Source organism: Lolium rigidum, chromosome 6, assembly GCF_022539505.1.
Source record: "Lolium rigidum isolate FL_2022 chromosome 6, APGP_CSIRO_Lrig_0.1, whole genome shotgun sequence".
In the NCBI taxonomy this organism is placed as follows: domain Eukaryota; kingdom Viridiplantae; phylum Streptophyta; class Magnoliopsida; order Poales; family Poaceae; genus Lolium; species Lolium rigidum.
Window position 1 is genome coordinate 267,484,743 of NC_061513.1, and position 72,089 is coordinate 267,556,831.

The 72,089-nt window shown below is 45.6% G+C and overlaps 4 protein-coding genes and 1 pseudogene across 5 annotated transcripts; 4 read left to right on the top strand and 1 right to left on the bottom strand.

Moving 5' to 3' along the window:
- Positions 1-5,963: 5,963 nt before the first annotated feature.
- Positions 5,964-14,579, top strand: LOC124665518 (pathogenesis-related protein PR-4-like). 2 transcript variants are annotated; one of them, XM_047202920.1, is made up of 3 exons: positions 5,964-6,224; positions 6,312-6,531; positions 14,359-14,579. In XM_047202920.1, exons 1-2 carry the CDS (start codon positions 5,964-5,966, stop codon positions 6,513-6,515), a joined length of 465 nt encoding a protein of 154 aa, XP_047058876.1. In that variant the 3' UTR covers positions 6,516-6,531; positions 14,359-14,579. The 2 variants fall into 2 exon arrangements, with proteins under 2 accessions (XP_047058876.1, XP_047058877.1); XM_047202921.1 differs by having other exon boundaries at positions 6,312-6,521; positions 14,352-14,579.
- Positions 14,580-15,884: 1,305 nt separating this feature from the next.
- On the top strand, positions 15,885-19,282 carry LOC124668000 (receptor kinase-like protein Xa21). Its single transcript, XM_047205211.1, has 2 exons — positions 15,885-18,670; positions 18,752-19,282. Exons 1-2 carry the CDS (start codon positions 15,916-15,918, stop codon positions 19,183-19,185), a joined length of 3,189 nt encoding a protein of 1,062 aa, XP_047061167.1. The 5' UTR covers positions 15,885-15,915; the 3' UTR covers positions 19,186-19,282.
- Positions 19,283-22,133: 2,851 nt separating this feature from the next.
- Positions 22,134-22,630, bottom strand: LOC124665454 (histone H2B.1-like). Its single transcript, XM_047202871.1, has one exon. It carries the CDS (start codon positions 22,618-22,620, stop codon positions 22,162-22,164), a length of 459 nt encoding a protein of 152 aa, XP_047058827.1. The 5' UTR covers positions 22,621-22,630; the 3' UTR covers positions 22,134-22,161.
- A 5,173-nt stretch (positions 22,631-27,803) lies between these two features.
- LOC124660525 lies at positions 27,804-28,844 on the top strand. Its single transcript, XM_047198345.1, has one exon. The coding sequence runs from the start codon at positions 27,804-27,806 to the stop codon at positions 28,692-28,694; it is 891 nt and encodes a 296-aa protein (XP_047054301.1). The 3' UTR covers positions 28,695-28,844.
- A 7,630-nt stretch (positions 28,845-36,474) lies between these two features.
- Positions 36,475-46,271, top strand: LOC124668023 (annotated as a pseudogene).
- Positions 46,272-72,089: the final 25,818 nt, after the last annotated feature.

The window sequence follows — 72,089 nt, forward strand, 5'->3', positions numbered from 1 at the left end:
TCAAGCGCAAGAAAAGAAGAAGAAACAAGAACAAAGAGAGAAGAAGAAAGCTACACAAGAGGAGAAGAAGAAAGCTGCACAAGAGAAGAAGCAAGCTTCCCAAAAGTTATCTCTTCCTAAATTATGTTATGTTCAGAAGAACTAATTTCAGTGTCACTAATTGTTATATTTTAGGCTCGCTCCGCAAATTTGGGAAAACAAGGGTCTAGTACTAAAAGGAAATCACCAGAGGATGACACTCGACAACAAGATGGCTTAAGCAAATTTTGTTTCTCAACTATTCAACAATCATGTAGTTTCTTTGTATCTTAGCTAATGGTTACTCTGCCTTTTCAAACAGATTGAATATGCAGTTCATTTGGATAACCAAATAGGCAGTAGCGCCACTCAGGTATTATTGTTTCTCATCTTATAATGAATTTTGCAAAAGAAATGATACAACAGGCACTGCACCTAAAGAATACTTGCTTTCATGGATCACCAGCAAAACGACCAGGAGAACAATTTATATCTGTTTTGATTGCTTCATTACTTAGTTTGAACAAAATTCAGTGATGGAACTTGAGTGCAATTGCTTTTTCTGTAACTGGAATGGTATTTAAGTTATGAGTACATCCCAGACTTGAGTGATCTTTACTGTTGACGTGTATAAGTAGATTGTCTACCCCTTTTCATAAGTTCGGACTTTTGGTTCAAGTGGCTAGTGCATAAAGCTTAACATGGTACAGAGCCCAGGTCTCGAGTTCAAATCATGGCTTTCATAATTTATTCTAAATTCCCCCGCAGCCTCTTGCCCGTGTGGCGTGTGGTCCCGGCGCTGCCTCTTTGCCTCTCTACACGTGTTGACTTGTCTTCTTGTCTTCCCGTCACACGTGAGAGGGGGTGATGACGTGTATAAGTAGATTGCCTACCCCTTCCATCAGTTCGGACTTTTGGTTCAAGTGGCTAGTGCATGAACCTTAACATTTACAAGCTACGATCAGAACAAATCACAATGGACAAGCTTTACAATCTTATATAATTGAGGAAACAGATGATTCTTATATATGTACTTTATATATGTACTGATAGTCTGATACGGAGCAAGTAAAGTACATGACTGCACATCTCACACACATCACCCCTTCTGCAAAATGCAATGCTTGTGCGGTTGTGCCTAAATTGAAACTTGTCTGAAGTCTAAGTGTGTTGCTCGTGAAGCATCTCAATTACTGCGTGTTTGTCGCCATAGCTGAACTTCGTTTATCTTTGCCTTGAATTTCAGAGCTGAATTTATCCAAAAGACACTTTGCCGGTGGTGAAGCAGAATTACTTCGAGGCCAGGTCTCCCGATGAGTGCGGCCGCCGCCTTGCCGGTGGCCTCCGACCTGGGAGAGTCCAAGACACTTTCACGTCTTCCGGCCGCTCCCATCAGTGTTGGCTGCCTGACTGCGCCATTTTCGGCGATGGGGTGCTCAACGCACCGCTCCTGACGAAGGAGCCCGCCGCCGCGCTGCAGGGGTGCTCAATGGCGCAACGCTGCCAACGAAAGAACCGCCGCCGGGCCTCTGAATAAACAACCGGGGAGCTCGCCTCGATGCGCCTAGACGGGGCACTTGGCCACTTTCCAGCCTCGGAGGACTAGGCCTTGCCGCTCGCGCCGCCGATCTAAGATTGCCGTCGGCCCGTAGCAGTGTGAGGGGATGGGGATTTGGAGATTTCTAATGCGAGCGTAGCCATTTTCTTTCTGCCTGTGGCATGTTTCCCTGCCGGAAATGCTGAACGTACGCGAGCATATCGTGGCCTCCACGTCACCCTGTAAGGCTTTCCCGTAAAAAAACTTACTTAGGTGTAGCATTACGGCATGAACACCGGTGCCCTTAATGTTTAAAAATCACATTTTTCGGATTCCTAAAAAGTTGAATTAAATACACATTTTTTGGATTCCTAACGTACATACATTTTGAAGGTACGGTAGAAATTTTGGAGAAAAATATGTTGAGTCATATAAAAAAGACAAATTTCTGACAAATATTTAAACCTATACGTAGCCAAAATTTGTTTTTTTCCTATATCTCAAAATACAATGCAATTTCTACCGAAACTTTACATGAGTATTCAGAATTTGTGTATTATTCATGGAATAAATGTGACAATTTTTGAAACACATAAATATAATTTTTAAATATTTTGAAAAGTGAAAGCACTGGTGTTCATGTGCACCAAATCTACTTCCCTTTGCCTGGAGGTTATTAATAACCTGCATCAGCCTTCATGCACGATCTCCGTCTATTCCATGTATGTGTAGGTGTAGCCTCTGATTGACTGGAGGTTATTAATAACCTGCATCAGCCATACATGGAAGCTTATGACATGATTGTCGATGAGATTAAGGAGACAAACACCCTTTCCTTTGCTATGATTCCGTCATGGAGGTAGAAGCTCTAATGGTGAGGCTCATCGCCTTGCTCGTAGTGTTGTTTAGTGAAGCTAGCAGTCATCGCTCTTTGAGCCGTTAGAGGGTTTATGTATCCCTATAAGCTTTTCTAGTAACGATGAATAAAGGGTGACCGAATTATAAAAAAATACAAAAAAAGAAGGATCCCCTCCAAGTGGCTCTTTAAATTTCTGGCTGAATACCAATTTAGAAGAAAATACATTGTTGTTACTCCCTCCAATCCATATTAGTTGCAACTAATATAGATGTATCTAGACGTATTTTAGTTCTAGATACATCCATACCAGTGTCAAATAATATTAGCCGGATAGAATAGTAAAAGGTAAGCTGATCGCAGTAAAAGGTAAACCTACTCGTCCTCAGTTCTTGAAGGCTGTAATGAAGTTTAAAACCGTACACATTTTTGGTATACAAACAACCTAACAAACGTGAAGAAGAGAAGTAAATTGGTAGAGTAGTGAACAAAAGTTGGGTATAAAAAAGAGAAAAAAATTCTTTGCTAAAATAAGGAGTATTATAAATTGAAAAGAAACGTGTAACCATACCGAGGGAAAATCTCCTAGGGATACAGAGACTTGACACCAAATCAAGGCCCCAGATCAGTAACGGTTCCATCGGACCACACTGCGCGATGGCTACCCACTATAAATCCCCCGCACCCAATCCACATTTCGAGCTCAGTGATCCCCAATAGGCACTGCACATCCACTCTAATCCAATCTTTTTTCTAGAATTTCACTCTAATCCAAAAAAAAAAATTAGAAACACAGTACAAATGCACACGTTCACATACACGTGCATACACTCACCCTACAAACGCACACACGCACACCCTACCCATACGAGCACCTCCGAAATACTGAGCCGGCGGATTGAATCTTGAAATTGATGAAGTCACGACAGGCACCTCGCTGTCGACAGGAACGTCGCCTCCTACTGAATGAATATTTCGCCTTTATGGGACACACAGATGTTAAACTTAGGATTTAAACTCTGGACTGAGGGTATAACCACCCTCGTAACCACCCAAATTCAGGTTAGTTCTCCACTCTGATCTTCCATCAATTGTTGTTCTATCGGACCACACTCCACGACGGCTACCATTTTTTTTGAAAGAAACATGTACTGGCCATATGGAGGAACAATCTCATAATGATGTTGACTTGCACCAAATCAATTGCAGTGCCACCCGCCGTCAATACCCGATGCCCAACGCACGGCTACATTTGAATTAGCAATTAATATAATGTATCATCGGAATAAAATAGTACCCCTCTATTGGAAAAACTAATACTCCGTTCACAAGAAGATATCTTAACTTTGTCTAAATTTGTATGTCTGCGTACTAAAACATGTTTAGATCCATGCAAATTTTGACAAAGTTAAGATATTCTTTTGTGAATAGAGTAAGTATAATTATTTAATATTTAGATGCATCTAAATTTAGACAAAGTTAAGACATCTCAATGTGATATATGTAATCAATTTCATGTATCTCATATTTATCTTGTTGAACAATGGTTGCTTCAATGGATCTGGTTGTGTATTCTCAATGGGAAGATAAAGAAAATTCCTTTTACTTTAATTAGCTGATGGTGGCGTGGCCCCGGAGATGAACGACAAAGGGGCGGCGAATCGAAAATCACCTCGGCGGCGGGGCGGGTGAGACGGGGCAGGGCCGGGAGACGACGGTGGGGTGGCAATGGAGCGATTGAAGGTGATTTGGTCGCTGGCGGTGGTCGGGGGTGGAAAGTTTCATTGCGGCAGCTGGCGTTCGCATGTGACCGTCGTGACATAAAAATCAGTTTTTTGACACCAAATTTCAGAGTTGCTCTAAGTTGACAAAACGAAATTAGTTAGCCTTCGACCGCCACCAGCCAACAAGCATCGCCTTGCGAACAAGGTGATTGAAAATATTTGTCAAGGGTAAATTTCTATCTTTTTCTAGTTTCTTTTTTCCTGAAATTTGTTATTGCGATGTAGTAGTGTTTGAAACAAATAATATTGTCTTGTAGATGACTTTATTTGGTGATTTCTTGTCCGACGAGGAATTTGAGATGGACGAAGATTAGCACATTGATATAGTTTTAGCACTGCACAAGAACAAGCGACTGAACCACGGTGGTTCCATTATCTGGCATATCTCGAGCGACTGAACCACGGTGGAGGGTAAGAATTGCTTGGCACAACAGGTTGATGATCAACTACTTTATTCCTAATCTGGCATATCTCGAGCGATACTTTGGATGCCAGTTTAGAATGGGAACCGAGTTATTTCAGCATATTGCCGAGTGTGAAGTTGCATGATCGTTTTTTCGAAAAGAGGAGGAATTTTGCCAGAGATCTTGGGCGTAGCACCATCCAAAAGGTGAACGCAGCATTGTGCATGATGGCATATGGTATTCCTACGGATCTTGTTAATGTTCACTTGGCAATGGGTGAGTGTCAGGCAATCAAGTGTGGCAAGTGCAAAGGAGGCAAGACCGAATCCTCTGTTTTCTTAACTCGTACCATGACATTCGAGATTCTGATGTGCACAACTATCTTCAAAAGGATCTCGTTGATGAGTGGTGGTCATGGTTTGGCCAACAAAACCACTAGTTCCATGACGAACTCCATGTTGTATGTGATAAACTTTGAGTGTATATGTGTTGATTTGTGTGCCACTTGATGAACTATTTGTGCAATAATTGGTGAACCATTTCTGCGTGATGTAACAATTTAGTATTATTTTATATTATTTGTGTGCTATTTGAGATGAGTTTGACATTATTTGATTCGTATATGTTTGAAATTGTGAAGAAGAGAGACAAGTCTGAGTGTCCTAATTTACATCATCTGAAATTATGCTACTGGCCTATACTGGTACCCTAAAACATTTTTCAAGTGTCCCATTTTACATCATCTAATATGTTGTTGGAGATGCTCTTACTTAATTAATTTGAGTTAGCCAAAAACTTAAACCTGAAGAAGAATCAGCATGCAGGTCGATATCCCGTGCTTAAATTGTGTTGTGACAAGAAGAGAGGGACATTTCTCCAGGAATTAATTAGCACATATCCAGGAACCAGAAATCTACCACCTCAAAATAATTAAGGTACTACTCAACGTAGAAAAGAGGAAGTACTTTTGTTTCCAGAAAACTTGGTTAAAATGAGCCAGCCAAACAGTGTGGAAGATGATTAGCTGATATATATACGTCCTTGTTTGCACATGGAATTGTTGATTAGATGTGGAAAACCTGCACGGAGAAAGAAAAGTCCACCGTATGTGTTGGTGCCACGTCCAACTAGCTCGTGTGTCCATCTAGTATATGCATACGTCCCTGTTGCCACATGTAATTGTTGTGGAAAAACCTGCATGGAGAAAAGAAAAGTCCACCATACTAGTATGTGTTGTATCACGTCCAACTAGCTCACAACTCTCTATATAATACTCCCTGCCGGAATAGACTATTTCCATCAACACCGGTTCACAGCCTCTCGGTCCCCGTTGCACATACAGATCGATCCTCTCTCCTACGGCGATGGCCGGACGTGTGGCACTGGCGATGGTCCTGCTGTGCGCGGCGGCTGCCATGGCCGCGGCGCAGTCGGCGTCCAACGTGCGCGCCACATACAACTACTACAACCCGAGGAGCATCAACTGGGATCTCTACACCGCCAGCGCCTACTGCTCCACCTGGGACGGCGGTAGGTCGCTCGCCTGGCGCTCCAAGTACGGCTGGACCGCCTTCTGCGGGCCGGCGGGGCCGCGCGGCCAGGCATCGTGCGGCCAGTGCCTCCTGGTAAGGGCGATTGCAGTCTTGCTCTGTTTTTCTAGCTAGTATGTGTTGGCTACTTGGCTAACGGATTTGCCGTCTGAATCTGCATAGGTGACCAACACGGCGACCGGCGCACAGATTACTGCGAGGATCGTCGACCAGTGCAGCAATGGCGGGCTGGACCTGGATTACGACACGGTGTTCAGCAGGATTGACACCAACGGGCTGGGAGTGCAGCAGGGCCACCTTATCGTCAGCTACCAGTTCGTCAACTGCGGCGACAACGAGCTGCTGCTCCAGCGCGAAGAGAAATAAGAAGCTACCACTGCATGTAACTTCTTTGTTTTATCTCTCTGCTTCCCCGTGGAGACATGGTCGACCCAGGGGCGACGGAAGCCTCGTCGGCGGCGGGATCCAGGTTCGCCTGTCTTTCGGAGGACGAAAATGCTGTTGAGGATGCGAGGGCGACGGCGGAGGAAGCGGTTTGGTCGGCCCTAGGGGTTGAGGCCGAGGTCCAGCAGATCGGGAGATCACCGGCGATGTCCCTAGAGGAAGTGGAGGCGGATTTCTGGACAAAAATTGGCTTCCCAGCTAGAGCGTCCAAGGTTTGGCCGACACCGACGTCGCCGGAGGTAAGGTCTTCTTCTTTTTGCAGGTCATCGGAGCGAGTTCGATCCGTGTCGCCTCCGTCGCGTCTCCCTTTCAACGGAGCACCGACAAGGGCGGCGTCGTCTTCGCCGGTGGGTTTGAGGATTGCCCGCATGCCAAGGATCAAGCCATGGCGAGGACCTCTTCCTCGACGTCGAGTTACACCGGCGGCCGTCTTCGGCGACTTCATCCCTGCAGCCTCGTCGAGGCGGTCGGCGGGGAAGGAGCCTACATCCACGAGCGCTCTTCCTCCTGGTCGGGGGAGGGGGTCGCTGGAGCGGTGCGGGCCGGCGTTGACGGGATCGGAGGAGAAGACGAGGCCGCCGAAGGTGGCGACGTCAATCGCGCCGCGATTTCCGTCGCGGTTCGAATCGGGTTCGCCCGCTGTCGCTCCTGACCTTGGTGGGCCGCGTGCGGGTTGGGCTGGCTTTGGGCGGGCTGTGCAGGAGGTGCAGCGTAGGAGTCGTGTCCACATACGATCACGCTCCGTGATCGACGGGACTTACTCCTATCGCACAGCCGCCTCTCTCCTGCCGTACGTCGTCGCCTCGCCATCATCTTCTGCGCCCGTCTCGCCGTCTCCGTCGACTGCAGCGACGGTCTCGGCGTCGTCGCTGCCGATCCGTTCTTCTCCGTGCTGCGCTGCCGCAACCTCGTCATCATCGCCTTCACGTTCATCGACTCCACGCTCCGCGCCCGTCGCCTGGAATTCGCCGTCCGGCTCCGAGCGGCGGCGTTCTTTCGCTCAGGTCGTCGCCGGGACTCCCTCGAGCGCAGGGATGACCGGGCCAGCTAGGCCTCCGGCGCCTCCTGGGGCGGCCGCGGCTTCGTCGGCTGCGACGGCACCCGCGCCCATGGCCGTGGCACCAGGGGCGTTTTCGGCGGGGACGGGAGCTGCTGCACCTTCGGGCCCCTACTTGGGACCCCCTGGCTTCCAGGGGTGGCCGGCGGGGGCGTCTATGCCGCAGCCCGTGCCGGTTCCGAGACAACAGGCCCCGTATTCAGGTTCTTCCGCGGGGTACCGCCCGCCTTTTCGGCCGCCGATGCCTCAGTCGCCAATGCAGTTCGCGCCGCCTCAGCAGGTATCCACGGTTTCAAAATCAGTTTCAGCTTCCTGTTCCTAATCAGCAGGGTATGGTGCAGCCTCCTTTGCAACAACAGGTACACCAGCAGCCACCGCCGCAGCCTGGACAGGTGAAGAAGAGGCGCAAGAAGAAGACCGCTGCACCTGGAGGGCAGCCGGTGCCTCCCGGAGGGCAGCAGCCGCCTCTTATGGGACGGACCGTGCCGCCTCTTGGACAGCCGGTGCCAGGACCGATGGGGCAGCCAGCTTTGATGATGGGTTCCGTTGCGCCCCGGTCCCGATGCAGCCTTTGGTTCCGGTTCCTGTTGCGGTTGCTCCTGTGGTGAAGCGAGAAGAAGGCCGGAAAATGCTGGAAATGCGATGTTAAGACTCATGCTACAAAGGACTGTAAGGCTATTCATTATTGTCTGATTTGTGATTCTGGGGCACATCCTACTATTAGATGCCCAATTCTGAAGTTACCTCGACCTTCGAGCTTCTTTTTTGGTTGCGGTAATGATGCCACCCTTGATCTTCAGATTCCAGACTCAGTGTATAAGCCACAGATGATTTCTTCTGGAGCACCCACAGCTTTAGTGCAGGTGTCAGGGGAGGGAACTGTCTCTGCAGCTGATGTTAAGAGTCTGATGGCCCGCATGTGTCCAGGGAACCCAGCATGGACATGGGAGGCGGTGCCCCATGGGGCTAATGCTTTTCTTATTGGTATCCCTACAGCTGATGATCTGTCCAGGATTGATGGTATGCGGATGAGTGTGCCCAAGGTTAATGCTCAGGTTCTAGTTTCTTCTTGGGTACATCGGGATGTGCAGCCTCTCTTCGTTATGGAGCCGGTTTGGGTACACGTCGGTGGAGTCCCGGACTCGTTCGCCATTTCCTCGGTCTCGGGCGTGGGTTCTCTTATTGGCACCACTCTTGATGTTGATTTGTTCTCGCTTCGGAGTCAGGGGATTATTCGTGTGCTAGTGGCTATGCGTGACCCTTCAGTTCTGGAGAAGAATAATGGTTGTCTGGAGGTGGTTGCTATTTTAAAGCTTAATGGTTATCTTTTTCGTTTCAGTCGTGAGGCGGTGGGGTTCCAGCCAGACCCTCGGTTTTGTCCTTTTTTCTGGAAAGAAGGAGGGGATGATGATGGTTCTCATGGTTCTGACGAGGACAGGCATGATGAAGCTCCTACTGATGCGGCGCCGGAGGCTGCTGGTATGGATGTTGATGGTCACCCTCCCTCGCATACAGGCACACCGGCGGTGCAGACTGCGCAAGTGGCGTTGACTCCGTTCAACCACTCGCCGATGACAGATAGAGGGCGGCAGATTGTGGCTCGAGCTAGAGTCGAGTCGCCGCACTTGGTAGCCTCTTCTCCTGTGGCTCCACGGGAGCCCTCACCTTCCAGAGTTCGGAGTTTTATGCAGGGTCGCACTCGTCCGGTCTCGGTTCTACCGCGGGTGCAGCGGCCACCGACTCCGGCTTCTACTTCGCCTCGGTCGGGTTCAGTGGTGCAGCCGCTGTCGGTGGAGACACTGTCCTCTGCGTCGGCGCAGCATGCACAGCCGACCTCGCCGCCCCACCAGGCCGTGACACCCACGTCGGGGCAGCAGGCCGCAGCGGCTTTGGCCTCGACCCCCGCGTCGGGATCCTCGCCACAGCCGGCCTCGGCGTCCCCGCTTCAGACCGTTGGGGCGGCCGCGCCGTCGGTGCAGCAGGGAGTCGTGGTATCTTCTTCGCCGAGGCAGCCAGTCTCGGAGGGCGACACGCAGGAGGGCCGGATGGTCACGCAGGCTGTGCCTTCTCCGTCTCTACCGGTTCCGAGAGGCGCAGCGGTGGAGGAGCTGCGAGACTCGGGGACCGAGCCGCCTATGGCGGCTAAGTCTTCCGAGACAGCGGCTCCGACGGCTTCCGCGCCTGCGACGGTCATGGCGGGGAAGATACAGGGGGCTTCTTCACCCACTACCCCTGTGTCATCGCCATCTTCTTCACCGGCTGCTTCGCCGCCTCGCTCGCCCACTTCTTCGCCAGCCTCCTTGCGGCAGCCTTCACCCACGGTTCCTCCTCCGGTCGTTCAGCCGACGGTGAGGAGGAGTGGGAGGTTTGCTCTTTCGGAGGATGGGGCGGGGGCGACGGATGAGGACGTCATGCAGCGAGCCATGCGACGCAAGGCGGAGATGAACCTCGACACAGCAGGTACTAAACAACCGTCTAAGTCTTTTGTTTCTTTTCGGATACTCGTATTTCTTCTAATTTGAGTAGCCTAGGGATTTCTTTGGGTAGTCGTAATGACGAGATTTCTGTTTCGGCTAATGTGTTGAGACAAACGGAGCTTGACCGTTTAACGGTTGCCCGAATGACTCCATCGGGCCTGAAACTGCGATTATAGACGATGATGAAGATGATGACATCCTAGATGGTCAAATTCTCTCGGCTATAATTGGCAACATTTCAGAAGTTGATCTAGAACATGCGGAGCTTAGTTCTGATTTGCAAGCATCCGAACGTGGTTCTCGATCATCGGCTGGAAAGAAATCTCGTAGGTATGGCAAGAACTTTAAATCTAAAATAGTTTCTCGATGAATGGCATGTTCCGGAATAGCAGAGGTCTTCGCGACTTGGCTAAGCATTCCCACATTGCTGATGGTTGTAGAGATTATGATTTAGATTTTCTTGCTATATCGGAGACGGGTAGGCGAAATTTCTCTCAAAGTTTTCTCGATCGTTTGTCGGGCGGGATTAACTTTCAGTGGTTCTCTCGCCCGCCACGAGGTAGGTCCGGAGGCATTTTACTTGGCGTCCGCATAGACACCATGACCGTCTTGGCTAGTTCTGATGGAGAGTATCATATTAAACTCGACATTCAGAATAAAGCCGACGGTTTCGTGTGGAGTCTGGTTGCTGTGTATGGTGCCGCTCAAGAAGAGTTTAAGGCTGACTTTTTACGTGAGTTGGTAAACCTTACAAAGGATAATCCCTACCCGATTTTAATCGGAGGTGATTTTAATTTGTTGAGGTTTCCTCATGAGAAAAGTAAAGGCCGTTTTGATGGTCATTGGCCTTTCTTGTTCAACGCTGTCATTGATAGCCTTGACTTAAGAGAGGTGTTTATGATTGGTCGACGGCTTACTTGGGCGAACAGCTTGCCGGAGCCCACATACGAGAAACTAGATCGCGTGTTGATGGATACCGAATGGGAAAATAAATACCCTCTGGTGTCAGTCCGCGCACTAGAACGTATTGAAAAACTGTCTGACCACGCTCCCATCCTTTTAACCACCGGGAATCCCACACCCGTTCGTAAACGGCCGTTCAAATTTGAACTTGGCTGGTTATATCGAGAGGGATTTCATGATATGGTTAAAAGGGTTTGGGATAGACCGGTCGGGGGGAGTACGCCCATTTTGAGATGGAATAATAAAATGCGTTCTATGCGCAAACATCTATCTGGTTGGGCTGCCCATACGGCTGGTATTCTTAAAAGAGAAGTCTCGCTTATCAACTGTGATTGATGAGCTTGAGGCTGTTGCGGAGACTAGACCCCTGTCTACACATGAGATTGAGCTTAAAAATCAATCCAATGAACAGATGGCGGGTCTTCTTCGCGAAGAGGAGCTCAAATGGTATCAACGATCCAAAGCTCAATTTATCTTGGAAGGAGACTCGAACACGCGGTATTTCCATGGCTTAGCTAATGGGAGACACCGGAAAAAACGTATTCACTCTCTTATTCAAGATGAAGGGTTGATTGAAGGCCATGAGCAACTCAAGTCTTACATTACAAATTATTATAAGGGTTCTGTTTGGTCCTCCGGAGGAAAGTACTTTCTCTCTTAACGAGGACTTAACGGATGATATACCCCAAGTTTCTTTGGAAGAAAATGTCTTGCTAACCGCACCTTATACTGAGGAAGAGGTTAAGAAGGCAGTTTTCCAAATGGAAGGTAACAAAGCACCGGGTCCAGATGGGTTTCCAGCAGAGTTTTATCAAACTTTCTGGGATACTATTAAATCGGACCTTCTAGATTTGTTCAGTGATTTACACATTGGACAACTAGAATTATTTCGTCTAAATTTTGGTGAAGTTATCTTGTTACCGAAAATTAATGAGGCGAAAGGATCCAACAATATAGACCCATTTGCCTATTAAATGTAAGTTTCAAGATTTTCACGAAAGTGACCACCATTAGACTTAATACGGTTGCGAGATCATGTTGTTTTACCATCGCAGACAGCCTTTATGCAAGGACGTAATATCCTTGATGGAGTGGCGGTTTTGCATGAGACGGTACATGAGATGCATTCTAAGAAATTAAATGGGGTTATTTTAAAGCTTGATTTTGAGAAGGCGTATGATAAAGTTAAATGGTCTTTCCTTCAACAGACACTCAGGATGAAAGGTTTTTCGCCTGAGTGGCGAGCTCTAATTCATGACTTCGTGTATGGAGGTAGTGTTGCAATCCGGGTTAATGATGACACCGGACACTACTTCCAAACACGAAAAGGGTTACGCCGTGGAGATCCGCTATCTCCGATGTTATTTAACATCGTAGCGGATATGTTGGCGGTACTCATAGAGAGAGCCAAGTCTCGATGGTCAGATTGAAGGTGTGATTCCACATCCGGTTGATGGTGGCTTATCTATCCTTCAATACGCTGATGATACAATTCTGTTTATGGATCATGATCTTGAAAAAGCTCGAAATCTGAAATTAATTTTAGCAGCTTTTGAGCAATTATCAGGACTGAAAATTAACTTCCATAAAAGTGAATTGTTCTGCTTCGGTGATGCCCAAGACGATGTAGCTCTGTATACAGAGTTATTTGGTTGTGGGCAAGGCCAATTTCCGATTCGCTATTTGGGTATTCCGATTCACTATCGGAGACTGACAATTGCGGAATGGAAATTAGTGGAAGAAAGATTACAAAAACGCCTCAGTAGTTGGAAAGGTAAATTGTTGTCCCCGGGTGGAAGATTGGTACTCATTAATTCAGTACTAACTAATATGGTACTGTATATGTTATCATTCTTCATCCTACCAAAAGGAATTCTGCATAAACTCGATTATTATCGATCCAGATTCTTTTGGCAAGGGGACAACGAGAAAAAGAAATATCGGCTGGTTAAATGGAGTATAGTTTGTAGTCCCAAAGATCAAGGAGGGCTTGGAGTTCATGACCTGAAGGTCAAGAATTCAGCTCTTCTGGGTAAATGGCTTTTTAAGCTACTTACTGAGGATGGGATTTGGCAAACTATACTTCGGAGAAAATACATCGGCTCGAAGACATTATCTCAGGTGGTTTGGAAACCTGGGGATTCACACTTCCGGGCTGGTCTTATGGCGACAAAAAATGTTTTTTTCGACATGGGACTTTCTCCATTAAGAATGGAGCGCAGATACGTTTCTGGGAAGATGCTTGGCTAGACAATGCACCCCTATGTGAACAGTATCCCGCTTTGTATAGAATTGCGCGTCGCCAAGGTGATACCATTGCAACCGTAATGGCTACCTCACCCCCAAATGTGACGTTCAGACGGGTTTTACTAGGACAAAGGCTCGTGGCATGGAACAACCTAATTCGGAGGCTTGGAGATATTCAGTTATCGCTGGAACCGGATGAATTTCGATGGAACCTCCACGTAGATGGTTCTTTTTCCGTAAAATCTTTATACAATGCGATGCTACATTCTGATTTACCGAGTTGATAATAATAAGAAAATTTGGAAGATGAAGATACCATTAAAAATTAAAATTTTTGGATGGTATCTTCGTCGAGGGGTTATTCTCACCAAAGACAATCTTGTTAAGCGGAATTGGCACGGAAGTACACGATGTGTTTTTTGTCATCATGATGAAACTATCAATCATTTATTCTTCCAGTGCCAATTTGCGAGATCTATATGGTCAGTCATCCAAGTAGCGTCTACCTTGTATCCTCCGACTAGTGTCGCTAATGTCTATGGCAATTGGCTTCATGGTATCAACTCAAGGTTTAAAATGCTTCTTAGGATGGGGGCGCTAGCAGTTATCTGGGCGCTCTGGCTATGTAGAAATGACAAGATCTTTAACGATATAAATTGCTCTTTGTTGCAGGTTATCTACAGATGCACAGGTATTCTCCGTTCGTGGTTACCTCTTCAGCGTGTGGAGAACCGAGACCTGTTTACGGAGGTCTGTACACGGTTGGAGGATACGGCGAGGGATACTTTTTCCCTACATGGGTGGCAGCATAGTCTACGGATAGTTGCTCCACCTAGCTCTTAGGCGTTATATGATTCATCGTTCCGATATGTATTTCGCCTATTTTTGTTTTTCTACAACTTTGGTCACTTGAGACAACAAACGGCTGTGTGCATCCTGGTTATGCAGAGGCTGGATGTAATTGCTTTTTGAAGTAATAAAGCATCCTTTATCGAAAAAAAAAAAAAAAAAACCACTGCATGTAATGTTGTATTTGCAGCTACCAGCTGCATCGTACTAATAAAGTGGAATAAAATGGATTGTGGTGTGATGGATCCAAGGTTTTCCTTATTTTCAAGGAGTTATGGGAAGACAGTTTATTTGCAAAAATAAGAAGCTACATGTAATGTTGTATTTGCAGCTTACCGCATCGTAATAAAGTGGAATAAATTGGATTGTGAGGGATCCAAGGTTATTATTCAAGGAATTATGAGAAGATAGTTTATTTGCAAAAACAGATTGAGAATCAACGAATTACTTGCATTTGCTGATGGAATGGTGGATGGAGGACGGCCCCTAGTTACACGATCCAGCTCTGCTAGCGAAAAATGAATAGAGCATCGGCAGTTCGGCACTCGGCATAGAGCAACGATCTCGGTCTTTCCCTACCTCCAAGTGGAGAATTTACCATGTCGTGTGCAGCAAGAGGAGTGAATGGAGGCTGCGACCAACAGGATGGAATGGTTTACAAGGGAATGTATGTCTCGATTAAGATGACAAGCTTGTAACTGGCTACTTCCAGTTTTGAGTTTGTTGTAGAGTAGTAGGCCGGGGTCGCACAGACGCTCGCGGTCCAAAGACAATTTTCGCACATGTATCCATTTTATACTTTTATTCTTATATATAGTCATGGCAATGCAATAAACAGAAACAATGCAGACTGCCAAGTCAGCAATATATCTTCAATTTTCCAAAACAGTAATGCTACACTATGGACATTATATCCTTACGGAGAAGTCATAGGGACTGAGTTGTCAAGCACCAGTGCATCAGCGCCCGGATTATCACAAACAACCGCATCAGATTAGTGGCAGTGCACAAGGCCACGCAGCGTCCCTAGAAGTAGTCCGTAGATATAGGATACTGGCATTCTCAGTCTATTGTTCCCAAAATAGAGGAACTGGCAGTAACATGTTCAAAGATTCTGGCATTGCGTTCGGCAAATTCTTCTGGATAGTGGTACCATGGTAAACATTCGGCACTCTCGCCTACAGAACTACATATAGCATCAGCAGAACTCTTGTTCCTTCCGTAATTAGCTGCAGAGATTGCACACTCCGAAATGATTTGCACATTCAGACAGCATCATCAGCACAATTCTCATTACTTTGTAATGGAGAATCAATTCTGAAGATGCATCTGCGTTCCACTGTGCTTGAAACTGATCGGCCAAACTCTGATACAGGCCTGCTCCTATAAAAGAAAAAACTAGTAGAATCAAAAGCATCGTATGCCATGTGTTGGATTATCTTGCATTCTTACTGATATTTTCGAAACTACGCAGTTTTTCTGATAACCCTTTTTGTAGCGGACATCCCTGGCTGGTGGTCGCCACCTCTGAGAATGCAGGTTGGAGATATGATCATATCAAGATTGGACAGATCCACGTAGTGTCTAAATCATTTCTTGAAGAGAAAGTGAACCGAAATAAATGGTACCGGTGAAGACACTGTCTTAATAATTGCACAACGCTTCCAACAGGCACAAGGCAAGCACAGATGACTATTTGCTGCTCTGGCAACAAAACCAAGAAGCCGGTATGGCAATGGGGATCATGGTCATGAGCTTGCTATGGTCACTTGTTGCTGCCCTGATGATCGCCACGGTGAGGGCTGGCGACGAGGCCGCGCTGCTTGCTTTCAGAGCACAGCTAAGCGATGGCAGCTCTCCCACGCTGGCCTCGTGGAACGACAGCGTCCACTTCTGCAGCTGGGTGGGCGTGTCGTGCAGCTACCGGAGGCCAGCACGGGTGGTGGAGCTGAGATTGAACAGCACTGGGCTCACCGGAGAGCTCTCCCCAGCCATCGGGAACCTCACGTTCCTGCGGACGCTGGACCTGAGCTTCAACTGGCTGAAGGGGGAGATCCCTGAGAGCCTCGGGCGCCTCCACCGCCTGCAGAGGCTCTACTTGAACGACAACGAGTTCTCAGGCACGTTCCCTGCAAACCTGAGCTCCTGTGTCAACATGATCATAATGGGAGTGCACAATAACAAGCTTGGCGGGCACATCCCGGGTGAGCTCGGAGAAAAGCTCTTGTCCCTGGCAGCAATCTCCCTAAGTAACAACAGCTTCATAGGGCCCATCCCAGCATCACTCGCCAATCTGTCCAATCTACAAAACCTCGATCTCTCCTACAACCAGCTTGTGGGCTCAATCCCACCAGGGCTCGGCCACATACACAGCATGTGGCGATTTAGTATCTTCGGAAACAATCTCTCTGGTATGATTCCACCTTCTTTCTACAACTGGTCATCCCTGGAATTTTTTGAGGTTGGGGTAAATATGCTGTACGGAAGCATTCCTGATGATATCGGCAACAAGTTCTCCAAGATAAAAGTTCTTGGCTTGGGTGAGAACCACTTCACGGGACCAATCCCTTCCTCAATATCAAATCTATCATACCTCACAAATCTTAGGCTCAGCAACAATAGATTCAGTGGGTATGTGCCTCCCACTTTGGGGAGGCTGGGATCTCTCCAAAAACTGGACTTGGATGGAAATGAGCTTGAAGTAAATAGCAGCGAGGGGTGGGAATTCATCTCTTCTTTGGCGAACTGCAGCCAACTAGAGCGTTTATCACTCGGAGGCGACTCATTTGGAGGACAACTGCCTGGTTCCATTGTGAATCTCTCAACAACTCTCCAGAAGTTCTACTTAATGGACAGTGGGGTCTCTGGGGGTATTCCTGCAGACATAGGTAATTTGGTTGGTCTCAACTTGCTTGCCATAGTAAATACTTCCATATCTGGAGTGATTCCAGAGAGTATTGGTAAGCTAGAAAACTTGATTGAGCTAGGCTTGTACAGCAATAGCTTGTCTGGCCTCATTCCGCAATCATTAGGAAATCTTTCGCGGTTGAATAGGCTTTATGCATACTATGGCAACTTGGAGGGGCCAATTCCAGCAAGCCTAGGGAAGTTGAAAAACCTGTTTGTACTTGATTTGTCAACGAACTACCAACTTAATGGTTCAATACCCAGGGAAATTTTGAAATTGCCTGGACTCTCTTGGTACTTGGACTTGTCGTACAATTCCCTTTCTGGAACCCTTCCTTATGAAGTTGGTAGCTTGGCAAACCTGAACCAACTGATTCTATCAGGAAACCAGTTGTCTGGCAAGATACCGGACAGTATTCAAAATTGCATAGTGTTGGAATGGCTTTTGTTAGACAATAACTCATTTGAGGGAAGTATACCTCGACTGCTGAAGAATATAAAGGGACTCGTTAAACTAAACCTGACAATTAATAAGTTCTCTGGTGACATTCCTGATGCCCTTGGTGATATTGGAAACCTGCAGGAGTTGTACCTAGCACACAACAACTTGACAGGTTTAATCCCGGCAGTTTTACAGAATTTGACAGCATTGTCCAAATTGGATGTATCCTTCAATAATTTGCAAGGCAAGGTGCCACATGGAGGTGTTTTCAGAAATATCACTTATATAGCACTTGCTGGGAATATCAACTTGTGTGGTGGCACACCTCAGATTCACTTGGCTCCATGCTCTACAAGCAGCCTCTTAAGCAATAAGAGAAAGAAGATGTCAAAGCCTCTTGTAATTTCTCTAGCAACAGCTGGAGCAATCTTGTTGTCGCTTTCACTTATTCTTGTTGTTTGGATACTTCGCCAGAAGCTCAAAAGAAGGCAGAAGGGAATAGTGCAATCTATAAATGCTGGGGAGCAATATGAAAGAATCTCATACCAAGCATTATTTACAGGAACTAATGGGTTTTCAGAAGCTAACTTGCTTGGAAGAGGAAGTCATGGTGCAGTTTACAAGTGTGATTTGGACAGTGCAGATCGGTTGTTGGCTGTCAAGGTATTTAATCCTTTGCAATCCGGATCTTCCAAAAGTTTTCAGGTTGAATGTGAGGCCATGAGAAGGATACGACACCGTTGTCTCACGAAGATCATAACGTGTTGCTCAAGCGTCGACGACAAAGGTCAAGAGTTCAAGGCACTGGTTTTTGAATTTATGCCTAATGGTAACTTGGATGGTTGGCTCCATGCAAGATCTCAAGAGCCCACTAAAGACAACACTCTCAGCCTTGCCCAGAGGCTTGATATTGCTACCGATATCATGGATGCAGTAGAATATCTGCACAACTACTGTCAACCACCAGTAATACATTGTGATCTTAAGCCAAGCAACATTCTTCTTACCGAAGACATGAGTGCTCGAGTTGGAGACTTTGGCATATCAAGGATCTTTCAAGAAAATACAAGTAATAGAATGCAAGCTTCATATAGCTCAACCGTGATTAGAGGTTCTATAGGCTATGTTGCTCCAGGTAACTGAAATTATTATTTGTGTTTTAGTTTTCACACAAATATTGCATGCTAAGTTGATTGCCACACAATTTATATTGCAGAGTATGGAGAAGGCTCTATGGTCTCAAGTCATGGTGATATTTATAGTCTTGGAATATTGCTGCTTGAGATGTTTACCGGAAGAAGCCCAACAGACGACATGTTCAGGGATTCATTGGATCTGCATAAATTTGCCGAGGATGCTCTTTCAAAGAGAACCTTGGAGATAGCTGACCCAACAATCTGGCTGCATAGAGAACCAAAGGATAAGATTGCAAGCAGTAGAATCCACGAGTGCTTGGTTTCTGTATTCAGGCTCAGCATATCGTGCTCAAAGAAACAGCCTCTACAGAGGACGTTGATAAGAGATGCAGCTGTAGAGATGCATGCAATTAGAGATGCGTACCTCTTGTTTGATTGTGAGCTTATAAAGGAACACAGGGAAACAGAGGAGCCTCTTCTCAAGACATTGGAATGTATGATCCTGCAACAGTAGAAGTTATGTATTATGTCGTTTCAGTTATCATTTGTTATCTGAGCTATTTTTTTGCAACAGTATCAGATAAATGTAAAATCCTAGTGTTCCACAGGAATAGCACTATCGCGATAGAGTGTATACATGGATTCTTACAAACTTCAGTCCAGTAATACTGGCAACATGAATTTATTGCTCCAAGCAAATCAGTAGATAGAAGTTCAGACATTGCACAAAAGAGTTTCCATGTGTTAAAAAACATGACAGTACGCAATAACAGCATAAATCACCCTTAATACTTAACACATACAGTCACAACTTTATATATTAGACACCAGGAAACATAGCAACCAGAGACATATAGCACAAGCATATTCACAAGGAAAAATAAACAAAACTCAGATTTGAAATGCATCAGTGGGATTCAGATACGTCAGACAGCAGGTTCTAACAGCAGCAGCACGTAATCCTTCTAGCATTCAGTTCCCACCAAGTGCTCGCAGTACTACAACTACAATATAGCCAGAATCTAAGCAGCAACTAACACCAGCCAGTTGTCATACTACTAGATAACCAGAGCACAACCTAAGAAGATGTTAACTTGGTGCTAGCCTTGGTGGGTCTGAGAGCGGGAGGGGACGGCGGAGGTCAGGTGCCTAGTAGGGTTGAGTGGTTTCGAGTAGAGGGGGAGGGGGGACTGGCGGGCAAGGCGCATTCAGGGATTTACTGGAAGAAGCCCAACATGTTCAAGATTTCATACAGTTCAGAAGATTCTACTCCATTGAGCATACATTGTCACTTGGCAGTTTCACTTGTGTCACAATCTTGAAATGATGCCAATTAGCCTCCTCAATATAGTATCAACATCTGTACCACCCTCACTCTGATGACTCTATCAGAACTGCAGTCCATGGCAGACCTGATAGTTGTTTGACAGTAAAACTAAAACATCAAGCAAGAATGTAAGCATTGGTAGTAGTGTGCATTTAAGAAAAAAAATCATTGTCACGAGTCCATTTTGCTAACTATTGCAATGCAACAAGATCAGAAACAGCCCTACAAGGCCTTGTTCGGTTTTCTGGGGATTGAACATGATTGATATGGATTGAGGGAGATTAAATCTCATCTAATCAGAGTCCCCCAAATCCCCTCCAATCCACTTGGGAAGTGGATTAACCAAACAAGGCCTAGCAGTTAACTTGTACTAATACTTTTCAAAGGGCATCTGTGAAAAATCAACTAACTAGTCAAGAAAAACACATAAAGCAGCTTCTGAAAATAACAAAACTAAGATCAGCACACACAAATGTATCATATACCTTGTTCTTCATGACAACAATCTGTGCCAAGCAACAACATATCCAGGATGGAAGCATTATTAGTGGTGTGCATATGATACAATCTCAAAAAAGGTCTCTGTTGTATGCCCATTTTGCCCATTTTGTTATTTACTATAGGACGATAGGATCACAAAGGAGCTTATAACCATTCAACCACACAGATTACTACTGTATCTCAAAAAACTATACACCTTATATCTAGGAACAAAGGGAGTATTATTTTGTGCAGAAAATTGCATAACCCCTTCTAAAGCACCATGTTTATGCAGACCAACTAACTGGTCCGAAAACACATAAGTCTGCTTCGCCAAATTTATGTAAATCAGCCAGCAGCAATGACAAAAAAAATTGTACCCACCACGCAATGCGAAAGCACGTCGTATGAATAGTAAATGCAAGCAAGATAGGATAATGTTCAAGATCAGTACTATCCCATTATCTGCCTATACACATTAATGAAGCACACAAACAACAATGCAATGCAAAATAGTATCTACCTCCAAAGGAAATCTCACATACTAAATCGCAATGGGAGGCACAGCCCAAGCTTCCTTATGCAGGACAAACACTAGTTGCATGCTAGCGCTTGCTATACCTCGTCCTCGGCGGTCACAGGCCCTCTCAGGCAATAACACAAACACTAAGCACTCACAAGCAACGCAATGCAACAAGAAACCAGCAGCCACGCAGACGAACCCAACCGAGACCGGCACACGAGATATCCAGCACCAACGGCCACCGCTGCAGAGCACATGGTAGCACGCAGGTTGGCCGAACCAAGGCACAGTGAGGTGGGCATCGCCTTCGGCGCCGCCGGTGGAAAAACTGAGCTGACAACCTGACTGGGCACGAGGTCCCTTTGTGCTGGAGTGAGGCGTTTCCAACAGTACCAGATTGCGTATTCTGATGTTGGAGTAGACTGAATGTGCCTTGCTAGTTGGTTCACGGTTACAGAAGATTACACCTGAGTTTACGGACTGGAGCCAAGGAACTTTGCTGTGGTGCCACTGCATGTTCAAACTTGGCACGAAACTGGTTCTAAATTGAAACCCCGCCACAATCTTTAGCGTGCAAACTTTTCCAGGACGAAAGTTAAATCTGGAACTGAAATCAGGGAAACCACCGTACTGCAGCTGCCTTTGCAAAACACTGAATTCAGGGAGCAAAGATTAACTCACAGCATCTGAACTCACGATTGTGGAGCCCAAAATATTGAATTCTGGCTCCAAACCAAGATCGTGGCATGTGCCAGCGAATTTCCGTGCAACCAAGTGACCAAGAATAGATTCTTCAGGGTATCTACATTACTTAAAATTGAAGGAACAAAGTTGAAAACAAATGCAAAAGCAGGCCAACTTTACTGAAAAATTGCAGGCGACATGGATCAAAAGCAGAATCACGGTTCAAGCCAGCACGACAAGATTACGACATATACCATTTCTGCAGATCAAGATAGTTACAGTCATTAACAGCAATGCAGCAACATTCCTATTTCTTCAGACTAAAATAACAGTGCTGTTCCTACAACAAGCACAGTTCTTACAAGATAATAAAGTCACGAGTCATGACGTAGTCGAACACCTAACTACAGCTGAGAACGCAACAAGGAAGAGGTCAAGCAGGGGAGAGGTGACCCTCTTGAGCACATCAGAAAAGCCTAGGAGGAGGTGAACTTGGTGACGGCCTTGGTGCCCTCAGAGACAGCGTGCTTGGCGAGCTCCCCAGGCAGCACCAGGCGAACAGAGGTCTGGATCTCCCGAGAGGTGATGGTGGGCTTCTTGTTGTACCGGGCCAGCTTGGCGGACTCGCCAGCGAGCTTCTCAAAGATATCGTTGATGAAGGAGTTCATGATAGACATGGCCTTGGAGGAGATGCCGATGTCAGGGTGCACCTGCTTGAGCACCTTGAAGATGTAGATCTTGTAAGTTTCCACACTCTTCTTGGCCTTCTTCTTCCCCTTCTTCTCACCGCCCTCCTTGGAGGCGGTCTTGCCCGCCGGCAGCCGCTTCTCGGCCTTGGGCTTCTTGCCCGCGGGAGTCTTCTCGGCCTTCTCCGCCGCGGGATCCTCCTCCACGGGCTTCTTCGCCGCCGGCTTTTTCTCAGCCTTGGGAGCCATGGGTGCTGCTGCTGCTGCTTCGACGGGGAGAGAGGTGTGGTGGTGGCGGCGGCCGGTAGTGTTTCGCTGGACTGTGGGGAATTGCAGATGAATGTGATGAGAAAAGCAGGGGGCGGATATATAGGAGGAAGTAGGTGGCTGCTGATTGGTTGAGGGGTGGTGCCGCGGATCAATGATGAGAAGTGATTCCAGGCGTCCGCTGATGTTTGGGAACGACGGTCCAGATGCACTTGCTAAAGACAGGCGCCTCGGAGCGGAAGATGATGAAGATTTTTTTATCAAATGGACAATCTTGCCTCCTTTTTATTTTAAAATGTAGAGGAAAGTTGAGCTTTTTTGGTCATACGTACGGCTGCCGCCGCCTCCACTTTAGTTTCCTCCATAGATTCGTTCCCCCTTCTCCGAACGGCGTCGAGAGGAGTGGGGAACCCGATTTATGTGTGGAGTTTTTAATAAAAGTAGTTTTTTTCAGTAGTCTATGTTAGGATTTTGGTTGCCGGTTGGCTTCCTCGCAATGGAGATGGCATCGTGTGTAATAAGTGATCTTCGGCCTTTCATTCGACGACGAGATCTTCTTCCCGACGTCAATGGTGGTGTTGAAAGATTACAATTATCTAGGTATGGGTATTCAGATCTTGCTTCGCCAGATCGATCTTGGATCTTTTCTCATGGTTGCCGCGAGGAGAATTATCTTCGCAGTTTTTTTCCCGGTTGCTACGTCATCGACAATGGTGATTCGTACTCTCGGCTCTCCATCAACGTTGACAAGGCAGTTCGGTTTTTATTCCCTGATATACTGGTGTTGGTACTCTTGCCGATGTTGATTGACTACTTTAATGGTTGCGCGCGTGCACGCAGCCTTGGCATTGCGGCTCAAATTAAAATTATGGGAGAACCTTCGTTGGTATTTACAGGTCTATGGTTTGTTATCTATATTTGGCTGCCTTCAGGAAAGTACAAGATTATGTCTTGGAAGAAGAAAGAGTTTGAAGACCTCGAAGATTTGCTAGTATCTTTTAGACTTTATTTTGTAATCGCTGGAGACATCTCGTGTATCTCTACCATGTACTATTTATTACTCCCTCTGTTCCTTTCTATAGTGCCTATTGTTTTTTGGCACGGAAATTAGCGCAAGCAAATTTATTGACACAAAACCCCCCAGCGCTATTTGAGAGAAAAAAAGGAAACTGGAAACAGATCGGAGACGTGATCTGCTCCCTACGCGGCCTACTCCTTCCTAATCTCACGTGATCTGTATTTGCTATTTTCTTAACAGACGCGTGCGTGATCTACTCCTTCCTAATCTCACGTCCAGATTTTCTCTACGTGATTGCATACCAGATTTTCTCAACGTGAACATATTCGTTCCAGATTTTCTAGACGGAAACAAATCGGTGGAAGGGGTTATTTGCAAAAAACACAACTTTCCTCTTATATTCTGAAACAATTGCGAAAAAACAATAGGCATTATAGAAAGGAACGGAGGGAGTATTATGAATATATGTGGTATTGATTGTCAAAAAAAAATGTAGAGGAAAGTTGAGCTATTTTGGTTATACGTACGGCTGCTGCCGCTTCCACAGAGAGAAAGCCCTAGCCGCCTCCACTTTAGCTTCCTCCATAGATCGGTTCCCCCTCCTTCGGCCGGCTTCGCCGGCGTCGAGAGGAGTGGGGAACCTGATCTATGTGTGGAGTTTCCAATAAAAATAGTATTTTCAGTAGTCTATGTTAGAATTTTGGTCGCCGTTTTCTTGTTTGTTTCCCCGCAAGAAATGGCATCGTGTGCAATAAGTGATCTTTGGCCTTTCGTTCGACGACGAGATCTCCTTCCCGAAAGATTACAATTATCTAGGTATGGGTTCAGATCTTGCTTCGCCAGATCGATCTTGGATCCTTTCTCATGGTTGCCGCGAGGAGGATTATCCTCGCAGTTTTTGTCCCGGTTGCTACGTCCTCGACAATGGTGATTCGTACTCTCGGCTCTCCATCAACGTCGACAAGGCAGATCGGTTTTTATTCCCTGATATACTGGTGTTGGTACTCTTGCCGATGTTGATTGACTACTTTAATGGTTGCGCGCGTGCACGCAGCCTTGGCATTGCGGCTCAAATTAAAATTATGGGAGAACCTTCGTTGGTATTTACATGTCTATGGTTTGTTATCTATCTTTGGCTGCCTCCAGAAAAGTACAAGATTATGGCTTGGAAGAAGAAAGAGTTTGAAGATCTCGAAGATTTGCTAGTATCTTTTAGACTTTATTTTGTAATCGCTGGAGACAGCTCGTGTATCTCTACCATGTAATATTTATTATTATGAATATATGTGGTATTGATTATCAAAAAAAATGTAGAGGAAAGTCGACTTGTTTATTCATTGGGAAAAAAACAAAAATCTCTACAAATGCACCAATCTTATCATGAAAGGCGACCACTGTTCGATGCAGATGGGGCGCAGGAAGGTCGCCTACTGACCCTAATGATGGCGTTGAGGTCAACGAGGGCAGGGCGGATGTGATGGGCAATGGTGAGCTTCCACCAGAGCGGAAGAGGATGATGACGTGGGCGATGAATGTCGCAGCCTAGCTGTCTCTTGTCGCATGCGCATCGTGCTCCACTTGCACACCCTACAGGACGGAGGGGGTGGAGTCCACCGGAGACGAATCTGGCAGCGTTTTCCCCCTCTGATCTTCGCCGGTGGCGGCCTGCTGACCCTCTATTTTATGTGTTTTTTTATATCCTCCTTCGCATGTATCGAGGATGGGCAAGAGGGGGTATATATAGTTATTTTTAGGTCAAACCATGTTCGTGGGCGAAAGATTGAGGCGAATCGAACGGTCGAGGAGATGGCGCGGCCTGGTAGGTCGACCGTGCCACTGGGCCTAATTCCCAGCTCCTTGATCTCCTGGTGTCCCACTCCATCTCATTTTTTCGCATCAAAAATTGCGAAGCATGCTCTCTGACATTGCCCTATTTTAGTCATGCAGCTCTTAGAAAGTAGAATACTAATAGAAGATTCTTTCTGCAAGACAGATTTAAAACCAAATGAGAGGATTGTTTAAAAGTTCCCAAAATCAATATAAAACATGAATATAACACTATACAATATGCAAAAAAATCTAGAAATATATATGTGGCAATAAACTACAAAGTTTATGTATGTATTTTGCATGCATTAGCCGGCCAGTTCGGCGACTATTTCGGTCGGTCCGTCCTAGGGCCGATTTGTTTGCTTATTCTCATTCTCTTCTTCTTTGGTAGATTGGCTCCATGGATGTATTTCTTGAGCGGTGAACCTGATGACACAAAGGGTATTTCTATTGAGTAGTACTTCGTCCAAAGGAGTTTCAAAGTTGCACGTCGATAGGAGTGAGTTCCCTTCTCGATGGAGAGTACTGGCTCTAGCTCGAGTCATGAGTTCACTTGGCCGATTTGGTGGTCTTGATAGAGTCTTGTCCGTGGGACGGGCTAAATCACTTTCGGTTTATGTGGATTCCTCTAACCTACGAGTTGTTTATCTGAAAATCAAAGGTGGGGAGTGCAAAACTACTTTAAAAGCTAATTCTCGACGTTGAATGACGATATGACGGCAGTTGTTTTGGACCTCGATCGGGCGACTGACACCTACAACACATCTTAAATATACGCAATATTTCGTCCATTTCATGAAACTTGTTTAAAAAAATGTAGATGTATCTAGATGTTAAATAGTGTTAAAAAATGCAGATGTATCTATATGTTAAATAGTGTTAGAGATACACCTAAATTTTAGCAAAGTTAAAACAAGTTTCATGAGACATGAGACTGTGGGTGTAAATTTTTTTTATAACTAAACAGATCGTCTATCAACTATTTCTGTGAACATGCAGCATGTCAAATTTGTGTTGCAACTTTTTTTTTGCACAAGGAATGGGGTCTAGAAAACCCAGAGAAACTTTATATCACACATGGACATGGTGGATACAAATTACAATGGGGCCCTTTTACATCTCTTGCACAGAGAAACCAGAAATTTGAAGAAAGGTCCTCAAAACTAACAGAAAGCACCCTGGAACAAAAAGGAAGAAAGCAATCAGGTCCCTGGGCACCGCCACCACCTCTCGTCGGCGATCTCATGACGTTGCCGTCGAGATACAGTGCCAAGATGCTCAACAACACACTTCCGGCGAAGCCATGCATCCGCCAGTCACTCCTCCACCTCCGGGGACGAACCACTTGTTGGTGAAGAAATGCCGAGCTCCGGTGAACCAGGCGCTGAGAGGCCTCCATCGTGGAGGTTGAAGACGGGCCGCCTTTTCGGCCAAGGATCGCGACGCCGACGAGGAGCGACGCATGTTCCGCACAAAGGAGCTCAGAAGAAGAAGCTCCATAGCACCCTGCAGGCAAGCGTCAGCGTGATTGGATCAAATCCGCCCTTCCACCGCTCCTCCTCTCGCCACCACGGCAAGGCGGAGAAGAATGCAGAGGAAGCGAATCAGATCCAAAATCGGCGAGCCTCGCTTCTGCTCCTCCTCGCCACCAAGGCCGGTCAGGAGAGAAGAAGAGGCGTACCTTGCAACATCGGATTGGCTCTCCCCCACGCCAGCACGGCCAGCCAGGAGAGCTCCACCTTTACTGCCATCCGGGGAAAGAGAAGAACCTGCGGTCACCAACTTATTGAGGAAGACAGCGCCACTCCCTGCATCTCCTTCCTCCAGCCACTGGAGCGGAGGAAGTACAAGCAGTAGCCCTAGGCTGGTCAAGATCTGGCGGCGGAGATCTAGACCACCGTCTCCACTAAGGGGCATACGCCCAGACGGTGGCATACAGCCACAAATCCACAAGCAAACCTAAAGATCTACACCTAAAACTACCCCGGCACCAAACCTAGACCAACTCCAGCCAGCTATTCCGGTGGAGTGGTCGTCCGGTCAAGGAAGGGGAAGGAATAGGTTACTGTGGATGTGTTGCAAGTTGATTTCACAATTTATAGCAACTTGGGGGCTCCCTCAGGAAAAAAAACTGGAAACTGGCCATGTCTCGGCAGAAATTACTGGTGTTTGTCGCCAACCCCGTTTCTACCTCCGCCTTGCACGGGCAGGGTTGACGGCCCTCGCCGGTCGCCGCGCCCACCCATCGTTTCCTCGTCCCTGTCCACCCAAAATCCACCACCGTGGTCTCCTCCCTCGGAATCCGTGCTCCACTCCGATGGCAGAGGCGCTGCTGCTGGCGAGCCACCTTCTCCTGGCGCTCGCCCTCATCGCCGCCTCCCTCTCCCATCTCCTCACCGCCGCCGTCGCCCATCTCTCACCCGCGCACACCACCACCACCAACCGGCTCCGTCTCCTCCGCCACCCGCTCCTCCGCCTCCTCCCGGTCCTCGCCGCCGTCCCATTCCCCTTCCTCCCCGTCGCGCCCACCTCCCGCCTCCTCCCCTTCCTCCTCCTCCCGCCCCTCCTCCTCCCGCTCCCACTCCCCTTCCTCCCGCCCACCCACCTCCCACCCCTAACCCCGCTCCTCCACTCCCTCCCGCTCCTCCTCCTCGCGCGCGCCGCCGCTCTCCTCTCCGCCGCATTCCCCGCGTCCGACCTCCAGGCCCACGCGCTCTCCGTCGCCGCCCTCCTCCTCCTCGCCGCCGCCGCCGCCTCCCTCCTCGCCGCGCTGTCCCCGCCAAGAACCGCCCACCACTTCCTGGCCGACACGGCCTTCGCCTTCGCCGGCACCGTCGGGGGCCTCTGGGCCCTCCAGACCGGCCTCACCCTCTACGTCGACGCCTGCGTCCCCGTCGGCTGCCACCGGCTCATCGACGCTGCCCTCGCGCCAGCGACGCGCTGCGACGTCGACGAGGCCAGGCTGCAGGGCGTGGCGGTCATGGACCTCATGCTGTCCGTGCATTGCCTCGTCGCCGCGGCTGCTGTCGCAGGGCTGTATCTCGGGGTCGCAAAGTGCTGCGGTGTTGACGCCGGGGGTCGGAGACAGAATGGTGCTGGGGGGTCGTATGAGGCCCTGCCCATGGTGACTTCGTCGGGGGCCATCCAGGAGATGGAACATCTACCAATGATGAAGGGCGTCGTTGGCAAGGCTGTGGCACAGGAATGAACACCAGTTGCCTTGCACTAACTAACTAGGTACTTACTACATTGTAATTCTCTGGATCGAGTAATGTGATTTTGCTCACTTGGCGGCTATATGTGCCTGAAAGAGTTTTTCAGACGAATTGCTGATCATTAGTTGCTAGGGAAAATCTGTACTGTAATCTGCTATTGATGTTGTCTTGTCCAGTTGGCGAATGGTTTTGAACATGTAATGTTACTCACAATTTTAGGTCATATGGCCACCAATCCTAAGATCCTGAACTTTACATCGATGCTCTTAAATAATTTGATTATAAGAAAATAGTAGGATTAGCCAACACGGTGACACATGAAGCTGATGTGTAGGAGTGGTAGCAAGAATCATATCCAGTTCTATTATGATTCTCAGCATTTTGTTTAGCTCAGCACTCTTAGCAACTGCAAAGACTTAGGGTTGTGTGCATCGGCTGATGCAGAGACCAGGGTTATACTGCCCTTTTCAGGAAGAAAAAGGAACTGCAAAGGATTTGCATGATGTATCTTTGTTTATCTTCTTCTCTATTAATCTATAACTAAATCATATAGTTTTCACTCAATTCAAAATGGAAAATCCAGTTAAAAAATATTTACATCTCCTTTTGGGTAATTACAAGCATTTTTGTTCTAGGGTGTGAACTGGAGCAAATCCTGTTAAGAATGTTTTATTTTATTATTATTTCACAGGCTATTGTGTTGTAGATTGTGCTACATTAGATCCAGCAATCTGTTCTGGACTAATCAAAGATATGGTGGGAGGAAAAGTAAGTAATCGAGAGATACTGACACTGACTAGTAACCAACAATCCGTGCGATTTTGCTCCGAATCTAGTACTTTATGGATCTTTCACTTAGTGCTTCTTTGTATTGGTGGACAACCTTTGCCTTCTCATCGAACCAAAGGGTCACTTCTACCTGTATGATCGATTGGTCACAAAGTGAGACTTTCTTGGAATTATTTTGTACGTTTATCGTTTAATTACCATATTGTGGATGTGGTCTTGAATTGTTAGGCTCAGAGCAATACTGTCATGTATTTATCATCTATATCTGTCTCTTCCTCTTAATTTGACCACAAACAGTAACCCTCTATTTCACATGAATGGGGCATCCCTTCCCCGATTCTGCTTAGTTTATATATTATTGGATTGGTGCTTCCTTCTAAAACAGGTGAATACACACATAAAAGTAGGTACTTGGCTATATTTATTTGCTACAAAACTGATCACTGGTGTGTTGTGTAGCTCTATTCTAGGTGACAACTCATAATATGCATAGCTGCTAATGGTTAAAGTTACTAGTAGGAATTAACTGCAAGTCTGTACCCAGGAACTGGACAAATTTATTGGCACTTTTAGATACCATTGGCTAAAAGTTCACAAAAGAAGGTACCACCACAATATATTCAAGCTTTTATTTACAACTAATGGTAGTAGTGCTCTCCTCTCCCCATGGCCTTATGTCTCTTTCTACTTTGCAGGCAGTTTTCTTTTGAGGGATACTTTGCATGCAGTTAATTCAATATGCATTAACTACTAAATCACTCCACAGTTAAGTTATCCCTATTTACTTTTAGGATTCTGTTGTTCCTTTTTTGTTTGGTCACACTAGTTTAATACATGTATAGTAGTTTTGTGAACACTATATATACTACCAGCACCTTGCCTTTCATTCGCATGGGTTCTGCAGATATCCATGTTGTTAGCACTAGTACTAGTCTACTACTAAACCTCATAGTGATGATAAGTGGCGCGGCTTTCTTGGATCCCTCTCTCCCTTGAAGGCTATCTTAAGATTGGGGAGGTTTTATGCCCATGATTCTCGCCTAGGAAACATGAGAGCCTTCTGGGGAGAAGGGATACCAAGCAAGCCAGTGTCTAAATTGCATGTATGTATGCATGCATAAGCTCACGAACCGGCCATAATAAAGGGGCGTGGCTACTGGTCGCCGATATGAGTGCGAGGATTTTCCAAAGAAGCGGACTAACATCTTGCTTTTTTTGAGTAATAATTAACTATGTCACTTGGGTTGTATATTTTCTTTTATCAGATAATTTGCACTAGAGTAACAATATAAATGGATTAATTTGCTTCAGCAGAGCAGTGCCAAACTAAGTCTTGCCACAGGATACCATTCTAACTGCACATCAAAGCAATCAAGAAATGGGCTGATTATCATTATGTATAATAAGTTCTCTTTACTTTGATGATAGGTTCTAGTACTAAACATCTTATTTTTGATTAACCAGGGGTACTAACACAGGACATTACGAAGAAGGCCAGCAGGGGTAGCCATGCTCTGTTTATCTAAGCATAGTTGTATGCATGGCAAAATTTGCATTGGCTGACAAGGTGCTTAGGAGATAGTAGTGCTCAACTTTGTTTTGTTATAAAGCTGATCATTAGCAATTTTAGGTGGGCCGCAATTGGAATTTCTAGCGCTCAACTTTTCGTACTAGGTGCAGTAGAATTTAGAAATCCACGCACCCCAAGCTAATTTATGCATAGTGGTGCTTGGTGTTTGCATCCCTACATCTTCTATTAAAGTGGAGTTGGTGATGGTGATAGAACCTTTCTCCTCTCGCTTTCATTCTCACGCCACCAGGTCCCTCATAGTGCCACTTCACAACCACTGCCTAGGCTATCTGTTCCACAGCGAGAATGGTGATCCCCTCCTCCAGGCCACACCCACATTCTCTGCCTCTTCAATGCTTCCACACTCTTAATTGGCGTTGGCGTATCCCCACGAGTTCTTTGAGAGAAGTCCAATTTACCCCCCTAAATTTGTTCTAAAGTTCAGTTTACAACCCTCAACTCTTACTTGGTTCAACTTTCACCCCTAAATTTTAAGAACCGTTTGGAGTACACCCCTTTCACCGTTTAATTGCTTTAAGCCAAGTTTATAGACACATCAGCCAGGTTTCTCCGGTATTTTAACTAGACATACTCGTACATGTATTGGGATCTCACATGTGCGGTACGAGAAAAGATTATGCTCTTGTTGACTGAGAACATACAAATGTGCATTCGTTGATTTTCGTATACCAACCCTAGCAAGCATGTACGAGGAGGTACATACATATACGGTTATATTTTGAAAGAAAAAAACCCCGCAGAGGTTGCAAAAACAGAGAAAGGGGTGCATTCTGACCGGTTTCTAAAGTTCGAGGTTGAAACTTGAACCAAAGTAAACTTCAGGGTTGCAAACTGAACCTTGAGACAAGTTTGAGGGGGTAAAGTAGACTTCTCTCGAGTTCTTTCTGCCAAGCGGCTACCTGGGGAGTCCACTCCGGCAGTTGGTGGCAACGAGCGTTCCAACGATCCCAAGGCTGCCAAGCGAAGTAGCTCAAACCCCTCGTAGTTTCCAAGGTAAGATTCACCAGTCCATATATGCCTCAAATTTTGTGATTCTTGAAAGAAATTGTATTGGAACCTTGTGAAATGCCTCAAACACCTCAAATTGAATGGAATCATGTATGGCTGTGGGCTAGGGTAATCCAGAAAATGTACTGTTTTTCGTACCAGGACTGGGTTCTATTTGTTGTTATTGTTCATGCCTTATGAACTTAGATTTTACTGATTTTTTTTTGTGGCTGCTCGTTCAATGGTTCTCTCAGCAAGTGTATATTACTTTATAGGTTCTTTGATGTTTCTAATGCATTTACCTCTCCACATACACCACTTGTTTAGCCAACTGACGACATTGCCAACGCAGCTCTTTACATCAGATATGGATTGGAAAGATTGCCTTGGTGTCTTCATAATTGATAGCTCAAATATCTTCATTTTTAGTGAAATGGTATCATGCTATTTTCAAGGTCATCATTGAGGCGTACTGTAAAACTTGCAAATTAGCTGTTTCTTTTCAGTCTGATGTGGAATTTATTAGTAGCCTTTTTTTCTGCATCCTATCTGAGGGCACTGGTAAAATATAACACTTGAAAAAGAAACATTCCGTTGTGTGGTGTAGCAGTGTCAACGTGGCAGAAAATGCAATCATTCTTTATGAGGGGAAAAGCAAATTCTTTGAGCATGTTCACACCGACTTCCCTTTGCATTTGGTCACGGTATACCAGCTGAATGGTGCATATATTCTGGAGATTGTTTTACCACTTAAATTTAGATGCTTCCTCCGATCCAAAATAAGTGTCAGGGCTTTAATTCAAATTTGAACTAGATTGAACTAAATCACGTACGCTTATTATGGATTGGAGGTAGTACATGTTCTACATACAGCTGGAAGTTATGGAAAATATCATGGTAACAAAATGACACGCTTTATACAATTCTGATAGGTTCGTGTCATGTAATTCTAGGGAACTACTTTGTTTATTTCATATCTGCATATGTGAGAGGTGTAGAGTCCGGAGAGTAGAGAGCATTGGCTTATTTTTCTAAGTAAACAAATCCTCTAGGGTACATCGACGGTAACTCGACTCCAGCAAAAGATTAATTGAAGGTTATTATTTTGATACTAGGAAGTTTTGGCGTGGCGTCACGTCGCGCCTGTAGGATGATATCAGTGCTTCCAAGAGTTACATCATATAATTGGTTAACATACCGCTTGATCTCTAAGACTGCAAGTAGAGTAGTGATAGGAGCTTTAAGAAAAGAATAAGATTCCTATTATATAGCACAATATACCGAAACAGCAAGAAGCCTCTGGTTTAGTTATCTGTAAACCATTTATCTCAGATAATTTCTGGCCTTGAAATCGACAGCATATTATGCACTCTTGTCTCTAAGGTCCACACTTGCCACTTGTTGGGAATTCCTAAGATGTCTCCTGCTTGTTTATCAACAATCTTCATACCGGTTCTAGGCTTTGGATCAACTTCTCCGAGATGTTGCAAGACCAAGACGATCTCTGACTAACTATTCGCTTCCACAACGGGCTGCCATTTGCTCTGACTTCACAAGTTCGTCAGTCTGAGATTATCAAATAGAGTAAACCAGTAAATTTTCATGCAATGACCAAATCTAAGAAATAATAATACAATGGTACAGAGGAAAATATGGCCTTCTAAATCTCCAGGTTCGCTCAATGCCAGTGACCATGAAAGTGTGTCGTGGAGGCTTGAACCCACATGTGTGTTCACCACAAAATCTATGTACCTTGCGCTTGTGCAAGGATCATGGGTTGAAGTGTCAAAAATGTTTTGGAAAGTGAATATTCCTGTGAAGATTAAGATTTTTACCTCGCACTTGTGAAGAAGGATTCCTTCCAACGACCAGATAGGAGGGCCATCTGATGGGAAGTGCGTCATATGCGGCCTCCCGGAAAACATGGATCACATGTTCTTCCAACGTGTGTTCGCCAAGTTCCTTTGGGGTGGCGTCCATTCCATGTTCGCGGTGAACTCGAACCCATCCAAGAGACAAGATTGGTTCTTCATTCTGAGTGGTTTTAATGGAAAAACTAGATGTTTTCTTTGCATCTTCTTTGCCATGCAATGTCAGTCCCGTTGGACTACACGAAACAAATTCTCTATAGAGGCAAATTACCTCGCCAACCTGCTGATTGCATTTTCAAAATTTTGCTTAACTTGCAGCTCTGGCACCCCTTCAAAGAACCAAGGAAGTGCAGCTGTTGGACGTCACCATGCTTACGCTCCTTTTCTTCGAAACCTTCTCGCCACCTCAGCTGGTGTCAAACTCCCTTACTCTTTCTGCCTTTGGCCTCTGCACCTTTTGAGTTGTAATGTTAAAACTTTGAGTTTGAGTTGTCTCATAGGTGACCAGTTTGGTCATTACTTGTGAGCTGGGTATGTAAGCTGTGCTAAATAGCCTTACACGGTTACACCTTGTTACCGCCAAATCGTGGGGCTTTATTAATTTAAAGTCGAACATCTGGTGCCTTACATCTAAAAAGTAATGTTTGATGACTCTTAAGTAACCAGCCGATATCCAAGTGTGTGATATTCTCATGGTCTAAAGAAACTAATAATATTTAACACATATCATGAGAAAATACAGACAACATATTAATGGCATGTTTCATGGTATATCAACGTGGTCTATCTAGCATCAGTATGCACACTATCAACATACTCTCACATATCATTGGCAATCTCGTACTTTTGTGACACCTAAGTTATGGCAATGATCATGAAAATAAGACCATAAATAATACATGAACTGGTCTAGAGGTCTGACTAGAGATTTGGTTTACTGTTTTATTTTTTCACAGATGTAAAGAGCCAGCTAGGTTGCGAGGGAGAGAGGTTAACTCTAGGTCGTTGTGGGTTTGGGCACCACGAGAGTCTCTGTTGGTGTCGCTGACCCAGGCGGAGGGCACGCGGCAGGTGGCCATCGAGGGCACAAGGTCGCATCTCAGGATTCTTCAACCTGAGATTGAAGAGCAAGGTCAAAAGTTTTCCTGAACCTTGCTTAGATTAGGGGGGGGGGTTATTCGCTAAAAAGTGTTTAAGTGGCTGGTTCCTCTCCCACTTTTTTGTGAGCCATCTGTTGTCGATCCGATGGCCCGCGGAAAAAGTTTGCAAGTTTTCACCTAATAACAGTTCTCACTGGATACTTCGCCTTCTTGTTGCATGTACTACTAACCAGGATTTAACATTTCATTTCATATACTTTTCGCACCAGACAGAGGTTCACGAATTTCGAGAAATATACGAGTTCATAGCATGTGTTTAAAATTTTCAGGTAGATTTTGAAGTCCGCGTTCAAATTATTTTCGAAAAAGTAAAGTTAAGTAATGTGGAATCAAACTCAAAACCTTGCAAACAACGTCGTCCTAGGCCCTCCACCACTTCATTACTTCCCCAGTTCACACCATGAATATGATTTATTTTCTTAAAGTTCAATGTCTACGATAAATTCAAATTTGACAGAAACTTTCGACCAAGATTATACTTTCACTCCCCTTGCCAGAATTCGCTTACTTTGAGAAAGTTAATTGGGTACTTGACTTCTTAGAGTAGACACGCACGGCACGGGCCACTATGATGGATAGAATGGGAACGAACGATAATTCTGATGCCGCGGCCGTCGGCACAAGCCTCCACGATCGATCTTATCGAAATACTGCTTTGCTTTCTAGTCCACACGGGCCTCGATTGCCATCATTTTCTTTTGGCCATTTCGTTCACTCGCTCTGGAGCTCCACTCACTAGCACATGATTCGAAATTCCCAGTTACAGCTGACTAGCTGAATTTGTGGTCCGTAAGAGAAGTCAAAGTCGAACTAGGCGGCTACGCGTTTCCATGCCTAATAAACCATGCCCTCTTCGTTCATTTTATCAAAATCCCCCGTACATCTTCCCCGTCGCTGCTGTGCTGCACTCGCATCGCCGCCCTCGAGCCCATCCTCGCCCCGGCAGGTACGAACATACTTCTCCTCTTACCCTCGTCGCCGCTGGGCTTACATGGATTAATCGTGTTGCAGCGAGTCCACTCGATGATCTATGCTGCATTCGCTAGAAACTTCTTCCTCGTCGCTACTCTACTGTGCTGCACTTCAGCACTTGCATCGCCGGTGTCTGCTTGACCTTCTTTTTGCAACGACATCTCCACTGCAGATCGATCCTGATAGGTACGTGCTTCTCCTCTGCCGTATGAGGCTGCCGCCTCCTCGCGGCCATGGATCGAGTTGTAGCATGCTGAATGTAGTAACTTTTTTTTAGATGAAAAGTAACTTTTTTTTCTACGGAACTTTGGGCTTACATGGACTAATTGCTGCTGTTTCCCCGCAAAATTATGCAGCGTCCACAGATTCACACAATCAACCGAGCTAGCAACTCCTGCTAACCATGGAGGCGGCTGTGGTGAGCGCGGTGACGGGGGCCCTCAAACCCGTCGTGGAGAAGCTGTCCGCTCTGCTTGGCGACAAGTACAAGCGTTTCAAGGGGGTGCGCAAGGATATCAAGTGCCTCACTCATGAACTCGCTGCCATTGATGCCTTTCTGATGAAGATGTCGGAGGAAGAGGATCCTGATGTGCAGGATAAAGTTTGGATGAATGAGGTGCGCGAGCTGTCCTATGACATGGAGGACTGCATCGACGACTTCATGCTAAGTGTCGATGACAAGGACGCTAAGCCAGACGGCTTCATCGAGAAGATGAGGCACTCGCTAGGGAAGTTGGGCAAGATGAAGGCTCACCGTCGAATTGGTAACCAGATCCATGATTTGAAGAAACAGATCACTGACGTGGCCTGCAGGAATCGAAGGTACAAGACTCACCAAGCCTATGCCAGCACCAAAAATGCAACCGTCGTCGACCCTAGGTCTCTTGCAATCTTTGTGCATGCCTCAAAGCTGGTCGGAATCGATGAACCCAAGGCTGAGATAATCAAACTTTTGATAGAAGAAGATAAACATGCGCCAATGCAACAACAACCGAAGATAGTCTCAGTTGTTGGGCCCGGAGGTATGGGCAAAACTACTATTGCAAACCAAGTGTATCAAGAGCTCAATGGGCAGTTCAAGTGTCGGGCCTTCTTATCTGTGTCAAGAAATCCAAACATGATAATCATACTGAGAACTATTCTAAGTCAAGTTAGCAACCAATGTTATGGTAACACAGAAGAAGGTAGCGTGCAACAACTCATTATGAACATCAACCAATTCCTACTAGACAAAAGGTACCTACTTTCTCTATCTTTTCCTTTCGCTTGTACTCCCTCCGGTCGGATTTAATCGACACGGAGGGAGGCATTTGCATGCATGTCATTAGCAGGTCCGTGTGTCAATTAATAACGTCCAAAGGTAGTACTTATCATAGTGATACAAAAAACCCTCGCCCTTCACATCCCTATAAGGCTATACCCACGAAGATGATAAGTACTACCTTTGGACGTTATTAATTGACACACGGACCTGCTAATGACATGCATACTAGTTTGATATTCTTAACCCACCTTATACTAGTTTCCAGGTTTAAACAATCCATGCATGTGAATGATAAATTCGGATCAACACTTCAGGAATGGTAGAGAAAAGAAAAAGTTATATGTAGGGTGCCAATATTTATTTTCTTGTCTCTAACAAACATGAACGGAGAAAAATTTAAAGTTGAGTGTCTAAATCTCAATCAAACGATAATTTATTAAATCATAGCAGATTTTTACAAATTTGGTCATACGTGTCTACAGATTAAAAATGATGTAATAATTTGCTCACATAGTGGAAACAATATACGCTTGTATTCAGAGTTTGAGAAATGTAAATTTCAGCATGGGTCAACGTATGATTGATAGTTGGTGTGGACTGAGATTGACCAGATTCTTAGTCGATTGTCAATTAGAAAAAACAAAGTTTTAAAAATGTCGCAATAATGAACATGCAGTGTACTCGATTTCAGACCAGAAGGTTCTTGGCTCGAGCTTGATGTGAATTACTGTATTTCTTAATTCAAAATTTCAACACTTTTCGGTCGGTTGAGATTCAACCGATTAGCCGCCTCCTGAGCCATCCAAACTCACTTAAACCTGAGATGTAGACCGTCCAATCAATGCAACATCAAATCCCCTGACATAACATTTTTTACGTGTGTATGCAACATCACTTGCAGCATCACAATTACTTTCGGCAAGGATGTTTTCATCGCTCAACTTCCACTTTGACTTTATTTAGTATTGGCTTAAGGCTGTTGGTTCAACCGACTATAAGAAGTTCAAGGAGAAGAGGATGGGTCCCGAGGGAACTCTTTTTCTTCTATTTTGTTTTTGTAGTTATATTGCGACATTTCAAACACGCCCATGTAGAAAAAACAGTAAGGTATGCACAATGTCATGTTTGAAAGGACACAAATATCGCCTAGAGGGGGTGAATGTGCAATTTAAAACTTTTATGCTATGGGCTTCAATAAATCCAGAATAAAGCTAGCGTTTAATTTATCAAGCACAAAACATAAATATATTCGGTTCAACTATGTGCAACAAACGACTTGTGTTAAACAAGATAAGCAACTATGTCATAGCAAGATATATAACTTCAAGTGCAGAAGTAAAGAGCTCGGGTATAAGAATAACCGAGACACGTGGAGACGACGATGTATCCCAAAGTTCACACCCTTGTGGGTACTACTCTTTGTTGAAGCGGTGTGGAGGCACAATGCTCACCAAACACCACAATGGCTCACAGTATTCTCTTTGATCCTTCCCACCAAAAGGAAAGTCATTGGTCCACTATGGGACCCTTAAGGGCCAGTCATCAAAATTGTGCAAGCTTGGGCAGTCTCCACAACTTAATTAGAGGCTTCCAAGACACTCACTGTGAGCTTTACACCACAACGACTGAGCTCTGTGGCACAACCAAGCCACTAAACCGTCTAGGGTTCCAAGAACCCGAGACGAACAAGCTTCGGTACAAGCACCCGAGAGTAATTAGCTTCTCCATTTTCACCAACCGAATTTCCGTGGAAAACTCAAACCGATACACCAAATGCAATAAAAAGAACACAAAAAGTTCTAAAGTCCTTCTCTCCAAAAATCCCACCACAAAAACTAGTGCTATGGAGTACAGGAGAACAATAAATTTCTCCAAGATCTAGTGTCAATAGGTTCGCTCACTAAGAGGAGATATTGGTTGTTAAAATGTAAATCAAGATCTCCCATCTATTTGCCCTTAAAATGATTTAAGAAGCACGGGAGAAATAATTAGACAAAGGCAAGCTATTCAAAGTCAAAACGAAGTAGAGAGAAACCAAAGCAACTTTCTCCACTTGGGGAAGGAGGATTTATATAGGTTTCTCCAAAAACTAGCCATTGCAGGAACTTTACTCCGGAGTCCATGGCCTAGAGACACCGGAGTCTCCAGCCTGGCCAAACCAGGTCAGAGTCTCTGAACCGAAGTATCCCGGCCATACTCCGGACTGGCTACAAAATATTGTGTGACTTGGCGCAATGTCGAGCAATAGGGACTGATTCTATGTATCCTTAGGCCGAAGTCTCTGGCGCTAGAATCCTCGATCTAAGGACACTAGAGTCTCCACACAAAACATGCAGAAGCAACTAAAACCAAAACTATAGGAACTTTCACATAAGAAATCTGAATAAGATGAAACTAATTTTGTTGAAAATATTAAGGACCGTCAAGGGAGAAAATACCAAATATATAGAGGTCTAGAACCTCCCTCACCAAGAAGCCGGTAAGCAGCAAATTTTTCATACGAACTCTGTTTTGAGGAACTAAATCTTGTCATTAAAATAAACCCAATCTCCAAATCCGCACATCGTTAATATCAAAACAACAACGAGGAAAGATGATGTTAAGGATGTAAAGGTTTGAGCTCTCTACGAATAATACAATCAAGTTACACAATCGATAACCCCCTTGATAGTATGACTATCTATCCTATAACCCAGTCTCTCAACTAACAACAAGAGACCTGTAAAAAATAAAACATATCAAGGACAAACCTTTGCCTTGCGCAATACACTTGAGCTAGATGGCGACGATCTTGACATCTTCAAATTGAGTTGCCTTTCTTGATTGTTCTTACCTTGGTCAAGTCTTGCAAATTGCTCCCACATACTCTACTATGGGAAAGCCTTGTTTAGAGATATCTTCTCATGTCTATCATCACCACATGAATGGCAAGCTTCAAGCATATGAACTCTTTGATATGACTCATCTTGAACTTGCATTTCATTTCTTCTCTCTTCTTTATGATGATGTATTGAAGTGAACTATGAATGCTCGCATAACTCGTATTATTCAAGACATGCTTCCAATAGGCTAAACTCTCATATGACCATCCTTTGGGTCACTCGTTGAATAAAACCTTCGTCATCACTTGATTGTCTTCACATTCTTCTTTCAACCTTGAACCCAACATATGGTTCAAGTATGGCATATGGACAAAACCTTGAAATATAATTCAATGCAAGCATCAGTCCATAGGAATTGTCATCAATTATCAAACCACACATGGGGGCTCCATGCTCTTTCACCATTGGACACAAAAAAAATGAGAAAATCGGTTCCAACATATGCAACATGAAAACCCAATGTATGAATCATATGTGGCAAAACATCTGCAACATTAGAAGCATCTCCCTGGATGCAGACTTTAGAAGTGTTGCAACATGACGACATTGTGCATGCAGCAAGCAAGTTGTGTGCTTCCAGCATGTCAAAACACCATGCACATCATTGATTTCCCTCATCTCACACATCAACAATGGAGGCTTGAAACTTCATGGAATTGAAGTCGTCGGCCAGAAATCTGGCACGCCGGTGCGCGCTTGGAGCCAGACATGGTAATTAACCCTAGATGGCAAGACAATCCCCCTCCTAGTCATCATATTATCTAGCCCTGGTGGTGTGGAGATAGCTGGAATACATACTTCCCTTCAAGCTCTAAGATGATGTTGTCAATAGAGCAGATGAGTAATAGGCAGAACATGGAGGAGGAACAGTAGAAGTGGGGAGGAGAGGAGAAACAATTGATGGGGGTGAAGGAATGGGTGGTTGCCAAGTAGTCGGGAGAGCCGAGAGCAGACATGTTAAGGATGACAGTGTGGAGGAGACCAACTGATACTTCAGTCGGTCGATTTTAATTGTTTATATATTTTTTTAAGTCATCCTAGTCCATCATTTTATCTGGTACATTCAACATTTTTGGCCCGAAATAAGTGGCCCTGAGGTAGACTCAACCATACTAAGTAATTGAGGCTGATGCATAATTTCATTTTCTATGAAGATGACTGACTTACATGGTTAACTATATATTTTTTCGATAAAAGGAATATATTAATATCAAAAGATACCAATTACATCCGGCCTCTGCAACAACGCAACATCCTAATGGTAGTACGGATGCACACAGCCAAAAGAGAGAAAAGAAAACTAAGAAACAAAAGTCCCGCTACAGTATCACAGACCTAACAACAACAGTAATACATCCACCAACAAGACAACACCTGAAATACAAACTATCCAAAATTGATGCCTCCAAGAAGGAAACAGCCAGCACAGTCGTCGCTCGACCAAAGATCTTAGGTTTTCACCTTGAAGATAGTATCCACTCTCAAAACAATGCCTCCAACAAGGTCATTGCCAAGCACAACCAGTTAAGGCCAGACCTTGGGTTTTCACCCATAAAGCGAGGACTCTGAACTTCACATGTGTTGTCGCCCCCACTTTCATACCACTATTGCGAAGCCCGGAACACCAAGCAAGTCCCTCAACAACACGGAGACTTGAACCTCCCTTAGCTAGTCCTCCAATCCGGCATTCATGATAGTCTCTTCTTCTGACTTCACCATGGACCAAATGTCACTTCAGAGCTTCGCGTCGCTCCCTCTAGAACCAAACGTTCGGTATAAAAGGATGGGTGCGCAGGATGGGTGCGCGCGACCGAATACCACCCGATCCAGCAAACTCCAGGCAAAAGATGCGTTGTTCCATTCGCCGGCGGAGCCTTCCAGAACTCAACACTCCGGCTAGATGAAAAAGGATCGGCATCCGGTAGGTCTTCATCTTTGCAGAAGAAGAACACTAGGACTACCACCTTCAAGCTCGAAGCAGACGAACAGGCCCCCACGCCGCCATCCGCTGGCCAACGACGACGAAGGAGGACTCGGTGGACGGCGGCCGCCGCAACCACATCATCCTCTCCTCGCAAGATCGTCGCCCCTTTCCTCACGCTGCCAGCTGAAGCCGACGATGGATCTAGGCGGGCACTAGATCCAACAGCCACCGCCACCATCCATTGCCGGAGGCCGTGGAGGAGGATCCGTCACCGCTCATCCAGGGTCACCACCCTAAACGCAGTGCGCATCGAAACCAGTGGCCGCCGCCCCAGCCGGTCGCCGCCACCATCAACCCCCCGAGCACGTTTGGCGTCGGGGCCTGCTAGCACCTACGTCAGCGGCGGAGGGAGAGAGGGCACAGGAGGAGTGCTGGCGGTGCTAGGGTTTAGGGCCTGGCGTCGCCCTGGGGAGCAACGCGAGGAGCGATGCCGCCAGATGGAAACAGAGCTTCCGATCCGACTATATACTTGTTGACCAGTAAATCCAGACATGGCAAATATTATAAGAACTATCCTTGGCCCATTAACTCGACTATATATATATACTCTTGCCATGTCTGGATTCAAGTGTCGGGCCTTCTTATCTGTTTCGAGAAATCCAGACATGGCAAATATTCTAAGAACTATCCTTCGTGAAGTTAGTGATCAAGATTATGCTGCCACGAAAGCAGGGAGCCTACAACAACTCATCATCAAGATCAATGATTCCCTAGTAGACCAGAGGTGCAATTTCTATTTCGTGCCTACTTGTTGTCCTAATGTATAAGTAAGAGAGTTATATATATATTTCACAGGAAGGTCATACTAGGTATCTATTTGTATTTTGATATTTTTAATAAGTTATTCGAAATGAATGGCCATATGCACGCTAATGTTCAAAACAAACTAGTATTATATATAGAGTATATGGAGAGTACATACAAAAAAAAAGGTGTGTGATGTAGATTAGCGGTCCGAGATTAAAACTTACCACTTCAATAAAAACATAAATATAGTCTTTTTGTCTAGAAAAAATATTTACCTCTTTCTATCCCAATCTCTTGTTTTATCCTTCTCTTCCCACCACAACAGAAGTTGCTACAAATTCTTATGCCCGAACCTACATACATAAAGATCGAACATTAGGGAATCTCCAGTAGTGTCCAAATTTTGTATTCCCCGCTTGTGTGTGCATTAGACGGCTACTAGCAAATATTTCACAAGTTGTACCTTTGAGTTTAAGCAAGCGCAAAAAAATAGGGGAAAAATAAATAGTCTAGGATGTAAAATGAACTTTTTCCTATACTGTCTGTACATTTATTTCATCTTCACTTTGGAGAGTTCCACACCTAGTTTTGGCTACGTATGATTACCATATCTACGATCACTGCGCACTGCTAGGTATGTGTGAATAATCTCCATGATGTTTTGATCATTCTTCACACGTTTAAATTGCTGCTTACCTCACTACAGGAATCGTAGCAGACGCCGACGGATTATTGCATACCTCTCCTTTCTAAGAAATACCAAATTATCAGGCACACCACACGTGCATACACGGATTAAGTATATACCATACACTTGTGCCACAATCATTCTTTATCTTGTTTATGGTGCCAACACAAATGAGTTCCATTTATTGATTCATTTACTTACTAGTACACTATTATGTTAAGGCCACAGGAATAATACCACTTATATATGTGCAGGTATTTTGTTGTCATTGATGATATATGGGATGTGGATACATGGGATGTTATTAAGCATGCATTCCCCATGAACAATTGTAGCAGTAGAGTAATCACCACTACTCGTATAATTGATGTTGCAGAAACATGTCGATCATCATTCAATGGCCATGTTTATAATATAAGGCCTCTGGATATGGTGCGCTCAAGGCAGTTATTTCGCAAAAGGCTATTCAACTCCGAAGAAAATTGCCCTTCATACCTTGAAGACATTTCTGATCAAATTTTGGAAAAATGTGCTGGGTTACCTTTGGCCATAATTGCTATATCTGGTTTGCTGGCTAACACAGAAAGAAGAGAAGATCTATGGGATCAAGTGAAAGATTCAATTGGTCGTGCACTTGTAAGAAATCACATCATTGAAGGAATGATGAAGATATTGTCACTTAGTTACTTTGATCTTCCTCCTCATCTGAAAACTTGTCTCCTATATGTAAGTATATGGCCGGAAGATTCCATTATTAGGAAGAAGGATCTAATAAGGAGGTGGATTGCTGAAGGAATTATTCACAAAGAAGGCAGCTATACAGCACATGAGATAGGAGAGGTGTGTTTTACTGAGCTTCTCAATAGGAATTTGATCCAACCTGGAAATACAAATGATTATGGTGAGGTGAACTCATGTCGAGTTCATGACATGATTCTTGATTTCATCATATCCAAGTCCATAGAAGAAAACTTTGTTACCTTACTTGGTGTTCCCACTCTGACAATTGGGACACAAACCAAAATTGTTCGTCGACTCTCTTTGGAAGTGAGCAAACAAGGATATTCAACACTACCAACAAAGGGTTTGGTATTGTCTCATGTACGTTCACTTAATGTGCTTCGGACTTATGATGAAATCCCTTCTTTGGAGGATTTCAGACACTTGCGTGTCCTCGAATTGAAGAATTGCAATCGTTTGAAAGGACATCATCTCGAAAATATATTGAGGTTTTTCCAGTTGAGGTACTTGAGCCTCAAACATACAATAATATGTGAGCTTCCGGAACAAATCGGGCGTTTGAAGTGCTTAGAAATATTGGACCTAAGAGACACTGAGGTCAAGGAATTACCTGCATCTATTGTTAATCTTGGAAAATTATCACATCTATTTGTTGACCGTGGTGTTAAATTTCCTGATGGGATTGTGAATTTGCAAGCACTGGAGACACTGAAAGGGGTCACAGTCTCCAAGCAGCCACTTAACTTCATATGGGGCATTGGCCAGCTAAACAATTTGAGGAATCTCGTCCTTCATTTTGAAGTTGATTCTAACTATGAGGATATTAAGGAGGAGCACAACAAAGCTCTTGTCTCTTCCCTGTGTAAGCTAGGCACCCAAAACCTTCGCTCTCTTACTATTTGGAAAGGGAGCAACCTCTTGGAGCAACGTTTGTGCCTAGTTACCTTGGAGAGACTTATTACCAGGTCTTGGTGTTCAGCCATCCGGGAGGTTCCAAAATGGGTGAGCTCCCTCAAAAACCTCCAACAGCTACGCCTTAAAGTGCAGGGAGTGAAACAAAATGATCTCAACATCCTTGGAGCTTTACCCTCTTTGATCATTTTGCATCTGAGGGAAGTAACAAAGTCAAACGAAAAGCTCAGAATCAGCAGGGAAGTTGGGTTCCGGCTCTTGAGGATTTTTATTTATGATGCAAATTATAGCCTGTTAGATCTGATGTTTGAGGCGGGATCTGCGCCCAAGCTAGAAAAACTCCATATTTCTTTTGTCTGTGTAGGTAAAGATGTACCTTTGGACTTCGGAATTGAGAACCTCCCCCGCCTCATTACTCTCAAAATTCCGTGAAGGGCAACGATGGCAGTGTTGAGGCTGCGCAGGCTGCTATAGAGAGAGCAGCCAGCACACATTCCAACAACCCTTCTCTACTCTTTGAGAGAATTCACGAACGGGGTATCCCTGGGAGGTACTAATTGCAGATAGAAAAGAGTTCTCCAGTGGTAGCAGCAGAGATGTTGCTCTGAAGTCTGGTTCCCACTAAGATAGATGTTGCTCTGAAGCTCCTGTCTTTTCGAGATAGATGCTGCGTCATATCTGGTAAAGATGTTGCTGAGATACCAAGGTAACCTGTGATTCTACTTCGTGCTGTATGTCTTGTACTTAGTCTACAGTTGCAGTGTCATATAGTTAGCTGCTATGTACAAAGTTTGTGCGGCCCATAGTGAAGTGTGCTTCTAGTCTATGTATGCAATATGTGTGTTTCTTTCAAAGAAATACCAGTTTATTCAATTGTGTATTTCTGTACTGTGGCTTGCTCTTGGTTTTGCCAAAGGAGTTCAGTTCATGTTCTGTATGTCAATGTAATAAGAAGCCTTCCATGACACACTCTGTTTGTGAATGGGCTGCACGTAAGGAGACGATGCTAACTAACTCTGTTGGATGTCCAAACAACCTATCCTCGAAGCTTGCCAAGGACCATCCAGAACTTAGTGATGAGCAACTAGGTCAGTGAGCCAGACAGGGCAGCAGCAGAGTATGAAGCTCTGCTTCCCACTGCACTTCAGGCATAAACCCACCACTAACTCTGAAGCTCTTCCCTTTTCTTCCATTGCTTCATAACTTCTTTCGGAGATTGGTGTTGCTCCATACCATATTAACATGTCGCTAACATACCAAGATAACTTGCGATTTCTCCTGCATGTTATATGCCTTGTACTTGGTCAACAATTGCACAGAATAATTTAGTTTCAGCTGCTCTGTAGCAATGTTTGTGTGGCGCATAGTGAAGTGTGCTTTCAGTTTATGTAATATGTCTGTTTCACTTGGCGAACTGTAGCTTTGTACCGTAGCTTGCTCTTGGCTTTGCGAGAAGGAGTTCAGTCGATTCACTGTGTGTCAGTGTGAGAGCCGGCTCTATGTTTCGCATGGCCCTAGGGGCTAGGGCGAAGTCGACAACAAGGACCCTTAGGGTTACATACATGTGTATGTGTATATAGATTTAACTATCAACAACACATTTTTAGTCTGAGATGTTTAATAATGATTGCTAAACGCTTAAGTAATGTCATATTAGGATCTAAAGAGTAAATAAATAACAAATAAAGTTCCTATAACTCCATCAACACTACTTGAAGCTAGAAAAAAATTATTTAAATCACCCGTTTGTGATTCAATAAACTTATCATCTCGTTATTTTTTCCTTTTCTCAGCATAGGACAAATTGTTGTTAGGCAACATTTAACACCTAAAGTTGTGAAGAAACTAAATACATGAAATTAGGCTTTTGGAAAGAACACTAACAACATAACATGCTTCGGCGAATCAGTGGAGGTATCGGCGACAGACAAGGAATTGATGTAGAAGTTAATGTTGTTATCTACAAGTCGAATCCAATAGGTTTAGAAATGTCAGTCCTAGAAAGAATTAGGATTCCTATTCATAGTCTAATTCGCACCAACCGGGATGCTTTTGTAAATAACAACAAAGATCACAAAGAACTAAAGAGAATTAAAGGAGGCTCCTGAGTTGTAGATAATAACCGAGAGATTTGCTGAGCTACTAGTTGTGTCCATGTACGGGAGAGTCCATCAAGGGATCACCTCTAGGCTAAGCTGCTGATGTAGGGCTGGTAGCAAATCGATCAACCTGCTTCAGGAAGCTAGCTTTGCGCCCATGTATTTTTGCTCTGAGCCATGACGACCTGGAGGCTCGAAACCAACAATTGACAATGCTAGGCTGACCACAGATTCATGTAACGTACCTGTGAGGACAGAGGGCGACCAAAGTCATGAGGATGCTGCGAGCCGGCCAGGTGCATATGGAGTCCTGACGCCGCCATCGTGCGCATGTGCTGCAGTCACTGATCGGTCCTCTCGTGACTCTTCCTTTTCTCCTGCCCTGCTCCTGATTTGCCCGTTTAAGCAGTAGTACCAGTTCTTTATTAGTACTACGTAGGTGTGAAACTCTGAGCCGTAGTTGTACTTTTTTTTAGTTTCACAAGAATGAAATTGGGAGCGGTGAGATCCTTTGTCAGTTTCCTAGGATGATTCATTCATTAGCAGACGATTATTTCAGTATCCTGACTGGCCTTGGAACGGAGGCGCTCTCTTCCTCTGAAGCTCAACACTATGAACACAGCGATGAGGAGACGTTAGCACCACACTTGTTGATGTTGTAAAAACGCAGTCGTATATCTGAACAACGCTACTTCTTCCTTTGCCTTGCATTTGGTTAAGTACTTTTTGTGCAAGATCAACCAAGCCCTTCTTGGAAAGCCTTCGGATCAGAGACCTATGTACTGATTTATCTGCTGGAAGGCCTCTTTTCATAAGTTCATCAGGAATGAGTAGAACTGCATCTCTGCTATTCTTCTTGTAGAAAGCATCAATGAGCCATTCAAATACACTATAATTGGGTGAAAATCCTGCAGACATACAAATCAGACATCATTGGTATAGACTTATGTGCCCAAATAACCAGTGAAGTACTGTAAAGAGTTGGTCACTGGTTGATTGCACACTGACTGTTTTCTATCCTAAGGATCACGCGTTTAAATAAAAGTACTAGTTGGTGATTAGACATTACATGATTCAGTCCTTACAAAGAGCAAGCAAATACTACTGAATGAAACCACAAAAAAGACAAGCTTGGGGTACCTGCACCAAGCTTCTCAAATAAGGCTTCTTTGGCTTCATCTAGCTGGGTGCCATTGCAGAACCCATGGATGGGAGCTTTGTAAGTGAACTGATCTAGCTGCAACCCTGACTCCATCATCCTCCTCTAATCCTCTTGACCTTGCACGCCGACGCCATGTCCCCCTTCTTGGAGTAGGAGTTGATCAGCGTGTTGCACGTCACATGGTCAGCCTGCCTTCCTATCATCCATCTCGACAAGCAACCCCATTGACCCCTTTATCTTGCCATCCTCACAGAGCTTCCTAACAGTCACATTGCACGTTGCCACACTCGGCAACATCCCCTTGCCTCCATCTCCCCTCGCAGCCTCACCGCCTTCCCCACACCGTCAACCAACGTGGTGTACGTCGCAGTGGCCGGCTCCACACATGCCGCCACCAAGTCCCTGTAGAGGCCTCATTCATCCTCCCTCATTCATCACGTGGATCACGGTGTCCAGGTGACAATGTCCGCCTCGATCGCCCTCGTTCCTCATCCGCTCCTACACGCATATCTCCTCGCAGTGCATCCCCTTCCTGATGTAGAGCGCAATCATAGTGCTGAACAAGAATAGGTCCAGCGGCACGCCGGTCGCGTCCATGCTCTGTCATGAGTGACTCCGCGCGCGCGGCGTCCCCCGCCTTGAGGCGCACGTGCAGCATGGCGTTGCAGACGTGTGTGTTCATGGCGACCTCGGCGCGCGCCATATCGTCGAACAACTTGCGCGCGGTGGCCGTCATCTTGGCCGTGGCGAGCAAGGTGCGGGCATGAGCATCGCCCCGCACGCGCATATGTTCGAAGGCGTCGTGGGAGCGGCCGGACTGGGCGAGCGCGTGGACGAGCTAGCTCGGCACGTGTGCCCGGCGAGGAGGGAGGGGAGGAAAGCGGGTGGCGGAGGGAAAGGTCGCGCGGGAGGGAAAATTGTGGGTGTCGATAAACGTGCGAAAACAGAATTATTAGAACCTTATAAGCTCATTGTACACAAACTTCTCTGATGGCGATCTGCTAGACAAACCTTATTGTAGCCTCGCCGGTGCATTGCAAATATCTTACGAGAATTACGAGAATGCGGCTTAGTAACAGATCAAACCAAGTGAGTGAGTGTGGCTCACGGCCATGTGTGTGTGCCTATTTAAGGCATTGTAATCAGCTTGACAGGACAAGGAGAACAGAGAGAAAGAAAATCGGGCTGCGTCATGCAGCCAACACTAAAAACAATTATGTCTTTGTGTTGTGGAGTGAGTTGGCCTGGAATTAAAACTCGAAACTCGCGAGCTAAACGAGTAACTCGCAACTCGACTCGCCTCGACTCGAACTCGGTGTATAACGAGCCAAGCCGAGTTTCATATTTTATCGTTAAACGAGTTCAAGCTAAACGAGCCAAGTTCACCGAACTCGCGAGTAACTCGTTTAGCTCGGTAAAATGAACAATAGGCTGTATAATCTAAACAAGTATGTTGCTATTATGCATATTACTGCTAATATTACTTGCTATTTACTTTATGTAAAATCAGATATGTTTTGACCTCAAATAAATTAGGAAGTTACAAAACGTGATGGGTTGAACAGGTTCTTCAAGACAATTACATTGATGTACATATGGAGTGGAACTGTGGAAGGCCTTTTGCATTTGATGGACGTACTATCCTATCAATAAAGACTACAACCCTAGAGAACACTAGATGGATTGGATGCTTACTCTACAACTTATGCTCTGTTTTCTATCTATCTGAACTGTGGCTTCTTGTCTAGACTTTCGAAATAATGTAATAAATTGGACTGTTAAGCGCTAGCCTACTGAATATATTTGTGGTTCTTGACTTGGCTTCAATGTTGCTGGTTAAGGTTAATAGAATGTGTGGATTATGCCCTGTCTAATGAGTTGCCACGGCCTAAGTTATTCTCGTGATATGCTACTTCTTAAATATTTATGAAAAGTGTACTATACTCTATACATGTTTCATTTGATTGTTTTAAACGAGCTACTCATGAGTTGCTCGCGAGCTTTGCGAGCCAAGCCGAGTTTCAAATCTGGACTCTATTGTTAAACGAGTCGAGTCGAGCTAACTCGAATGTTGACCGAGCTTTAGCGAGTCGAGCCGAGCTGGCTCGGCTCGGCTCGAATTCCAGCCCTAGTTGTGAGAAGCAGCTCAAGGCAGAAAAGGAGGAGCTGCAAAGTGCATCTGCAATGGAGTGAGTTGTTGGAAGCATCCGTTCTCTCTCCGATGGACCTCCGGCATGGAAAATTGATGGTCACCGAGGTCGAATCGACCGTGGTGAGGCCTTCATTGTTAACGGTGAAGGTCAATTTGTTGGAGATTTTTTTCGATGTTACATATGGTGTCACGATTTGCTACATGTGTACATTTTCGTTGTCTTAGTATATGGTCAAATTGCTACAATGATGTATGTGTGTGTATGCTAGACAAACTATTACAATGTTACATCTGTGCTCTTGTAATGTTGGATCAGTTACCAGAAATGTTTCATGTATTGATTCCTTTTGTTAGTGATTTTTAGATTTTGCTAAAAACAAATACGAATTTGATACATACTATATGTATTTTGCTACATAGGCATGTCTAAATTATTCCCCATATGTTGCAAGTTCTTAATATTTTGGGGAAAAATGTTGCTGGTGAATGTTACATGCACACACAAAAAATGCTACACGAAGACGTTTTGGCTACATGATCAGACGCGCTGGATTTGGTCACTTAAGTGGATCGGACGGCAACGAATGCGGCTGATGATATGCATTTTTGTAGCCAGTTGTAGCCTAGCGTTTGTCAAGAGGGAATTTTCCATCACCGCGAAACTCAAAAAACTACAAACTCCAAAATAATGGTAATAATTTATGCTCTAGAAATTTCTATAAGTATACTTATTTAATCATATACTAGAAATTGTTATTTAGATATTTGTTTGACTATACGCTTTATTCATCTCTATCATGATATTTAATAATGTAAGAAACGATACAGTCTATGAAATTTTCAAAATAATGCAAGCATAAATTTTGTGTTACAAAATAATGTTTAAACTTATCACAACACAAATGTGTTTTACAATAATATACATTACATTTATGTAATAAAGAGATCAATACTAATATCTAACAACATGGTTAAATTGTTAACAATGTCAACTAAGTAAATTATGCTCTCTAAAATTATAGCATGATAAAATGCTTATAGTGAATACAAAAGTTTAGTATAAATTACAAATATTTTAGAAAACATTGGACCCACACATAGCATGGATGAACCCATGTCTCCTCCTCCCCGCCTTCCCCCAAGATCAACCTTTGAGTCAATGTAGAGCGCTTGTAGTATGGAAAATGCTTCTCTTCGGTCGACTGGTCGGACGCAACGATCGATCGTGATTTCCTTAGCACGTGCATGCCTTTCTCCGCTGAGTCGCTAGCTAGCTTGTCAGTTTTCCTCGTACGAAGCTAGCCATTGGCAAACCACTAGACCCCTACAGCCTACTTTGGCTCTTTTACGCATCAAGGTAGGCAGGACCATAGAATGCAAACAGTAGCGGATCAAAAGGTCGGGACCACTGCATGCAATGGCAACTATACCACGGATCATAGCTATATTTTTTTCTACTAATGCATGCACCACATGCATGTAGATCATTTGCTATGTGCACATAACAGAGTGTCTATGTAGATCAAAATGTAACAGTAGATAATTAATTTTGTTGAAATATCAGATGCAAGAAGTTGTATTTGTTTTCTAGGTGTTTTCAACAAGTTGGTTTTCCTTGGATTTTTTATGTTGTATAAGTGGTTTCAAAATGTAATGACACTCTATTGATTTTGTTGTAATGTCAGATGCAAGATGTTGTAAAGTTTTCTAGACGTTTGCTACAAGTTGGGATTTTCTTCGGATTTTTTTGATGTTGCATAAGTTGTTTCAAGATGTAATGGTAGCCTTCTAATTTTGTTGTAAATTCAGATGCAAGATGTTGTAAAGTTTTCTGGGAATTTGGTCTTTTACTCTGATATTTTGATATAGCATAAGTTGTTTCAAAATGTAATGATAGTCTATATAATTTTGTTGTAAAGTAAGATCCAAGATGTTGTAAAAAAAAATTAGGTGTTTGCTATAAATTTCTAGCTTATAGAAATATTGTAAAAACACATGATATGTTTATTGTAACCGCTTATGATTTTTATTGTAATAGTTCGTGATTTTTGTCCCAAATGAATATAAAGAAATTTGATGCATAACTATTTAATGTTATATTACTATTTAAAATGTTGTGAACTTTTTTATTGCAATACTCGGGATGACCCACCATAGGGTGGTATTTGTTGCATTGTTTTGTTGCAATGTTACAAGTACAATTTCAAAGCATCTATTGGGTGTAGATAGCAGAGAGAAATCATCTCATTTAGTGGGCTCCATCCCACCTGACATCCCAGCGTCCATGCATGCATGCAGTGCTCTAGCGCCCAGCAACGTGACAAGGCCTGATGCATGCAGGATGGTGGGCTAGCGGAGGCACTTTTCAGCAGCGACATGACCCTACACGGCAGCAGGAGGGCGCGACATGGCTTTTCCTGACCGTGAGATGGTGATCGATCAAACGGACGCGAAAGCAAACGATTTTTACTATATGGATCAGCCGACCGACGGCGTAGCACCGCCCTTGTACTATTGACCTTGGATATGCTCAACCATAATCATCTAAGATCATGATATGTGAAGATATTTGAACCAATGTTGGTGCTTCAATAGGAACATGGATGTGGATCCAGGTGTTAAGCAAAACGGGCAAACCATCGCCATCATATGGACTAGCGATCGCTCTAGTCCAGCGACCGCCGTATGTAGCCTTCAGCATGGCTGGCATCGAGAAAAGGTGCAGGGGTTTATTATCCGTGACGTAGAGAAGTACAATGGCCACGTTCACTATGTGTTGCGTCTGCACGGAAAGAGCACGGCCTCCCGCTCCAAGGCTCTTGTGAAGAGATCTATCATGGCCGCGGTGGCCATTGAGAACGCCGCCATTGTGGTGCGCTCAAGAAGTCCTCGCAATGCATATCACAAACTACTCTTGATTTCGATAGAAAATTTTATAACCTCTTCCAAATCATTATTTTATGCACCCAGCACCAGCAAGCAATGTAGAAGCACATGACAACAACATAAATGCAAGCAAGATGGAACAATGTTCAAGATTAGTAATTATGTAACCGTGTGACATGCTGTGTCATCATCGCCATAGGACCCTCTCAAGCAATATCGCAAACACGTCACGCTCACGAGAAGCAGTCGAGCCCCAAGCAGGGGCACGCACCAAACACGGCACAAAGTACGTCGTGGCAAAAAAAACATGGTGGTGCATAGAGCGATGTGGACAGCCAAAGAAGGGTGCATCGATCACGGTGCTGAACAAGAAGCGATCCAGCGACACGCCGGCCGCGTCCATGCTCTGTCATGAGTGACTATGCGTGTGCGGCGTCCCCCGCCTTGAGGCACACGTGCAACATGTCATTGCAGACATGCGTGTTCACGGAGCCCCGGCGCGTGCCATATCGTCGAACTCCTTGCGCGTGGTGGCCACCATCCGGGCCCTAATGAGCGCGGTGCAGGCGTGGGCGTCGGGAAGAGGCCCCAGCGCGCATGTGGTCACGCAGGAGGGAGGAAGTGGCCCGGGTGCGGGTCGAGGACACATCCCTCCTCGCACGCCAGCGAGAAGGTGGGCGTGCAGTTGGAAGAAGGATTTGACGGCGGCGACGCAGAGGGCATGGAGGATGTCGACCCCGGCGGGCGGCGGCATCGAACGGACAGGCTATTTTCTTCCGTGTGGGGTGGCTGTTCGACGAAATGCACTGGGCGCGCCAAACTTCTCCGACGGCGATCTCCTAGGCAAACCTTATCGTAGCCTCGCTCGCCGGTGCATTGCAATATCCTAAAACCGTATGACTTTATTAATTTAAAGTCAGGCAATGTCTTGCCTGTTATCTAAAAAATCTAACGAGAATGCGGCTTAGTAACAAATCAAACAAAGTGGATCACCAACAGCTTCTAAAATTGAATCTAAACTAGATAGCATGAGCTCATAGCAAGAATCGATGTCTCCAGGACGAGATTCGCCACGAGACGACGAATCAAATCGATTCAAAAACATCACCGTCTCTTCAGAATGAAACAACAGCAATACGATTCGTACGATGAACAACTACGAAACTCGAAAACTACAAACTCTAAAATACTGGTACTAACTTATGCTCTAGAAATTTCTATAAGTATGCTTATTTAATCATATACCAGAAATTCTTATTTAGATATTTGTTTGACTACACACTTTATTCATCCCTATCATGATATTTAATAATGTAAGAAATGATACAGTCTATGAAGTTTCAAAAATGATGCAAGCATAAATTTTGTGTTACAAAATAATGTTCAAACTTATCAAAAATTCAAAAGACACAAGTGTATTTTACAATAATATAGATTATATTTGTATAATAAACAGACCAATACTAATATATAACAACATGGTTATATTGTTAACGATGTCAACTAAGTAAAGTATACTCTCTAAAATTATATCATGATAAAAATCTTATAATGAATATAAAAGTCTAGTGTAAACAATAGTTTTTTTAAGAAAAAATTATACTCACGTTTAGTAAACATGCACTAATGCTTTCTACTCACTGGCTTCTTCCAAGATCAACCTTTGAATCAATGTAGATCGCTTATGTCACTTGTCTTGAGTGATATATGAAGAAGTTTGAACCTGATGTCGGTGATTCATCAATAACATGGACGTAAAACCAAATGTTGAGGGAAACAGACAAACCATCGGCATCATCAGAACTAGCGATCACTCTGTCGCGGCCGCCATTGTTTGTGGCCGGCATTGTGAAGAAAATTACTAGAGCAATATATGGTTCTACAGACTGCCATTTGTAACGTAAGTTACAAAAAATGGAGATTAAAAATTGTAAAAAAATAAAGTTAACTATATACGTAGGCTTAACTCCTTAATTATTTATTCTTAATCATATTTATAAATACATACACTGACATGAGATCTTTGGATATTGTATTTAATATCTCTTCTAGCTCACATTAACCTACCTTACTCCTAAAAATTCTATCATCACCACCTAAATATTTGACAACCTGAACTTTCACTGAAGTCATGACCAAAAATATGAACAAAACAGTCTTTATCATCAATACCTTAGTTTAATCAGACAAATCAACAAATACTGGGTACACTAAATCGGCTAAATATATTAAACTAGATAATACCCCACACATTGCAACCGAACTTATGCCAAGGAAATTAATGAGAATTAACAAATTTGAATATGACATACACCAATGCACCCTCAAAGAAATAAAGAAAAAGAAGAAAATATGTTTTCGTACATTTAGTGGGAACCCCTCTCATTGGCAAATATAAAATGATTCCTTCATTGGTCACAATCTCACGAAGCAGGCATCACAAAATTTATGATTTATTGGCTTCTTGGTGGCGTCAAAATCTGATCATGCAAAAAAAAAGATGAACTAAATGTTGGGAATATATCATAGTAAAGCAAAATGGTCATTGACATCATGAATGTAGAGAAATTGGTACCTGGGAACATGTGAGTGTCAGAGTGTGAATGGTGCAGCCACAATGGAGTTTGTAAATAGTGGGCAAGCAGAATATGAACTTAGGAAAAAAGATCCAATCCGTATTGCTGAAAACCTTACGAATGCTTCTTATGTAACTCTTTGCTAATGCAGCAGGAGTCGTCTACACATTGCCCGTGTCTCCAGAAACAATTCTTTGGAGTTGACAGAAAGCTCCTAATGCTCGAAAGATTGAACTGTAGAAGAGTACAATAAACCTTAAATAGAGGGTACAGTGAAACATACCATTAACACACATCACCAACAGCTCGTCACTCGATATCTCGATTGGTAGGACATGACCCCGGTCTCCTTGAATTATGTTGCAGATATAGTATGCACTGTACCAAGACTTGGACATCACCAAAGGACACATATTCTGAACTGCGACGGAAGCAAATGCAGAAAGAGAATCTACTAGGTCGATCAGGGACAAACATGTCCATGGAGCACACCAAATGTAGCTTTGTTTGGCTCTCAAAGTATCTACTAGGTCGATCAACAATCCAAGAAATAATCAGGTTCAAGTTCAATATACCAGCCAAAATGTCCGTGCACTGATGGTGTACTCACAGTAATATTCAAGTGCAAATAGGTGCCATCATAAGCTTCCGATAGAAGCATTTAGGAGTTGTGCACGAACACTGAGCAAGAAATGAAATGGAAAAATGAACAAGAAAAAACGTAAGGCTTTAATTACCTCCAATTGTGTAACTTTCACAGGGATTATCTGAGGCAAAGAATATGCAGAATTTGTTATTATCAAACCTTAAGCATACAATTATAAGGATCAAAATTACTTCAGATGCTTAAAATCATCACTAGCTGACCCTTTAACAAACAGATACTGAAGATCAAGTGTAGTACTAGCTCTTCAGATTCTAGCAGAGCTAAGAAGTAATTGTTTATGTAATTGCAACTCATCCGGGCGTTTAAGCCAAGCAGCAACCACAGGCTCACACCCTAACATTCAGAAAATTGCAAAGTACAGCCACATTACTTGTACGTTTTACAAGAATTATAAAAACTCTGCACGTGAGTATATCGAAGTATTAAATGACAGCTTCCTAATCATCACACTGCAGAACTCTACCCGGCCATGATTGAATGTCTCTGTTGAGATACATATCTCTGAATATCTGGATGTGTATCCTCTGTAATTATGTATAGCGATACATATCTTTGTATTTAGTATCGGGCCCGCCTCCTTCCTTGTATAGTCGAGGACGTGGCCTATATATATGTACCGCCTATGACTCCGATGAATACATTGAGCATTGCATCTCTCTTCATGGTATCAGACACCTCCTAGATCCTAGCCGCGCGCCGCCTCTCTCCCCGTGCGCCGCCCCCCCCTCCACCTCCAAACCCTAGCCGTGCGCCTCCTCCCCCCCGTGCGCCGCCCCCCCACCCCTAGCCGAGCGCCGCCTCTCCCCCCGTGCGCCGCCTCTTCCCCACCATGTCTACCCCCAGCTCCAACCCCTTCGCCGACTCCTCCATCCCCGACCCCGGCCAGCTCCGCGCCGTCGCCATCGCCGACCATGTCCCCGTCAAGCTGTCCACTACCGCCGCCAACTACCTCGCCTGGAAGACGTACTTCTACCTCCTCTTCCGCGAGTACAACCTGCGCGACCACATCGACGACACCGCCGACCTCCTCGCCCGCGACTCCGACTGGCTGGCCATCGACGCCACCATCATCCGCTGGCTCTTCCTCACCGTCTAACCGGACATCTTCAAGACCGTCGTTCGGGAATGCGATGGCGCCCGCACGGTGTGGGGAAAGATCAACGGCCTCTTCACCAATAACAAGCTCCAACGTGTTGTCTTTTTGCAGCAGGAATTCTTCGGTACACCCCAGGGCGATCAAACCTTGGACGCCTACTGCCTGCGCCTCAAGGCCATCTCCGACGAGCTCCGAGGACCTTGGGTTCCGGATTGGCGACGAGCTCCTCCTCTCCACCCTCACCGCCGGCCTCAACGAGGACCTCGGCAACGCCGCCTCCAACCTCACCCTCATGACCAACCCTACGTTCGAGCGGGCGGTTGACTACCTCCGGCTGGAGGAACGGTGGCTGAAGGGTGTGCGCACCCGGGCGGTTCACACCGCTCTATGGGCCAGCGGCAACAGCATCCTTCCTCATGGCGGAGGAGCTCCACCAGCGTCCACCCCCGCCCCTCCACACCCCGCGCCTCAACCGCCACAACACCAAGGAGGAGGGGGCGGTGGCCGTGGCCGTCGCCGTGGCCGTGGTGGTGGCCGCGGCGGTGGCAACACTGGCGGCCCCGGCATCGTTGGTCCGCGCCCGGGTACTCACATCCCACTCCGCCGTGGGCGGGCGGACACAACCCTTGGACGGGGGTCGTACACGCCTACACCATGCCCGTTCCGCGCCCCCCGTCCCCGGCACCGTCGGCCCTCGTCCGGCGACGCACCAGGCCTTCCTCGCCGCGGCACCGCAGGCTCCCGCCGGCCCGCCCTACGCCCCCGTCTACGGCGGCATGATGCCGCAGGCCCCTGATGCGCGTAGATGTACACGTCCGTTGGGAACCCCAAGAGGAAGGTATGATGCGCACAGTGGCAAGTTTTCCCTCAGAAAGAAACCAAGGTTTAATCGAACCAGGAGGAGCCAAGAAGCACGTTGAAGGTTGATGGTGGCGAAATGTGATGCGGCGCAACAACAGGGATTCCGGCGCCAACGTGGAATCTGCACAACAAAACCAAAGTACTTTGCCCCAACGAAACAGTGAGGTTGTCAATCTCACCGGCTTGCTGTAACAAAGGATTAAACGTATCGAGTGGAAGATGATTGTTTGCAAGAAAATAGTAAAACACAATTGCAGTAGATTGTATGCTATGTAAAGAATAGGACCGGGGTCCACAGTTCACTAGAGGTGTCTCTCCCATAAGATAAAAGCATGTTGGGTGAACAAATTACAGTCGGGCAATTGACAAATAGAGAAAGGCATAACAATGCATATACATGATATGATAAATATAGTGAGATTTAATCCGGGCATTACGACAAAGTACATAGACCGCCATCCAACTGCATCTATGCCTAAAAAGTCCACCTTCAGGTTATCATCTGAACCCCATTCAGTATTAAGTTGCAAAGCAACAGACAATTGCATTAAGTATGGTGCGTAATGTAATCGACAACTACATCCTTAGACATAGAATCAATGTTTTATCCCTAGTGGCAACAAGCACATCACAACCTTAGAACTTTCTCACATCGTCCCAGGTGTCAATGAAGGCATGAACCCACTATCGAGCATAAATACTCCCTCTTGGAGTTAAGAGTACAAACTTGGCCAGAGCCTCTACTAATAACTGAGAGCATGCAAGATCATAAACAACACATAAACAATAGATTGATAATCACCATAACATAGTATTCTCTATCCATCGGATCCCGACAAACACAACATATAGAATTACATATAGATGATCTTGATCATGTTAGGCAGCTCACAAGATCCAACAATGAAGCACAACAAGGAGAAGACGACCATCTAGCTACTGCTATGGACCCATGGTCCAGGGGTGAACTACTCACTCATCACTCCGGAGGCGATCATGGCGATGAAGAGTCCTCCGGGAGATGAATCCCCTCTCCGGCAGGGTGCCGGAGGCGATCTCCTGAATCCCCGAGATGGGATTCGCGGCGGCGGCGTCTCCGGAAGGTTTTCCGTATCGTGGCTCTCGGTATCGGGGGTTTCGCGACGGAGGCTTTAAGTAGGCGGAAGGGCAACGCGGGGGCCACACGAGGGCCCCACACCATAGGTCGGCGCGGCCAAGGCCCGGGCCGCGCCGCCCTATGGTGACGGCGCCTCGTGGCCCCACTTCCTTCCCTCTTCGGTCTTCTGGAAGCTCCGTGCAAAAATAGGACCCTGGGCGAAGATTTCGTCCAATTCCGAGAATATTTCCTTACTAGGATTTCTGAAACCAAAAACAGCAGAAAACAGCAACTGGCTCTTCGGCATCTCGTTAATAGGTTAGTTCCAGAAAATGCGTAAATATGACATATAATGTGCATAAAACATGTAGGTATCATCAATAAAGTAGCATGGAACATAAGAAATTATCGATACGTTGGAGACGTATCAGCCCCGCCGGCCCACTGGGACCCCGCGTTGTACACCGCCCTTCAGTACGCTCCCTCGCCGGGCGCTTATTCTGGCGGTGGCGACTGGTTCATGGACACCGGAGCCTCCGCACACATGGCTGCTCACCCGGGTAACCTTTCCACTTCATCTCCGACATCCACTTCCTCTCGCATCATCGTCGGTAACGGTGCTGGTCTTCCCATCTCTCATATTGGCTCCACTCATTTTTTCTTCTAATTCCACACCATTGTCTCTTAATAATGTCTTAGTTTCACCACATCTTGTTCAGAATTTAGTTTCCGTCAAAACTATTTCTCGTGATAACTCTGTAACTGTGGAATTTGATGAATTTGGTTTTTCTGTAAAGGACGCCCGTACCCGGATGGTTTTGCACCGCTGTGAGAGTCCCGGCGACCTCTACCCCGTTCAGCCGTCTCCCTCCACTCACGCTGCACCTCGGGCGCTCTCCGCCGGCGTCGACCTTTGGCACGCTCGTCTTGGCCATCCCAGCTCCACCTCGCTCCGCCAAATAATGAGAGGCTTTTCTTTTTCATGTAATAAAATGGCGGCTCACTCATGTGACGCTTGCCGACTAGGCAAACATGTTCGACTTCCTTTCAGTAGTTCATCCACGAGTTGCATCATTTCCTTTTCAATTACTTCATAGTGATGTATGGACGTCCCCTGTACCGAGTCATTCTGGTTTTATTTATTATCTTGTTATTCTCGATGATTTTTCTCACTTTGTCTGGACTTTCCCTCTTCGTAAGAAATCTGACGTCGCCTTGACACTCACCGCCTTTTATTCTTATGTCTCTACGCAGTTCGGTCGCCCAATCCTCGCCCTCCAAACTGACAACGGCAAGGAGTTCGACAACACCACCATCCGCACCCTCCTCTCCACCCATGGCACCATCTTCCGCCTCACTTGCCCATACACCTCCCAGCAGAACGGCCGCGCTGAGCGCGTCCTACGCACCCTTAATGACTGCGTCCGTACCCTCCTGTTCCACGCCCATATGCCCCCCCCCCAGTTCTGGCCGGATGCTCTCTCCACCGCCACCCTCCTAGTCAACCTGCGCCCGTGTCGCCCACGCTGGAATTACACACCACATAACCTCCTGTTCGGCTCACCCCCCTCATACGACGGTCTCCGTATTTTCGGTTGTCGCTGTTTCCCTTTTTTAGCACCGCCGCCACCACCCCTCATAAACTCGCACCTCGCTCCATTCCGTGCGTCTTTCTCGGTTACCCGGCTAACACCAAAGGCTACCGTTGCTATGATCCGGTCTCTCACCGCGTCATCACGTCCCGGCACGTGTACTTTGATGAGCAATGTTTTCCCTTTGCACAGGAACAGGTGATGACTTCTCCTCCCGTGACTGACAGTCCGCAGCGTCGCGACCCTTCCTTGGTAGAGGTTCCTGGCTCGGCTGCACCCCCGCGCGCCCCCTCTACTCCGACTGCGACGCCCCCCGTGACGCCCTCGAGCACTGCCTCGGGCTCACACACGGCGCCCTCGAGCTCCGCCTCGGGCGCTGCCGCCTCGCCTTCGACACCGCCCTCATCGCCCTCGAGCACTACCTCGGGCGCTGCCGTGTCATCCGCGCCCTCGACCGCGTCGCCCTCGAGCCCCAGCTCGGGCGACGCCACCGCCGTGTCATCTGCGCCCTCGACCGCGTCGCCCTCGAGCCCAGCTCGGGCGATGCCTCGTCTCCGGCCCCGCCTCCGCCTCCTCCGCCGCCGGCCACGGGGCCCCTCACGCGCGCCCGTGCGGGGATTCGCGTCCCGAGTACGCGGTACCCCTCGGATGAGTACGTCTGCACCGCGTCGACTTCCGCGCCTTCACCAGCCACGCCATCGCCCCTGCCCGCCTCTGCCCAGGCTGCTCTCCGCGACCCGCAGTGGCTTGCGGCCATGCAGGACGAGTTCGACGCACTGCAGCGAAACCAGACATGGACGCTTGTTCCCCGCCCTCCCCACGCCAACATCATCACCGGGAAGTGGGTCTTCAAGCACAAGTTCCATCCGGACGGTACTCTCGACCGCCACAAGGCACGGTGGGTGGTTCGTGGTTTTCGCTAGCGCGCCGGCGTCGACTTCACCGACACCTTCGCCCCGGTTGTCAAGCCTGGGACGATCCGCACCGTTCTTCAGCTCGCGGTCTCCCGTGCATGGCCCGTGCACCAGATGGACGTCTCCAACGCCTTCCTTCACGGCCATCTAGAGGAGCAGGTCTTCTGCCAACAGCCCACGGGTTTCGTCGACAGCGCCCACCCCGACCATGTGTGCCTGCTCTCGCGCTTGCTATACGGGCTCAAGCAGGCCCCACGCGCCTGGTACCAGCGCATCGCAGCATTTCTTCACCAACTCGGCTTCCGCTCCACCCGCTCCGATGCCTCGCTGTTTGTGTACAACAACGGCGCCGCCACCGCGTACCTGCTGCTCTATGTCGACGACATCATCCTAACGGCTAGCTCCATGGACCTACTGCGACAGCTCACCGAGCGTCTTCGCGCCGAGTTTGCCCTCAAGGACTTGGGGCCCTGCACTACTTCCTCGGCATCGAGGTCGTTCGTCGCACCGACGGCTTCTTCCTTCATCAGCGCAAGTACGCCCACGAGCTCCTGGACCGCGTCCGGTATGCTTAATTGCAAATCCGCGGCCACGCTCGTCGACACGAAGTCCAAGCTCTCCGCCACGGATGGTTCCTTGGCCACGGACGCGTCATCTTATCGCTCCATCGTCGGTGCCTTGCAGTACCTCACCTTGACTCGCCCCGAGCTACGAGTATGCTGTTCAGCAGGTGTGCCTTCACATGCACGCTCCGCGGGATCCTCATTGGGCTGCGGTCAAGCGGATCCTCCGCTACATTCGTGGCACCATGGACTTCGGCCTCTCCCTCCACGCCTCCACCGCCACGGACATCGTCGCATATTCGGACGCCGATTGGGCCGGCAGCCCCGACACGCGTCGCTCCACGTCTGGCTACTGCGTCTACTTCGGACCTTCGCTCATCTCGTGGTCGTCTAAGCGACAACCCACGGTCTCTCGCTCCAGCGCCGAAGCGGAGTACCGGGCAGTTGCTAACGCAGTTGCTGAGGTTTCCTGGCTACAACAACTCCTCGTTGAGCTCTCATGTCCTGTCGCCAAAGCCACCGTGGTCTACTGCGACAACGTTTCCGCCGTCTACCTCTCCGCCAACCCGGTCCACCATCGCCGCACCAAGCATATTGAGCTGGACATTCATTTTGTTCGGGAACAGGTGGCCCTTGGACACATTCGAGTCCTTCATGTGCCCACCTCTCAACAGTTTGCGGATATCATGACTAAGGGTCTCCCTACGGCATCATTTGAGGAGTTTCGGTCCAGTCTATGCGTTCGACCAGGCGATGCTTCGACTGCGCGGGGGTGTTGAGATACATATCTCTGAATATCTGGATGTGTATCCTCTGTAATTATGTATAGCGATACATATCTTTGTATTTAGTATCGGGCCCGCCTCCTTCCTTGTATAGTCGAGGACGTGGCCTATATATATGTACCGCCTATGACTCCGATGAATACATTGAGCATTGCATCTCTCTTCAGTCTCCAAGAACTGAAACTTACCCTGTCAGAACCAAGAATCTAGAACCCTCGAAATTTAGGGGGAAAGAAGAGGAGGCGGTACTTACCGTTGAGCAATAATAACAAGGTGTGTTTGCCTCCTGAACTGTGGTATTGCTCCCATACCAACAAGCTGTGATGCCAATTCAGAAGGCAGCTGAAAACAAGTTTAGATATAGAGTAAACACACAGGATGGATTTTTTTTTCCAACTGGGACTTACTCCCTTTTCCATTATAAGCATAACGGAAATACAGATGTTCCGACAACAAGCCTGAATACACTCGAAAAACGCCTGAACAAAAGAAGTAACAAAGGAACTAGGGATATGCCCAGCAAAGGAAACTACATGGTAGGAAAACCCGCTGCTTGATCTCGGCATCGAAAATCAAGCTACGGGGCAAAAAACCTACCCTAACCTACACAGTTCAGATCTTTGCCACATCATTCCAGCAAACAGCCAACCAAAAGCAACATCCATAGCAGAGTTCAACTACAGCAAGACTCCACAGCAACAAACATGAGGAATTCACTCTCCGCCATTGGTTATCATCAGCAGTCCCTGTCTTCCAGAGGAAGTCCCCGGAGCCATCGAAGACTCCTTGGAGTGAAGCGCGGACGCCCGCTGGAGCATCTGATCCGCTCCCATCTTGATTCTTCCTCCATCTTCGCGCCCAAACAGACCTGCCCAGTAATGTAACAAGGAACAAATCATAGCAATAGTAACCAAAGGAGAACGGACAATAGCTTTCTCAAAGGTTATTTTGTTTCTTATATTCCAAATCCCCCAACAAATAGCAGCAAGAAGCAACATATGAAATCTTCTTCCTCGAGGATAAAAACGATAGAACCAAGCCACACTCTGCCATAAAGAAGAAGAACACATAGATGTTCCCAAAATTCCACCCAGGTTGCCCCAAATCACTTTAGCATTGGAGCATTCAAAGAAAAGATGAGTCATTGTTTCTTCCTGTTGATAAAAAGAACAGAGAGGCGAACCACCCCATTTACGCTTTTTAAGATTGTCTCTAGTTAAAATAGCATTTTGGAAAAGTTGCCATAAGAAAATCTTGATTTTCAAAGGAACCTTTGCTTTCCAAATCCACTTATTATGGGATCCAGCCAGGTTTTTTTCTAAATGTTGATACATCGACTTGGTGGAGAAACAACCATTAGCACTCAAACTCCAGGTAACAGTATCCGAATCGGTGTTTAATATGCTCCCACTGAGATATCATGTCAGGCAACATTCTTCTCCGGAAAGGAATCACCAAATTACAACACAGGATGGATATACAGTCAGACAACAAGGAACAAAGAGATGTTCAAGAATTACTAGAGTGTATTTCCTACCCATGCACGACAGAAGGTTTAGGGAGGGGACCTTTGTGTGATGGTCCATGAAATTCCCACAAGTATATAAGCCCTCGAGTTCTCAGTTTGCAGGTGCGGGCAAGCTCGGTCTTGAAACGGCAGCATGTCACTCATTCTCACCCGCAGGCTACGATGGTTTCAGCCTTGCTTGGTGCGTCAGTTTGTACACAATCGTCCCAGTCAGGCCCTTTTCGATGGCATGAACCAGAACTTGTTCAGTGTATTCTTAGCCATCTCATTCAGTGTATCTGAAGCAGCAGCCAGCTTTCCTGCAGTCAGCTGTGGTTATGCAAGTGTAGCATACACAAGACGGTCAGCTTCTAAACCTTTTCGTTGAATTTTGGTGAAGTACTTTTTGTGCAAGGTCAACCAAGCCCATGTTGCAAAGCCTTGGGATCAGAGACCTGTGTACTTGGTGGAAGGCCTCTTTTTCATAAGTTCATCAGGAATGAGTAGAACTGCATCTGCATTATCTTCTTGTAGAAAACATCGACGAGCGAGGAAAATGCACTATAATTGGGTGGAAAACCTGCAGACATACAAATCGGACATCATTGGTATAGACTGCTGTGCCCAAATAAGTGAATAACCAGTGAAGTAGTATAAAGAGTTAGTCACTGGTTTATTGCACACTAACTGTTTTCTACTATAGCTTAAGGATCACGCACTTAACTCAAAGCGGCTCACGGTGTTCCAGGTGACAGATGTCCGCCTCGACGCCCTCGTTCCCCATCTGCTCATGCGCTCACATTGCCTCGTACTGTATCCCCTTCCTGACGTAGAGCGGGATCAGGGCGTTGAACGAGAAGCCATCCAGCGGCACGCCGGCCGCGTCCATGCTCGCCATGAACAACTCCGAGCGTGCGGCGTCCCCCGCCTTGAGGCACACGTGCAACATGTCGTTGCAGACGACAGACGTACGTGTTCACGGAGCCCCGGCGCGCGCCATATCGTCGAACACCTTGCGCGCGGTGGCCGCCATCCGGGCCCTAACGAACGCAGTGCAGGCGTGGGCGTCGGGAAGAGGCCCACGGCGCGCATGTGGTTGAAGACCCGGACGGCGTCGTCGGTGCGGCCGGACTGGGCGAGCGCGTGGAGGAGCCAGTCAGCCAGCTCGGGAGGTGGGGCTCAGCGAGGAGGGAGGGGAAGAGAGCGGGCAAAGCGACGGGCGTGCAGTTGGAAGAATGATTTGACGGCGGCGACGCAGAGGACGCGGAGGATGTCGACCCCGGCGGCCGGCGGCATCGGACGGACAGGCTATTTTCTTCCGTGCGGGGTGGCTGTTCGACGAAATGCACTGTGCATGCGAAACTTCTCTGACGGCGATCTCTAGGCAAACCTTATCGTAGCCTCGCCGGTGCATTGCAATATCTGACGAGAATGTGGCTTAGTAACAGATCAAACAAAGTGGATCACGGCCAGCTTCTAAAATTGAATCCAAACTAAATGGCATAAGCAAGAATCGATGTCTCCAGGAGGAGATCGCCACGAGACGCGAATCAAATCGATTCAAAAGCATCACTGTCTCGTCATACACTCATACTGAAACAACAGCAACACGATTCATACAAGATGGTAGTCAGATCGCAGTCGAGCATCTAACTACATGTACAACATGACGAATTAATGCCGAACTGCTGCTTGCGATGAACGGCAAGGATCGAAGCGCAGAGGCTTGGAATTCTGATGAGACACCAACACTGCAGGCTGGGGGACAGTCTGGGAGGGAAGGATTCGTGGCATTGATTTATGTCCATCTTGGAGCCAGAACAAACGAATTATTGTTTGCCAATTGAAACATAGTTACATGTGGCATCAATTTTCAGTGCATTGCTATGGAACAGATAAAGAGAGAATTGTCCATCAGCCGATAAACAACCGGCAAAACCTGGAAACTACAAACTCTAAAATACTGGTAATAACTTATGCTCTAGAAATTTCTATAAGTATGCTTATGTAATCATACAACAAAAATTGTTATTTGGATATTCGTTTGATTATACGCTTTAGTCATCTCTATCATGATATTAATAATGTAAGAAATGATACAGCCTATGAAGTTTTCAAAATAATGCAAACATAAATTTTGTGTTACTAAATAATGTTCAAACTTATCAAAAGACACAAGTGTATTTTACAATAATATAGATTATTACATTTGTATAATAAAGAGACCAATACTAATATTTAACAACATGGTTACATTGTTAACAATGTCAACTAAGTAAATTATACTCTCTAAAATTATATCATGATAAAAATCTTATAATGAATATAAAAGTCTAGTATAAATTATGGGTGTGGCTAGAGCTCAGTCTACTAAGCATTAGCTTAGAGCTCAGTAGACTGACGTCATCAACGTGCGTGATTATTTTAGCTATTAAATTTCAACAGGTACTCGCACATCTATCAATTCTGTCACTGGCCGGCCTGCCTCTAGACTAGCTCCAACAGGCATAACATGTGAGTTATTGAGCCCACCATTTAATAGCTTCTCAATTTTTGATACTTCTGTTTGCCATACACATCTTCTATACCAATGATTTTTCTATTACTACTCCTACATTTATAACGGAAAACTCATCAATTTAAAATGGTTTTGCTATTTTTAACAAGAAAAAATGGTTGGCACACATCTTTTAACCATAAAATTGTCATTTGCATCAACGTCTAACAAAAAAATCATTTCTAACTAGGATATATAGATCATATACTTGCAACCGGAGAAAACGTGAGTAGAAAAACATTTCATCTACAGCTTAAAATAACTCAATTATTATTTCACTTTCAAGCACAAAATATCACAGTTGCAACCCTACTTACAACTAGAGAAAACTAAAGAAAACCTCAGTTGCAGCTGAAAAAATATCACAATTGCAGCTTCACTTACAAATGGCAAAAATCAGGAAAAACTACATTTCCAATCCCACTTGCAACTGGAAAAATCACAGTTGCAATCCTACTTGCAACTGGAAAATGCATAGTTGCAACCCCACTTGCAACTGGAAAACGAGAGTCGCAGCCCCACTTGCAACACGAAAATTCACAATTGCAGCCCTGCTTGCAACTAGAAAATTCACAGTTACAACTCCACTTGCAACTGGAAAACCAGAGTCGCAACCCCACTTGCAGCTGGAAAATTCAGTTATAACCCCACTTGCAACTGGAATCCATTGTTGCAACCTTACTTGCAACTGGAAAACCATAGTTGCAACCCTCCTTGCAACTGAAAAAATCATAGTTGCAAACCCACTTGCAACTGAAAAATATCACAATTATAACCTTAGTTGCAACTCAAATAAATCACGGTTGCAACCTCGCTTGCAACTGGAAAAAGCAAAAAGTACAACCCTATTTGCAACTGAAAAATCACAGTTGCAACTGGCGGTTGCAACCCACTAAGACGCACATAAAATTAATTTGAATGGACATGTCTATAAAATATCACAAAAAATCCACATGAACAAAAACACATAAACGCAAAAGTTAATTCAACTGATTCAAAAAATGATAAACACATACAAAAAGTTAACTAACTTGTACTACTACATTGCCTAACTAGTTACTCCATGTAACATCAACTAACACAAGCGGCCAGCAGGAAGTAAAAAAAGAGAGCTAGTAGCAGGTGTATACAACAAAACCGTAGCTAGCTAGTCACTGCAACGTAAGCCGCATGCGTGCGAGATTGATTTCTGCGCCAGCAAGCTGGTCCGGGCCAAAGCTTCTTCGAAAATAAAAAATTGGCCGCACTAATCTCAACATTTATTTAAACGGTTAGAAATTTAATTGAGTCCTAAGCTGAGAAACAGTAAAACCGGTAAATTATAAATAAAAATTAGAAAAAGTTATACCCACACGTAGCATACATTGACACATGCTTCCTACTCCCGGGCTTCATTCAAGATCAATCTTTGAATCAATATAGATCGCTTACGTCACTTGTCATGGGTGATATATGAAGAGGTTTGAACGTGATGTCGGTGATTCATAAGTAACAGGGACGTAAAACCAGATGTTGAAGGAAACAATCAAACAATCGTCATCATCAGAACTAGCAATCACCTCGTCCCAGGCATTGTTGTTTGTGGCCGGCATTATGAAATAACTTACTAAAGCAATACATGGTTCCATAGACCGCCATTTGTAACGTAAGTTATGAAAAATGGAGATAAAAAATTGTACGAAAAATAGAACTACATATGTATGCAAGCTTAGCTCCTTAATAATTTATTGTTAATCATATTTATACACTAACACAAGATCCTTGGACAGTGTATTTAATATCTCTTCTACGGTTCTACCTCACATTAGGTGCTAGAATTTTTAGGAGTAAAATAGATTGTGATGACAGAAGAATTCAGATGTTGTTCTAGCTAGATCCATGCATAATAGCTTAAAAATCATAGGTCAAAAAACTTTGATTCAGCTAGTAACTGTTGAAGTGTATAAGTAGATTGCCTAGCCGTTTCTATCAGTTCGGACTTTTGATTGTGTTGGCTAGTGCATGAGGCTTAACATGGTATCAGAGCTCAGGGTCTCGAGTTCAAGTTCTAGCTTTCGCAATTTATCCTAAAATTGTTGTTGCCACGTGTATGATCAACATGACCAAAAATATCAACAAAACAGTCTTTATCATCAATACTTTAGTTTAATAGGATGAATCAATAAATATTAGGTACACTAAATCGGCTCAATAAATATATTGAACTAGATAATACCCCACACCTTGCAATGGAACATATGCCAAGAAAATGAGAATTAACAAATTTGAATACCGATACACCCTCAAAGAAATAAGAAAAAGAAGAAAATATGTTTTCGTACATTTGGTGAGAACCACTCGCACTGTCAAATATAACATGATTCCTTCATTGGTCACAATCTCACGAAGCAGGCAACACAAAATTTACGATTTATTGGCTTCTTGGTGGCGTCAAAATCTGATCATGCAAAAAAAAAGATGAACCTAAATGTTGGGAATATATCATAGTAAAGCAAAATGGTGATTGACATCATGAATGTAGAGAAATTGGTACCTGGGAACATGTGAATGTGAATGGTGCAGCCACAATGGAGTTTGTAAATAGTGGGCAAGCAGAATATTAACGAAGGAAAAAATATCCAATCCATATTGCTGAAAACCTTACGAATGCTTCTTTTGTAACTCTTTGCTAATGCGGCAGAATTCATCTACACATTGCACGTGTCTCCAGAAACAATTCTTTGGAGTTGACAGAAAGCTCCTAATGCTCGAAAGATTGAACTGTAGCATATACCTGGCCATGAGCAGCCCGGCCCGGCCCGGCCCGGCCCGGCCCGAAATTCCCGAGCCAAGCACGACCTGACCATGCCTGTGGGCCGGGCCTGGGCCAGATTTTTTGGCCCGATGGTCAGCATGGGCCGGGCTTGGGCCAGATTTTTGCGCGATTTAAGGAAGCGGCCCGGCTCGAGGCCCGCGGCCCGACGGGTTTTCCTTATGATGGGCCGGGCTTGGGCCAAGATTTCCGGCCCGACGGTCAGGCCGGGCCGGGCCTGGGCCGAGATTTCCCGCATCGGGCCTTGGTTGGCCCGGCCCGGCCCGGGAAATGCTCAGGTATAACTGTAGAAGAGTACAATAAACCTTAAATACAGGGTACATTGAAACATACCATTAACACACACATCACCAACAGTTCGTCACTCGGTATCTCGATTGGTAGGAGATAACCCCAGTCTCCTTGAATTATGTTCCAGCTATAGTATGCATTGTACCAAGACTTGGACATCACCAAAGGCAACAGTGAGCATTCTAACAAACAATTTGCCGACAACGCGAGCGACAAGACGAGCCTTGTAGCGCTCAAGAGAACCATCGGAGCGAGTCTTGATCTTGTAGACCCATTTGCAGGTGATGGGACGAACAGAGGAAGGAGGAGTGACAACATCCCAAGTGCCAGTACGCTCGAGAGTAGCAATCTCCTCGGCCATCGCTAGCTGCCATTCGGGATGAGCAAGTGCATCCCGATAAGAGGTCGGCTCAAGGACAGCAGAAAGACCATAGTGAGTGGGAGAATAGCGATCAGGAGGAGGACGAGGATGAGCACGAAGATGATGAGTCGGCTCGGACAGAGAGGGCAGCACACCAGAGGTGGAGGGCATGTCAGGAGGAGTATCGGCATCCTCACGGGGACGACGGGAGTAGTGAAAAGGGTAGGAAGGGACCACCGTAGGCGAGGAAGGTGACATGGGAGAGGAAGGTGTGGAGGGTGGGGAAGGCGGTGAGGGAGTAGAGGGGGTCTAGTGGGTGAAGGAGTAGAAGGTGGGGAGAGAATCGGCATAGCAGGAACCTGAGGCACGGGAGGAGGTGAATCAGGAAACATGAGAAAGGAGATATCATCCACCGAAAAGGAAAAGGAGGAGGGACACGGGTAGAAAGGACGAGACTCGTCAAAAGTGACGTCCCGAGATATGCGCATCCGACGACCAAAAGGATCCCAGCACTTATATCCCTTGTGCTCAGGACTGTAGCCAAGGAAGACACACTCAACAGATTGAGCAGTCAGCTTGGTGCGTTCGCGTGGAGCTAGAAGAACATAGCAAACGCAACCAAAAAGACGAACGATCGAATGATCAGGAGCGCGACCAGTAAGACGCACAAGAGGAATATCACCATGTAGGGCTGTGGAGGGTTGAAGGTTGATGAGATAGGTGGAAATAGACACAGCCTCAGCCCAGAAGTGAGGAGGAAGAGAGGCGGCGATCATCATCGCACGAGCCGTCTCAAGCAGGTGGCGATGCTTGCGTCCAGCCA

Coding starts and splice junctions, on each gene's coding strand:
- LOC124665518 (XM_047202920.1), top strand. CDS start 5,964: ATGGCCGGACGTGTGGCACTGGCGATGGTCCTGCTGTGCGCGGCGGCT. Junction 6,225..6,311: donor CGTGCGGCCAGTGCCTCCTG/GTAAGGGCGATT, acceptor GAATCTGCATAG/GTGACCAACACGGCGACCGG.
- LOC124668000 (XM_047205211.1), top strand. CDS start 15,916: ATGGCAATGGGGATCATGGTCATGAGCTTGCTATGGTCACTTGTTGCT. Junction 18,671..18,751: donor TATAGGCTATGTTGCTCCAG/GTAACTGAAATT, acceptor TTTATATTGCAG/AGTATGGAGAAGGCTCTATG.
- LOC124665454 (XM_047202871.1), bottom strand. CDS start 22,620: ATGGCTCCCAAGGCTGAGAAAAAGCCGGCGGCGAAGAAGCCCGTGGAG.
- LOC124660525 (XM_047198345.1), top strand. CDS start 27,804: ATGGCAGAGGCGCTGCTGCTGGCGAGCCACCTTCTCCTGGCGCTCGCC.